Consider the following 70,000-nt stretch of genomic DNA (forward strand, 5'->3'; position numbering starts at 1 on the left):
TAACATGGTCTAAATGGTAACATGGTCTATATGGTAACATGGTCTATATGGTAACATGGTCCATATGGTAACATGGTCTATATGGTAACATGGTAACATGGTAACATGGTCTAATAGGTAACATGGTCTATATGGTAACATGGTCTATATGGTAACATGGTCTATATGGTAACATGGTAACATGGTAACATGGTCTATATGGTAACATGGTGTATATGGTAACATGGTAACATGGTAACATGGTCTAATAGGTAACATGGTCTATATGGTAACATGGTCTACATGGTAACATGGTCTAAATGGTAACATGGTGTATAAGGTAGCATGGTCTAATTGGTAACATAGTAACATGGTCTATATGGTAACATGGTCTATATGGTAGCATGGTCTATATGGTAACATGGTCTATATGGTAACATGGTCTAAATGGTAACATTGTGAATTTGGTAATATGGTCTACATGGTAACATTGTGTATATGGTAACATGGTCTATATTTTAACATGGTGTATATGGTAACATGGTCTATATGGTAACATGGTAACATGGTCTAATAGGTAACATGGTCTATATGGTAACATGGTCTAAATGGTAACATGGTCTAAATGGTAACATGGTGTATATGGTAACATGGTCTATATGGAACATGGTGTATATGGTAACATGGTCTAATAGGTATCATGGTCTATATTTTAGCATGGTGTGTATGGTAACATGGTCTATATGGTAACACGGTAACATGGTCTAAATGGTAAAATGGTCTAAATGGTAACATGGTCTATATGGTAACATGGTGTATATGGTAACATGGTCTAAATGGTAACATGGTGTATATGGTAACATGGTCTAAATGGGAACATGGTCTATCTGGTAACATGGTGTATATGGTAACATTGTAACATGGTAACATTGTGTATATGGTAACATGGTCTATATTTTAACATGGTGTGTATGGTAACATGGTATATATGGTAACATGGTAACATGGTCTAATAGGTAACATGGTGTATATGGTAACATGGTCTAATAGGTATCATGGTCTACATGGTAATATTGTGTATATGGTAACATGGTCTATATTTTAACATGGTCTATATGGTAATATGGTCTACATGGGAACATGGTCTATATGGTAACATGGTCTACATGGTAATATTGTGTATATGGTAACATGGTCTATATGGTAACATGGTCTATATGGTAATATGGTCTATATGGAACATGGTGTATATGGTAACATGGTCTAATAGGTATCATGGTCTACATGGTAATATTGTGTATATGGTAACATGGTCTATATTTTAACATGGTCTATATGGTAATATGGTCTACATGGTAACATGGTCTATATGGTAACATGGTCTACATGGTAATATTGTGTATATGGTAACATGGTCTATATGGTAACATGGTCTATATGGTAATATGGTCTACATGGTAATATTGTGTAGATGTTAATATGGTCTATATGATAACATGGTCTAAATGGTAACATGGTCTATATGGTAACATGGTCTATGTGGTAATATGGTCTACATGGTAATATTGTGTAGATGGTAATATGGTCTATATGGTAACATGGTCTAAATGGTAACATGGTCTAAATGGTAACATGGTCTAATTGGTAACATGGTAACATGGTCTATGTGGTAACATGGTCTATATGGTAGCATGGTCTACATGGTAACATGGTCTATATGGTAACATGGTCTAAATGGTAACATGGTCTAAATGGTAACATGGTGTATATGTTAACATGGTCTATATGGAACATGGTGTATATGGTAACATGGTCTATATGGTAACATGGTCTATATGGTAATATGGTAACATGGTAACATGGTCTAATAGGTAACATGGTCTATATGGTCACATGGTCTAAATGGTAACATGGTCTAAATGGTAACATGGTGTATATGGTAATATGGTCTACATGGTAATATTGTGTATGGTAACATGGTCTATATGGAACATGGTGTATATGGTAACATTGTCTAATAGGTATCATGGTCTATATGGTAACATGGTCTATATGGTAATATGGTCTACATGGTAATATTGTGTATATGGTAACATGGTCTAATAGGTATCATGGTCTATATGGTAACATGGTCTATATGGTAACATGGTCTATATGGTAATATGGTCTATATGGTAACATGGTCTACACCGTAACATGGTGTACATGGTAACATGGTCTATATGGTAATATTGTCTATATGGTAATATGGTCTACATGGTAATATTGTGTATATGGTAACATGGTCTAATAGGTATCATGGTCTATATGGTAACATGGTCTATATGGTAATATGGTCTCTATGGTAACATGGTCTACAACGTAACATGGTGTACATGGTAACATGGTCTATATGGTAATATGGTCTATATGGTAACATGGTGTACATGGTAATATGGTGTATATGGTAACATGGTCTAATTGGTAACATGGTAACATGGTATATATGGTAACATGGTCTATATGGTAGTATGGTCTATATGGTAACATGGTCTATATGGTAACATGGTCTAAATGGTAACTTTGTGAATTTGGTAATATGGTCTACATGGTAACATTGTGTATATGGTAACATGGTCTATATTTTAACATGGTGTGTATGGTAACATGGTCTATATGGTAACATGGTAATATGGTCTAATAGGTAACATGGTCTATATGGTAACATGGTCTAAATGGTAACATGGTCTAAATGGCAACATGGTGTACATGGTAACATGGTCTATATGGAACATGGTGTAAATGGTAACATTGTCTAATAGGTATCATGGTCTATATGGTAACATGGTCTATATGGTAACATGGTCTATATGGTAACATGGTCTACATGGCAATATTGTGTATATGGTAACATGGTCTAATAGGTATCATGGTCTATATGGTAACATGGTCTATATGGTAACATGGTCTATATGGTAACATGGTCTATATGGTAATATGGTCTATATGGTAACATGGTCTACACCGTAACATGGTGTACATGGTAACATGGTCTATATGGTGATATTGTCTATATGGTAACGTGGTCTAATAGGTAATATGGGCTATATGGTAACATGGTCTAATAGGTAATATGGTCTATATGGTAACATCGTGTATATGGTAACATGGTCTATATGGTGACATGGTCTATATGGTAACATTGTGTATATGGTAACATGGTCTATATGGTGACATGGTCTATATGGTAACATTGTGTATATTGTAACATGGTGTAAATGGTAACATGGTCTAAATGGTAACATTGTGTATATTGTAACATTGTCTAAATGGTAACATGGTGTATATTGTAACATGGTCCACATGGTAACATGGTAACATGGTCTAAATGGTAACACGGTTTATATGGTGTATATGCTAACATGGTAACATGGTGTATATGATTGCATGGTCTATATTAAAACATGGTCTATATGGTAACGTGATGTATATGGTAACGTGGTGTACATGGTTACATGGTAACATGTTGTATATGGCTTCCAGCTCTCACAGTCTCACGTCAGAATTAGACATTCATCCATGTTTCTCCAACAACAAATTTGAAGTTTAAGTTCTGGTATTCATTTTGAGTGGTTATAGTGAGGGTTAAGGTTTGGGATAGGCTTTAATAAGGATCCGCCCCTTTTTTTCAATTTTCACCTATAATAACATACCCGAATCTAAGGAAACACTTGAAGTTTGTGGGAATGTGAAATGAATGTAGGAGAATATAACACATTATATCTGGTAGAAGAAAATACAAATAGAAAACCAAACGTGTTTTGGATTTTTTTTTTTTGTACCATCATCTTTGAAATGCAAGAGAATGGCCATAATGTATTATTCCAGCCCAAGCGCAATTTAGATTTTGGTCACTGGATGGCAGCAGTGTATGTACAAAGTTTTAGACTGATCCAATGAACCATTGCAGTTATGTTCCAAATGTTGTATCAAGGCCGCCCAAATGTGCCTAATTGGTTTAATAATTAACAAGATTAACGAGAATTTAAGCTTTCTGCCAATATCAGATATGTCTATGTCCTGGGAAATGTTCTTGTTACTTACAACCTCATGCTAATCTCATTATTCTACATTAGCTTAAGCATCCTGTGGGGGACCCAACGATCCTGACTTTCTATCGCTTGATTCAAACTTGCAACCTTGGAATCAGAGGCAGTACCTTACCTCCATCCCCAAAACCGAAACCTACTAACTCACTTTTTCCCCTAGTTGCCCCTAGCCCCCAGTTTCCACGTCGTTTCCCGACGTCCTCAGATATGAATAGACGTTGAATACTGACTTGTATCAAGGGTGACCTGGTTGGTATATGTCTCCGTTCTGCTCTCATGCGTCACACACTGACTGAGAGAGATAAGCATGAGCTCCAGGGAATAGATAATGGAGAGAAGGAGAAAACAGAAAGAAATAGAGGAGGAACCGTAGTACACTTGATTTCTCTCCCTCTCCCTCCTTCTTCCTCTACCTCTTTCTCTCTCTTTCCCTGTCTCCATCTCTCTCTCGCCCTCTCTCTCTGTCTCTCTCATATCCCCTCTCTGTCTCTCTCATTTAGTCTGCCTGCCTTTTCTTGGGAGATTCTGAGATATTCAACAAGATTCCCAGAGATCTGACAGGAAAGAATGCAAATATGGAAATTAAGGAATTCTTGGACCATATTTGTACATTTGCTGCTTGACCAAACATCAAGGGAAAACATTGTCAAAAACACACAAACATGAGCATACTGTGACAAATACACAGACATGCCCTAAAAAGTACTCAAACCAAGCAATACACACACACACTGTGTGCTGCCCTCTGAAACTGATATTTTTCTCACTTCAAACACCTATTCAAATGGCACTTCCTATCTGTATGAACACACTTTGTTTGATAACAACTGAGAGATCCATTCTTACACAACACTCACTCACAAACAACACTCACTCACACACAACACTCACTCACACACAACACTCACACACACACACACAACACACACAACACTCACTCACACACAACACACACACAAACTCACTCACTCACACACACACACACACACACAACACTCACACACAACACACACAAACTCACTCACATACACACATACACACACACAAACTCACTCACTCACACACACAACACTCACTCACATACAATACACACAAACTCACTCACTCACACACACACACACACACACACACACAAAAACTCTCTCACACACACACACACACACACACACACTCTCTCTCACACACACACACACACACACACACACACACACACACACACACACACACACACACACACACACACACACACACACTCACTCACTCACTCACACACAACACACACAAACTCACTCACACACTCACGCGCACACACACACGCGCACACACACACACTTCCTTGTCACTGTTTCACAATGTTGCGTAATCATGTCGTTGGAGAATATAGTAAACAAACCAAACTTCCTCTTTCCTAACCTAAAACAAAATCTTTCTCTCTTTCTTATTTCTTTGTATCTGTGCAATCTGGCTCTAAATTGACAGTACACTGTGGCTAAATATTTGACCATGGTTACTGATCAAAACCTCTCTCCTTCTCTCTCTCTCTATTCAATTAAATTCAAGGGGCTTTATTGGCATGGGAAACATATGTTAACATTGCCAAAGCAGGTGAGGTAGATAATTTACAAAAGTTAAAAAAAACAATAAAAATTAACAGTAAACATTACACTCACAGAAGTTCCAAAATAATGAAGACATTACAAATGTTGTAACGATGTACAAAAGGGAAAGGAAAGATTTCTCTCTCTCTCTCTCAATTCAATTCAATTCAATTCTCTCTCTCTCACTCTCTCTCTTTCTATTTCTCACTTCTTTCTCTCTCTTCTCTCTCTCTCTCTTCTCTCTCTCTCTCTTGCTCTCTCTATCTCTCTCTCTCAATTCAATTCAATTAAATTTGCTTTATTGGCATGACGTAACAATGTACATATTGCCAAAGCTTACTTTGGATATTTACAATATAAAAATAAAAATGACAATCAAAATTGTCAACGGGACAACAGTAACAACAATAACCAAGTGTCAAAATAACCATACATTCAACAATAACAATAAGCATACAGTAGAGGACATGAGCAGGTTGATTGGTTTGTCAGACACTGTCCCTCAACTTATGGCAGGCAGCAATGTAGTGCGCTGCCAACCCACAGCTCTCTGCGTCCTCCCCCAACAGGACGGGTAGCATACTCTCATCAGAGAGGTCTTTGAAACCTTGAATTTGGGGAAATGACACTCTCTAATTGTTTTATATTTTTTACATTTTGTCAGGAAATGCAGCTCCGTCTCAGGTTCTGCTGTTGTGCAGTGGTTGCACAGCCTTTCCTCTACAGGGAGCCAGGTTCTGCTGTTGTGCAGTGGTTACACAGCCTTTCCTCTACAGGGAGCCAGGTTTTCCTGTGTCTACCCATCTCAATGGCAAGGCTGTGCTCACTGAGCCTGTACTTTGTCAAGGTTTTTCTAAGGTTTTGATCAGTAACCATGGTCAAATATTTAGCCACAGTGTACTGTCGATTTAGGGCCAGATAGCACTGCATTTTGCTTTGTGTTTGTGTTTCCCAATAAGCAATATAGGTTTGTTTTGACTGTGTTGTAATTTGGTTTATCCTGATTGATTGGATGTTCTGGTCCTGAGGCTTCTTTGTGTTAGTAGAACAGGTTTGTGAACTCAGCCCCAGGACCAGCTGGATGAGGGGACTCTTTTCTTTGCTCAGCTCTTGGCATTGCAGGGCTTGGTAGTGATATGAGAGGGGGTCACTGTATTTTAGATGTTTCCAAAACTTAATTGCTCTTTTTTGAGTGTTTATTTTTAGTGGATATTGGCCTAATTCTGCCCTGCATGCATTGTTTGTAGTTTTCCTCTGGACATGTAGGATAATCTTACAGAACTCTGCATGCAGGGTTTCAATGGGGTGTTTGTCCCATTTGATGAAATCTTGTTTTGCAAGTGGACCCCACACCTCGCTGATATAAAGTGCAATTGGTTCAATGACATATTCAATTAGTTTTAGCCAAATTTTAATAGGTATTTCAATTTGAATTGGCTTTTTAATGGCGTAGAATGCCCTGCGTGCTTTCTCTCTCAGCTCATTCACTGCCTCATTAAGGTGTCCAGTTGAGCTTATTTTTAAACCTAAGTAATTGTAGTGTGTGCAGTACTCTATATATTTTGTACCAATTGAGAACTTTGGTCTAATTCCCTGAGATCTGGATCTTCTCTGGAAAATCATTATTTTGGTCTTTTGTGGTTTACAGCCAGGGCCCAGGTCTAGCAGTACTGCTCTAGCAGGTCCAGGCTCTGCTGTAGGCCATGTGCTGTGGGTGACAGCAGGCATAGGTCATCTGCGAAGAGTAGGTATTTAACTTCTGAATTGTGGAGACTAACACCAGGCGCTGAGGATTTTTCTAGAATAGTGGCCAATTCGTTGATGTAAATATTGAAGAGTGCAGGGCTCAGATTACAACCCTGATGAAGGCTCCGCCCCTGGTTAAAGAATTCTGTTATTTTCTTGCCAATGTTAATGCTGCACGTATTGCCAGTATACATTAATTTAATTATGTCATATGTTTTACCCCCTACAACACTTTCAATAACTTTGTAGAATCAAATGCTTTTTGGAAGTTGATAAAGCAAGTGTAAATTTTGGTATTATTTTGGTGGACATATGATCAGTTGTGCGATGTTTTGGTATAAATCCAATTTGTCTTTTACTCAAGACATTGTGCTTATTAAGGAAGTTTAAAACTCTTACATTTATAATACTACAGAAAACCTTCCCCAGGTTACTGTTCACACAAATGCCTCTGTAATTGTTAGGGTCAAATTTGTCTCCGTTTTTAAAGATTGGGGTTATGAGTCCTTGATTCCAGATGTCAGGGAAATAATCTACACTCAGGATCAAATTAAACAGTTTGGATATATCCAATTGAAATGTTGCACTAGTGAGTTTGCGCATCTCATTTAGGATGCCATCAGGTCCGCAGGCTTTTTTATATTTGCGAGCCTGAAGTTTCTCGTTGAGCTTCTGGTCTGTAACTGGGGAGTCCAATGGATTTTGATTGTCCTTTATAGCTTTTTCTAATCCATTCAACTTCTCGTGAATCTGACGTTGTTCTGCGTTTGTGTCATTTGAACGGTGTTGTAGAGTGTTTTAAAATGGGTTGTCCATATGTCACCATTTTGTATCGCTAATTCCTCTTCTTTAGATTTTTTTATTTTTTTTCAATTTTGCCAGAAGTTTGTGTGTGTGTTTATGTACTCCTCAATTAGTGTCAGCTGCTTGCTGTTGTACTGTGCTTTTTTTGGTTCTGAGTGTACGTTTATAGAGTTTTAAAGTCTCACAGTAATGAAGGCGTAATTCACCATTATTTGGGTCTCTGTGCTTTTGGTTGGATAGTGTTCTAAGTTTTTTCCTTATAATTTTACCATCTGCATCAAACCAGTTGTCATCTGTGATCTTTTTAGTTTAGTTTTTTATCAATTTCAATTGTGCTTCTTTTGCCGTTTGCCTGAATATATAGTTGATGTTTTTTACTGCCAGATTGATGCCTTCTTCACTGTGAGTGAATGTGGTCTGAATATATAGTTGATGTTTTTTACTGCCAGATTGATGCCTTCTTCACTGTGAGTGAATGTGGTCTGAATATATAGTTGATGTTTTTTACTGCTAGATTGATGCCTTCTTCACTGTGAGTGAATGTGGTCTGAATATATAGTTGCTGTTTTTTACTGCTAGATTGATGCCTTCTTCACTGTGAGTGAATGTGGTCTGAATATATAGTTGATGTTTTTTACTGCCAGATTGATGCCTTCTTCACTGTGAGTGAATGTGGTCTGAATATATAGTTGATGTTTTTTACTGCCAGATTGATGCCTTCTTTACTGTGAGTGAATGTGGTATCCAGAGAGTTATCTAAGAGTGTCTGGATATTTTGGTTACAGGTTTCTTTCTGATATTCTTCTGTGTTGTTTTTGGGCCCATTTGTATGAATTTGTGATGTTGTACAGCTTACTGGGCTGTGAATGTCTGGTGTTTTCCATGTCTGTTCTTTTGAGGAACAACGTAATTTGGCTGTGGTGCTAGTGGCTTGACAGTGAATGAGCTGAGCGAGAAAGGGTCAACGTCTGTGATCATATAGTCTACTGTACTGTGGCCAAGAGGTGAGCAGTAGGTGAATCTCCCCGAAGAGTCCCCCCGTAACCTACCATTGACAAAGTACAGACCCAGGCTTCTACAGAGCTGCAACAGATCACTTCTGTTTTTGTTGACGATGCTGTCTCTCTCTCTCTTTCTATTTTTCACTTCACTCTCTCTCTTCTTTCTCTCCTCGCTCTCTCTCTCTCTTTCTATTTCACACTTCTCTCTCTCTTCTCTCTCTTTTCTCTCTTTTCTCACTTTCCAATTCTAACTCTTCTCTCTCTCACTCTCTTCTCTTTCTCTCTTTCTATTTCTCCCTCTTCTCTCTCTCTCGAATGCTCTCTCTCTCGCAGACCTTTCCCTGGGATATAATATAATAAACTATATTGTATTGTATTTCCTATGGCAAACTAGCAATCTAACGCCACTCATGCGTTATCAAACATGGAGTCTGAGTCCTACTTTTTACTGTTGTTATGGGAAGCTGTATCAGGGGGATGTTGATTTGGTAAGCTGTATGAGGGGGATGTTGATTTGGTAAGCTGTATGAGGGGGATGTTGATTTGGTAAGCTGTATGAGGGGGATGTTGATTTGGTAAGCTGTATGAGGGGGATGCTGATTTGGTAAGCTGTATGAGGGGGATGTTGATTTGGTAAGCTGTATCAGGGGGATGTTGATTTGGTAAGCTGTATGAGGGGGATGTTGATTTGGTAAGCTGTATGAGGGGATGTTGATTTGGTAAGCTGTATGAGGGGATGTTGATTTGGTAAGCTGTATGAGGGGGGGATGTTTTTATTGGAAGCTGTATGAGGAGGGGTGTTTTTATGGGAAGCTCTATGAGGGGGGATGTTGTTGTGGGAAGCTGTGGGGGTCTATAGCATGATAGTTCAAACTTGAAATTCTTGACCCGCTCCACTCCTTGTGAGAGAGGTCAGAGACCACACACACACACAGACAGACAGACAGACAGACAGACAGACAGACAGACACAGAGTCCAGTGGTTCTGAGAAGAGCCTTGGAATGGAGTCGGAACTGTGTCTGTCTGAAGGTGAACAAACAGGGAAGAGGGACTTATATAACATTTCCCAGAAGGGCATTCCACAGGCTTGTCTGAACACAAGAGTGAGGGGCAAGAAGGAAAATATATGAGGAAATAAACAGAGAGAGATGGGGAGAGTGTAGTAATGAATGCATAGGAAGTAGGGCTGCAGGTAGCCTCGTGGTTAAGCGCTTTGGTCCAGTAACTGAAAGGTTGTTGGTTTGAATCCCTGAGCCGACTAGGTGAAAAAAATCTGTTGATGTACCCTTGAGCAAGGCACTTAACGCTAGTTGGTCTGGAAAATAATTTCTGCTAAATGACTAATATGTAAACGTGAAGAAGTTATTGAGAAAGAAATAGATTCCTGACAGATCTCCCTATGAGGCTGTGTTTCTTGTAAGTGGGGTTTGATTTCATAACAACAACCAATTTATGACTTTATAAAGTGTTTCCCAGACACCAAGCCCTGTGATTCCTGAGAAATGAGTCAAGATGTCCCATCTGTGTGTGTGTGTGTGTTTTTGTCAGCCTGTTTTTCATCTCAAGACATTCCCAGCTGTTTTTCCAGGTAGATTTCTCATGCTACTCACGGCCGGTCACGTTGACTGTGGCCCCGCCCACACCTGGCCACCAACTGAATGGAGCTCACCTCAGCCACACCTCTTCCCACCTCTGATCAGAGAGAGAAGAACAACAAAGGCAGGACAGGAAACCAACTGGTGGGGGAGAGAGAAGAGAGAGAGATGGGGGACAGGGAGAGAGAAAGAAATAAGGGGGAAGAAGAAGAGAGGAGAGAGATAGTGAGGGAAAGGAGGAGCAGCAAGATGGAATGAAAAGGGAGATTGCGAGGAAGAGAAAAGAGGGAGTGTGAGGGATGCAATGAGCTCATGCTCTGTCCCCCGACCCAGCCCACCAAGAGTGACTCATCCCTGGCAGGTGTGTGTGTGTGTGTGTGTGTGTGTGTGTGTGTGTGTGTGTGTGTGTGTGTGTGTGTGTGTGTGTGTGTGTGTGTGTGTGTGTGTGTGTGTGTGTGTGTGTGTGTGTGTGTGTGTGTGTGTGTGTGTGTGTGTGTGTGTGTGTGTGTGTGTGTGTGTGTGTGTGTGTGTGTGTGTGTGTGTGTGTGTGTGTGTGTGTGTGTGTGCGTGCGTGCGTGCGTGCGTGCGTGCGTGCGTGCGTGCGTGCGTGCGTGCGTTTAGGTCTGGGCGTGTCTAAAACACAACAGATAGAGAGCATGTTTCCTCAAGCACATCATTTCACCAGAACTTACAGAGAGGATCTCAACAACAGGCTAGTTAGTTACAACACTGTCTGCCTGGTGTTGTAATACCTAACATACCTTAATACCCAACCTATCACAGTCATGAAGCAAGACGGAGATCAAAGAGATCTCCCCAATGAAAGGGAGAAAAGCCAGTAAGGAAAGGGAAAAAATAAGAGACATGGTAAAGATGGAGGACAGGGGAAACTGGTGAAAGAGATGGACAGTAGAAAGAACCAAAGAAAACAGAGTAGAGAGAGATGTTTCCTGTGTTTCTCCTGACCCTGTTCTCATTTCAAGAGCCAAAACACGACGTCCCACACTTCCACAACCCTGCTCTGTCCTGTCCTGTTCTGCTGGAGTTATAACTAGAACTAGACTCCCAGACATCCTGCCCCTAGCCCTGCTCCTTACCCCCTTGCCCCCTACTCCTCCTCCCCTCCCTCAGCAGCAGGACAACACCACCTGGACCCTACTCAATGAGTGAGTGTGTGGTTGTGTGTGTGTGTGTTTGTGCGTGTATGTGTGTATGGGTATTCATGGTAGTGAGTAGCAATGAGCTGTAGGTGTTTACTGTATGTATGTGTGTGGTGATGTTAATGAGGTGTGTATTTATGTGTGTGTGTAGTGTATGTTCATGTTTGTGTTACATGGTGATGAGTGTTAATGAGGTGTGTATTTATGTGTGTGTGTAGTGTATGTTCATGTTTGTGTTACATGGTGATGAGTGTTAATGAGGTGTGTATTTATGTGTGTGTAGTGTATGTTTGTGTTACATGGTGATGAGTGTTAATGAGGTGTGTATTTATGTGTGTGTAGTGGTGAGTGTTAATGAGGTGTGTATGTATGTGTGTGTAGTGGTGAGTGTTAATGAGGTGTGTATTTATGTGTGTGTAGTGTATGTTCGTGTTTGAGTTACATGGTGGTGAGTGTTAATGAGGTGTGTATTTATGTGTGTGTGTAGTGGTGAGTGTTAATGAGGTGTGTATTTATGTGTGTGTGTAGTGGTGAGTGTTAATGAGGTGTGTATTTATGTGTGTGTGTAGTGGTGAGTGTTAATGAGGTGTGTATTTATGTGTGTGTAGTGGTGAGTGTTAATGAGGTGTGTATTTATGTGTGTGTAGTGTATGTTCGTGTTTGAGTTACATGGTGATGAGTGTTAATGAGATGTGTATTTATGTGTGTGTGTAGTGGTGAGTGTTAATGAGGTGTGTATTTATGTGTGTGTAGTGTATGTTCGTGTTTGAGTTACATGGTGATGAGTGTTAATGAGGTGTGTATTTATGTGTGTGTAGTGTATGTTCGTGTTTGAGTTACATGGTGATGAGGGCGGTTCAAACCACAAGCTTTCCTCCCCTAATTCCTTTTTCTTCCTCATGCTTCTGTCATAGTGGCGGTAATGGATCTGGGACGATGCCAATGGACCATGACTAGCCACATGTACTATAGGGGTGGAGAGGAGAGAGAGGGAGGGAGGGAGGGGACAGTGGAGAGGGAAAAGGGACAGCGAGAGGGAGAGCGAGAGGAAGTGGGGAGAGGGCGAGGGCGAGGGCAGGGGAGAGAAGGAGATGGAGGACAGAAGGGAGAAGATGAGAGAGAGGGGAGAGAGAGGGAGAGGAAGGAGGGAGAGAAGAGAGGAGAGGTAAAGGTGAAGGTAGAGGGAGAGGGAAAGGAGATGGTTAAATGGCCTACAAGCCTGGTTATTAGTGGGAATATCACATACTCAAGAACAGTACAACTCAGAACACACATACCTTCCCCAACACACACACAGCAGGATTACTAATGTACGATCACTGACCCAGATTGTCTCCCGGAAGCATCCCGTTTCCTGTGTTGTTATGGTGAGAGTTTGTGGCATGGCTGATGCCTCCCAGGAGGAGAGGATACATTTCTCCCCTCATTCACCCAGGAACCAACCCCCCTCCCTCACCACCATTAGTACACACTCTCAAACACACACATATACTCTTTCTTTTTAACACACACATGCACACACACACCAGACCTGGGTTCAAATACTATTTAGGGTACTGTTTGGAAGTAGGTATTCTGATGTTTTTTTTTAATTGATTGTATTTGGGAATACACTTGGAAAGTTTTGGCATGTACTTGCAAATCTTAAAATAAACAGAAAAGCATACTACCCTTTCACAAAATATTTTGTAATTATGACAGTATGACAGTGTGTGTGCATGTGTGTGGGTGCGTGCATGTGTGTGTGTGTGTTTGTGTGTGTGTGTGTGTGTGTGTGTGTGTGTGTGCGTGCGTGCGTGCGTGCGTGCGTGCGTGTGTGCGCGCGCGCCCGCGTGTGTGTGTGTGTGTGTGTGTGTGTGTGTGTGTGTGTGTGTGCGTGTGTGTGTGCGAGGGTGTGTGTGTGTGTATATGTGCGTGTGTGAGCGTGTTTGTGAGGGCGTGTGTGTGCGTCCATAGAGAACACTTTGGTTGTTTTATTATTTAATAGAATAAATGAGTGTGCTTAGTTAGGCCTAACGAGCAGAGAAGGAGAGATGGAGAGAGAGAGGGAGGAGAGGAGTGATGGATGAGACCTCGTTAAGAGAGACCAGGTGGGACCTCTCCCTTCAGAATCCCTCAGTCCGTCCAGGATTGCACATTTTTGGGGCAAAATCAACAATTCCCAGCATATTATGCCAGGGCCTGCAAATGTCACTGCACTATTTCCACATAAAACAGTCAAATCATCTCAAGATTATTGCACACAAATCTCTCTTCACAGCACTTTTACTTCATAGAAATGGTTCAATCAAGCAACAAATCATCAGTAGCGGTGGGTAAAATCACTGAGGATGCCAAGCCAGTAAAACATTGCCCTATTACAACCTACTCTGTGTTGTGATAATTGTGTTGTTTGCTCTGTAAATCCTTGTAATTCATATGCCTTGCTACCGTGACATATACAGAGCATTCAGAAAGTATTCAGACCCCTTTACATTTTACACATGTTCTTACATTACAGCCTTATTCTAAAATTGATTAAAATTGTTTTTTCCCCTCATCAATTTACACATAATACCTCATAATGAACATCTCTGGAGACCTGAAAATAGCTGTGCAGCTACTCTCCCCATCCAACCTGACAGAGCTTGAGAAGAACTGCAGAGAAGGATGGGAGACACTCCCCAAATACAGGTGTGCCAAGCTTGTAGCATCACACCTTTATTTAACCAGGTAGGCTAGTTGAGAACAAGTTCTCATTTACAACTGCGACCTGGCCAAGATAAAGCATAGCAGTGTGAACAGACAACAACACAGAGTTACACATGGAGTAAACAATGAACAAGTCAATAACACAGTAGAAAAAAAGAGAGTCTATATACATTGTGTGCAAAAGGCATGAGGAGGTAGGCGAATAATTACAATTTAGCAGATTAACACTGGAGTGATAAATGATCAAATGGTCATGTGCAGGTAGAGATACTGGTGTGCAAAAGAGCAGAAAAGTAAATAAATAAAAACAGTATGGGGATGAGGTAGGTAAATTGGGTGGGCTATTTACCGATGGACTATGTACAGCTGCAGCGATCGGTTAGCTGCTCAGATAGCAGATGTTTGAAGTTGGTGAGGGAGATAAAAGTCTCCAACTTCAGCGATTTTTGCAATTCGTTCCAGTCACAGGCAGCAGAGAACTGGAAGGAAAGGCGGCCAAATTAGGTGTTGGCTTTAGGGATGGTTAGTGAGATACACCTGCTGGAGAGCGTGCTACGGGTGGGTATTGCCATCGTGACCAGTGAACTGAGATAAGGCGGAGCTTTACCTAGCATGGACATGTAGATGACCTGGAGCCAGTGGGTCTGGCGACGAATATGTAGCGAGGACCAGCCGACTAGAGCATACAGGTCGCAGTGGTGGGTGGTACACGGTGCTTTAGTAACAAAACGGATGGCACTGTGATAAACTGCATCCAGTTTGCTGAGTAGAGTATTGGAAGTTATTTTGTAGATGACATCGCCGAAGTCGAGGATCGGTAGGATAGTCAGTTTTACTAGGGTAAGTTTGGCGGCATGAGTGAAGGAGGCTTTGTTGCGGAATAGAAAGCCGACTCTAGATTTGATTTTAGATTGGAGATGTTTGATATGAGTCTGGAAGGAGAGTTTACAGTCTAGCCAGACACCTAGGTACTTATAGATGTCCACATATTCTAGGTCGGAACCATCCAGGGTGGTGATGCTAGTCGGGCGTGCGGGTGCAGGCAGCGAACGGTTGAAAAGCATGCATTTGGTTTTACTAGCGTTTAAGAGCAGTTGGAGGCCACGGAAGGAGTGTTGTATGGCATTGAAGTTCGTTTGGAGGTTAGATAGCACCGTGTCCAAGGAAGGGCCAGAAGTATACAGAATGGTGTCGTCTGCGTATAGGTGGATCAGGGAATTGCCCGCAGCAAGAGCAACATTGAGGCTGTAATCACTGCCGAAAGTGCTTCAACAAATTACTGAGTAAAGGGTCTGAATACTTATGTAAATGTGATATTTTTTTAACATTTCTGCAAATGTATAAAAAAAATTTAATATCACATTTACATAAGTATTCAGACCCTTTTCTCAGTACTTTGTTGAAGCACCTTAGGCAGCGATTACAGCCTAAAGTCTTCTTGGGTATGAAGCTACAAGCTTGGCACACCTGTATTTGGGGACTTTCTCCCATTATTTTCTGCAAATCCTCTCAAGCTCAGTTAGGCTGGATGGGGAGCGTAACTGCACAGCTATTTTCATGTCTCTCCAGAGATGTTCGATCAGGTTCAAGTCCGGGCTCTTGCTGTGCCACCCAAGGACATTCAGAAACTTTGTCCCAAAGCCACTTCTGGGTTGTCTTGGCTGTGTGCTTTGCTTCATTTTCCTGTTGGAAGGTGAACCTTCACCCTAGTCTGAGGTCCTGAGCGCTCTGGAGTAGGCTTTCATCAAGGATCTCTCTGTACTTTGTTCCGTTCATCTCTCACTCGATCCTGACTGGTCTCCCAGTCCCTGCCGCTGAAAAATACCCCCCCATGTTTAACATTCACAAGGCCGCAGGTCCAGATGGATTACCAGGATACATCCTAAGAGCATGCGCTGACCAGCTGGCAAGTGTCTTCACTGACATTTTCAACCTCTCCCTGACCCAGTCTGTAATACCTACAGTACCAGTCAAAAGTATGGACACACCTACTCATTCAAAGGTTTGTCTTCATTGTAGAATAATAGTGAAGACATCAAAACTATGAAATAACACATATGGAATCATGTAGTATCCAAAAAAGTGTTAAACAAGTCAAAATATATTTTGTATTTGAGATTCTTCAAAGTAGCCACCCTTTTCCTTGATTACAGCTTTGCACATTCTTGGCATTCTCTCAACTAGCTTCATGAGGAATGTTTTTCACAAGGAGTTCCCACATATGCTGAGCACTTGTTGGCTGTTTCTCCTTCTCTCTGTGGCCCAACTCATCCCAAACCATCTAAATTGGGTTGAGGTTGGGTGATTGCAGAAGCCAGGTCATCTGATGCAGCGCTCCATCACCCTCCTTCTTGATCAAATAGCCCTTACACAGCCTGTAGGTGTGGTGGGTCATTGTCCTTTTGAAAAACAAATGATAGACCCACTAAGTGAAAACCAGATGGGATAACGTATCGCTGCAGAATTCTGTGGTAGCCATGCTGGTTAAATGTACCTTGAATTCTAAATAAATCACAGACAGTATCACCAACAAAGCACCCCGACACCATAAAACTTCCTCCTCCATGTTTCACGCTGGGAACCACACATGTGGAGATCATCCATTCACCTACCCTTCGTCTCACAGTGTTTTGATTTGTTTAACACTTTTTTGGTTACTACATGATTTCATATGTGTTATTTCATAGTTTTGATGTCTTCACTACTACTCTACAATGTAGAAAATAGTAAAAATAAACAAAACTCCTTGAATGAGTAGGCGTTCTAAAACTTTGGACCGGTAGTGTATCTCAATTACCACGTACCCCTGCACATGAACTCAGTACTGGTACCCTGTGTATATAGCCAAGTTATTGTTACTCATTATGTATCTATTATATATTTTATTATTACATGTTTAACTTTCTGATTATTTCTCTATTTTCATTCCCTCTGCATTGTTGGGAAGTGCTCGTAAGTAAGCATTTTAATTTCACATTTTATTTGATACTACACTGAGTGTACAAAACATTACGGACACCTGATTTTTCCACTTCAATCAGTGTAGATGAGGAAAAGGCAGGTTAAAGAAGGATTTTTTTAAGCCTTGAAATGACTGAGAAATGGATTGTGTTTGTGTACCATTCAGAGGGTGAATGGGCAAGACAAAATATTTAAGTGCCTTTGAACGGGGTATGGTAGTAGGTGCCAGGCGCTCCGTTTTGTGTCAAGAACTGCAACGCTGCTGAGTTTTTCACGCTCAACAGTTTCCCATGTGTATCAAGAACGGTCCACCACCCAAAATACATCCAGCCAACTTGACACAAGTGTGCAGAAGCATTGGAGTCTTCATGGGGCAGCATCCCTGTGGAACACTTTCGACACCTTGTAGATTCCATGCCCCGACAAATTCAGGCTGTTCTGAGGTTAAAAGAGCTAGGCTGCAACTCAATATTAGGAAGGTGTTCTTAATGTTTTGTACACTAAGTGCATATGCACACAAAAGCAATCTGCCAAAACCCCTTCACAAACATACAGTCGTGACCAAAAGTTTTGAGAATTACACAATAAATTTTCACAAAGTCTGCTGCCTCAGTTTGAAAGAAGGCAATTTGCATATACTCCAGAATGTTATGAAGAGTGATCAGATGAATTGCAATTAATCGCGAAGTCCCTCTTTGCCATGCAAATGAACAGAATCCAAAAAACATTTCCACTGCATAACAGCCCTGCCGCAAAAGGACCAGCTGACATCATGTCAGTGATTCTCTCATTAACACAGGTTTGAGTGTTGACGAGGACAAGGCTGGAGATCACTCTGTCATGCTGATTGAGTTCGAATAACAGACTGGAAGCTTCAAAAGGAATCATGGTGCTTGGAATCATTGTTCTTCCTGTGTCAAACATGGTTACCTGCAAGGATACACGTGCCATCATCATTGCTTTGCACAAAAAGGGCTTCACAGGCAAGGATATTGCTGCCAGTAAGATTGCACCTAAATCAACCATTTTTCAGATCATCAAGAACTTCAAGGAGAGCGGTTCAATTGTTGTGAAGAAGGCTTCAGGGCGCCTAAGAAAATCCAGTCCACTCACTCACAATTTTGCCTAAGAACACAGCCATGAATAAAGAATGGTACCAACACATCCTCAGAGAGCAACTTCTCCTGACCATCCAGGAACAGTTTGGTGACGAACTATGCCTTTTCCAGCATGATGGAGCACATTGCCATAAGGCAAAAGTGACAACTAAGTGGCTCGGGGAACAAAACAGTGATATTTTGTGTCCATGGTCAGGAAACTCCCCAGACCTTAATCCTATTGAGAACTTGTGGTCAATCCTCAAGAGGCGGGTCGACAAACAAAAACCCACAAATTCTGACAAACTCCAAGCATTGATTATGCAAGAATGGGCTGCCATCAGTCAGGATGAGGCCCAGATGTTAATTGACAGCATGCCAGGGCGGATTGCAAAAAGAAGGGTCAACACTGCAAATATTGACTCTTTGCATCAACTTCATGTAATTGTCAATAAAAGCATTTTGACACTTATGAAATGCTTGTAATTATACTTCAGTATTCCACAGTAACATCTGACAAAAATATCTAAAGACACTGAAGCAGCAGACTGTGGAAATTAATATTTGCGTCATTCTCAAAACTTTTGGCAACTACTATATACACATAATTACAACCCCTCCCCACATACACACACACCCTGCCCCCAAAAACACACACACACAAACTAATATCCCAACCAGACTGTTACAATTATTCAAAGTTTTCCAACCTTAATTACCATTTCAATTAGCATGGCTGTGAGAAGGAATAATCTGACAGCATATGGCTGAGGGCACAGAAACATAATCCCATAACTGCTTGTATTTACTCCTTCTCTGTTCTGTCGCTCATGACAAGCTAGTCTAATTACTATTGTAGGGGGTGGGGGGGGGCAAACCCATAGCAGCGCTACTGCTAGAAGATACTTAAAGAATTCTTGTCTTGCCACTGGGGTGTTGTTCAATGGGCAGAAGTCATAGTACAATACTCATTGAGGGATACTAGTAGAGAGGGAACAGATGAACATGCGTGGCTAAGACACAAAAGAGAGAGGTTTTTATTTGATTTATTGAAAAAGGAATTGAGACATCTGGTGTCTGTAGAGACGGATGATGCTCCGTCTTTCTTCCATTCAGATAAGAGATCCCCCAAAAACACTCCACACTTGTTTGTGGAAAAAAGAGAGGAGACAGAGTCATTAGCTTTCTTAAACAATGTTATTCTTTATTGCAAGTGTCTATAAAGAATCAATACAGTCTAAAGCCATGGCAACTACACTAGGTTTAAATGATCATCTCTTAGTAGCATCTCAATAAGAGATATGAAGTATTTACAATGGAAGACACAGCAAGTTAAGCTAGGTCGTCATATCATCGTAATGTTTAGACGCTAAATAAAAACCCAACAGGAACGCTATGCAAATGCAAAAAAAAACACTGGTCAAATCACCAATACGCTCTATTAGCAAAAACAAACAGAACACTTTCCATTATATCAATTGGCAGAAAAAAATTACAAAGAGCAAAAAAATAATATATTTTAAGGTTTAACAAACATTATTAACATATTATTATACAGTTGGTACCTCTCTATAAACAAATTTCTTAAAAATGTAAATATTGCATGTGCCATTCGTGAAATGTACCTAAGTAGCAAGAATAAACGTGTATGTCAAGTATCAATGAATCATTTGTTCTCAAAGTATTTCTCGGAATTACAGCATTAGAAAATGTCCTTGTAGAGGCAATCATTTCACAAGACCATCCTGTAATAATCATTTTAAAATCCAGGCCAAACATTGCTGCTTGTATATAACTTAATAATTAGTGCTTTCATTGTTTCCGGGAATTCACTCCAAACACATAAACAGTACAAACATAATGTATCATCTTTAACTTAAAATTTCTCTCAAACAAAAGGTTCAGCTTGCGCTCAATTCTATTCTCTGTATTTGTACATTTTTACAGTATATAGGCGAACGTTGAGTACCAATGAACTGACAAAGTAAGCTACACTCTTCGTCCTTACGTTTTTGCCTGTTTCTTTTGTCTTATTCTGCATGTTGTAGCAGTTGTCGTAGATGTTATTGTTGTGGTATTTCTTCTCGTTGTCAAGGTGGTTACGTTCCCCAAGAGGAGAACATGGAATAGACTACATTCAAGTGTCTTGTGTTTACAATCTAGGCAGTTTGTAAGTGCAAGACCGTGCAGCGTCAGCTCTGGTGTGTTTCCTCCTTCCTTACTGTCTCACAGCCCAAAGCAGCAGCCATGGCTTCAGGCATGTCAAAACCTCTCTGAAAACCAGTCATGAGTCTGCCCAGCCCAATCACAGCCCAATAACAGCACACCTCTGTGCCAAATAGCCTATCACAGCTAACCACGGGCGCCGTGCTGAGGCATCAGGTGAGAATAACGTGTCACAGGTGGGTCATTGTGAGTGAACTAGGTAATCTGTTAAAGTATATCAAGGCTTTGTCTCAATGATGGTGTAGGCATTAACAACAGACCACCAGCCCAGGTGAAACTGGGACATGCGGATGTGTGTGATGATGATGATGTGTGTGTGTGATGATGATGAGTGTCCTACTCTAGAAAACTCCTCCTGGATCCCATTCTCCTGGCTTTTACTTGCGTGTTGAATAATGCCGAACAGCTTCTTCTCGTAAGCTTTGTATGCAATGATAAATATATTACTATGGCATATTAATATATAGTAACTATATGTGAACGAACTGTAATAATCTCAATAATCTTTGATTGCAGAGGAAAAGAGGTCAGACAGACATTTCTTCCTCTCCGGCTGCTCAGACAAGCATTCCGTCTCCATGGCAATGGGTTTAAGTCTTTGATTTTCTGCGTGTTTATAGGTCCAAACTAAACGTCCATCAGAAACTGCGGACAGGAGAGTAGTAAGGCTTTGGATTGGTGTTCATAAAAACATTCACCTCTGAAAATAAATAAATATATCTCGATATATATTTCTGGTGTGTAAATAAGTACTAACCTGGTTTGCTCTGAGGTAGGGGTTTTAAGCAACTGCTAACTCACTACGTTGTTGAATATATTTGAAAATGCCACCTCTCTTCAGTACAAATTCAGTGTACACATCCACACACACACACATGCACCACTAAGTGCACACATATAAATAAATAAACATGTGTAAGTATGTATAACGTGTGTTTCGCATATCTTGAGGTTTGGTTCAAGGTGAGGTTAACTGGCCCTGTCAGCCAAAGCCAAACGATAACCAGTGGAATAATAATAATAATAAGAACAATAATAATAATATCATTTTGCAGAAGTAACTTTGAATGTACATAGATAATCTTTGACGAAACATTCTTTTTATTTGTCTAGATAGCAGCAGCGACGGCCCCTCAATGTCTGGGTGCCGAGAGGGGGGAGTGAAGATAGGAGACTTGGGGGATCAAGTGTCCACATTGTCGTGACGACGGCGGCCTTGTTGACCCCTAGGGGAGGGGATGGTGGAGGTTAAAGTTTGTCTACTGCAGCACATGGTCCAGCTGTTGGCGTGGCGACCTCGTCACTAGGCTGCAGCGTTATCCATCGTTCACAGCCAGGAGAGAGAGAGAGAGAGAGGAGAGAAAGAAAGAGAGAGAAAGAGAGAGAGAAAGAGGGGGTATAGGAGGGGGGGTGGTCCCATCAGATTTCAGTCTGAATGGAGGGAAAGAGAAACAGAGGTGTGGTTTGGTTAATTATATTATCTACAAGAAAATCCCACATACAGACTTAAAAATGCATTCCTGTTTTTGTCCCACTATGCTCTTGTTATCTCTTCCATTGAAAACGATGTGTACGTACAGTATGTGTGAGTGTGTGTACGTACAGTATGTGTGCGTAAGTGTGTGTACGTACAGTATGTGTGCGTAAGTGTGTGTACGTACAGTATGTGTGCGTAAGTGTGTGTACGTACAGTATGTGTGCGTGAGTGTGTGTACTTACAGTATGTGTGCGAGAGTGTGTACGTACAGTATGTGTGCGTGAGTGTGTGTGCGCGAGTGTGTGTACATACAGTATGTGTGCGTGAGTGTGTGTACGTACAGTATGTGTGCGTGAGTGTGTGTGTACGTACAGTATGTGTACGTGAATGTGTGTACGTACAGTGTGTGTGAGTGTGTGTGCGTGCGTGCGTGCGTGCGTATGTGTACGTGAGTATGTGTACGTACAGCATGTGTACGTGAGTATGTGTACATACAGTGTGTGTGCGTGAGTGTGTACGTACAGTATGTGTACGTGAGTGTGTGTACGTACAGTATGTGTACGTGAGTATGTGTACGTACAGTATGTGTACGTGAGTGTGTGTACATACAGTATGTGTACGTGAGTATGTGTGTGTGCGTGAGTGTGTGTACGTACAGTATGTGTGCGTGAGTGTGTACGTACAGTATGTGTGCGTGAGTGTGTGTACGTACAGTATGTGTGCGTGAGTGTGTGTACGTACAGTATGTGTGCGTGAGTGTGCTCGTCAGCTGGGAGACAATCAAGTGGCAGAGGGGAAACAGAGCAACGTTTAGCACTATTCAGCTGAGAGAGCACAGTCTCCAATGACGACAAACACTGATCCATACCAACACTGACACACACGTTGAAAAACCTACAGAAGCATATGCAAAAGCACAGAAAATAAAACACACACCTAAGCATACAGCACTCTAAGAGAAACATAAAACACAGAAAAACAGACAAAAACAGACCAGATAAACAAACAAGCACAAACACTTACAAACACAGAGTGTTTTTCTGGCCTTGTGTAAACACTGAGTAGTGTCTCTCTCTCTCTCTCTGAAGAACAGTGCTGTGACCCTTGCTCTTGTGTACTTGTTTGTGCAGTGTGATCTGCATGCAGTGCTGGCGTGGAAGTAACAGCACACTGCACTTCCCCTCCATGCCTCCATTTCTCCCACTCACTCACTCACTCACTCACTAACTACCTCTCTTCTCCCTCTCTCTTTTTCCAGTGGTGGAAAAAGTACCCTATTGTCATACTTCAGTAAAAGTAAAGATATCTTAACAGAAAATGGCTCAAGTGAAAGTCACCCAGTAAAATACTAATTGAGTAAAAGTCTAAAAGTATTTGATTTTAAATATACTTCAGTATGAAAAGTAAATGTAATTTCTAAAATATGCTTAAGTATCAAAAGTAAAAGTATAAATCATTTTAAATTCCTTAAATTAAGCAAACCAGATGGCACCATTTTCTTGTTTTTTTCATTTACGGATAGTCAGGACTGCACTCCAACACAGACACAACTTACAAATGAATCATCTGTGTTTAATGAGTCTGCCAGATCAGAGGCAGAAGGAATGAGCAGGAAAGTTCTCTTGATAAATGTGTAAATTGGACCATTTTCCTGTTCTGCTAAGAATTCAAAATGTAATGAGTAATGAGTACTTTTGAGTGTCAGGGAAAACATATGAGGTAAAAAGTACATTATTTTCTTTAGGAATAAAGTGAAGTAAAAGTTGTCAAAAATATAAACAGTAAAGTACAGATACCCCAAAAAACTACTTAAGTAGTACTTCAACGTTTTACTTATGTACTTTCCACCACTGTCTTTTTCAAGCAGAGAACAAGAGGTTTTTTCACAGAGCTGGCCACTCTCTTAAACAAACCTGATTCAGAACCCGCAGTGTTAGGAAACACACACACACACACACACACACACACACACACACACACACAGACACAGAGAGTGAAAAATGACATAACATCAGAACTTGAAACAAAACGCCAGACCAAAACACTATAATAATGATACTTTCCCAGAATACTGATCCTCGATACCCACCTACTAAGAGAACTCCATATACCCACCTACTAGGAGAACCCCCTATACCCACCTACTAGGAGAACTCCCTATACCCACCTACTAGAACTCCCTATACCCACCTACTAGGAGAACCCCCTATACCCACCTACTAGGAGAACTCCCTATACCCACCTACTAGGAGAACTCCCTATACCCACCTACTAGGAGAACCCCCTATACCCACCTACTAGGAGAACCCACCTACTAGGAGAACCCCCTATACCCACCTACTAGGAGAACCCACCTCCTAGGAGAAAGAGAGGAATGGGATAACTACTATTTATACCCAAAACTGCTAAATGCCTCTGTCACTCCACAGTCACAGAGGAGGTGCAGTACATAGTATACTAGTAAATAGAGGAGTGATTCACCTTGCGCTACTCACACTCACAGGAGGCTGATTAGAGTCTCTATTATCCTGCTAATCACATTAGAGGGGCTGACCCACTTCCACAGACACTGTGTCACCCTGTGCCGTGCTCTGTCAGATATACAACCAGGAACCAGGACCTAGCCTGTTCATGGGAACCACACCTCATGGCTGACCAACCTCACCATAAAACCACACCTCATGGCTGACCAACCTCACCATAACGCCACACCTCATGGCTGTCCAACCTCACCATAACGCAACATCTCATGGCTGACCAACCTCACCATAACGCCACACCTCATGGCTGACCAACCTCACCATAACGCAACACCTCATGGCTGACCAACCTCACCATAACGCAACACCTTATGGCTGACCAACCTCATCATAACGCCACACCTCATGGCTGACCAACCTCACCATAACACCACACCTCATGGTTGTCTAACCTCACCATAACGCAACACCTCATGGCTGTCCAACCTCACCATAACACCACACTTGATAAAATATCTTCTGACCCGGTGTGGTGTATGTGACGGCAGAGTTCACAGAAGTAGTTTGAATTTCACAGGGCCAATTACACCCAGGGTCCAGTCACTCCATTCAGGGAGAGGGTTGGACAACCAGAGTAACAAAGTCAACCTGACATGGGAATGTATATGTATGCGTGTGTGTGTGTCTGTGTGTGTCTGTGTGTGTCGGTGTGTGTCTGGGTGTGTCTGTGTGTCTGTGTGTCTGTGTGTGCGTGCCCCAGCAGGGCCAGTCCAGACCAGTTGGTTGCAGACACAGGGGTGTGAGGGAGTGGGGATGAGGGAGAGTTGCCGAGAATCAGAGCTTAATCATCTCACACACACAACCGAGGTTTCTAAACACACACCCCTGGTTACCAATCACACAGTCCTGCCAAGCCATCACAATCCCCTTTTATGAGTGGAGACTCAACCAGCACTTCTCAGTGCAGTGCGTGTCAGCTGAGAGAGACTACCTCCCCTAATACAGCTAATTTCACACACGCTGATCACAGAGGGAGAGAGCGAGGGGGTAGAGGGAGGGATAAACAAACCCGTTACAGCCTACCCATCCCCCTTATAGGCACGCCACCACACACCCCTCTACCCCTTCCTGGAAGGTGCCCCTTCCCCCAACCACACTGCTCTCAACATTATTTATTTATTTCTCACTGGCTATACATAGACCTGCTGTTCTCGGGCCAGGAACACTCTACATCACACTCACACACTCCACAGGCATATACAAAGGAGAAGACATGCTACTGTAGTTTAAAGTACAAAGTATGAAGTTCATATCTCAGACAACAGGTCTGTGGTTCTCCTAGCAGTAGCATATCTCAGACAACAGCTCTGTAATTCTCCTAGCAGTATCATATCTCAGACAAAAGGTCTGTAATTATCCTAGCAGTAGCATATCTCAGACAAAAGGTCTGTAATTATCCTAGCAGTAGCATATCTCAGACAACAGGTATGTGGTTATCCTAGCAGTAGCATATCTCAGAAAACAGGTCTGTAATTCTCCTAGCAGTAGCATATCTCAGACACCAGGTCTGTAATTCTTTGAGCAGTAGCATATCTCAGACAACAGGGTTGTGGTTCTTCTAGCAGTAGCATATCTCAGACAACAGGTCTGTAATGCTCCTAGCAGTATCATATCTCAGACAATAAGTCTGTAATTCTCCTAGCAGTAGCATATCTCAGACAACAGGTCTGTGGTTCTCCTAGCAGTAGCATATCTCAGACAACAGGTCTGTGGTTCTCCTAGCAGTAGCATATCTCAGACAACAGGTCTGTGGTTCTCCTAGCAGTATCATATCTCAGACAACAGGTCTGTGGTTCTCCTAGCAGTATCATATCTCAGACAACAGGTCTGTAGTTATCCTAGCAGTAGCATATCTCAGACAACAGGTCTGTGGTTCTCCTAGCAGTATCATATCTCAGACAACAGGTCTGTAGTTATCCTAGCAGTAGCATATCTCAGACAACAGGTCTGTGGTTCTCCTAGCAGTATCATATCTCAGACAACAGGTCTGTGGTTCTCCTAGCAGTATCATATCTCAGACAACAGGTCTGTGGTTCTCCTAGCAGTAGCATATCTCAGACAACAGGTCTGTGGTTCTCCTAGCAGTAGCATAATTCAGACTAACAGTTTTTTTTGTTGGGGCACAGGGTTGATTTAACAAACAACATGTTAACATTTGTTTTTGAATTTGAGAGAGGAAGAGGGAAGAAAAGAGTGTGAACCAAAGAAAAATGGAGCGCGATAAGAAGGAATTGGTGAGGAGGGAGTGAAGCCTGTTCCCGGGAAGTCAGGAGAACATGAGCTCAATGAGGCTTAAGTGATCCTAACTGCAACTCACCTCAGTGTTTGGGAAACCTGTGTGTGTGTGTGCTCTCCCTTCCACTAAATCTAACTCGAAACAAAACAAAATACTCAACAATGTCTAATCCTGAACAGAATGTAATACTCCTTAACTCCCAGCTAAATGGAGGGAACGCTAACAGAGTTTATCTAACCATGGAACATCCCGTCCTAGTTTATGGGTATCACACAGAGAAGGGGAGGGAGGGAGGGGGGTGAAGTGAGAGAGGGGTGAAAGACAGAGAGAGGGCAGGGTAGTGAGGACAGGTGAAGACAAACGTTATTAGAAATACGTCACTACGTCTAGGTATTATTATTGGATAGATCTATAATTAACCACACACAGCAGCTGACAAGTCAATCAGCCTTTTTCAGCACAGCTATGCTATCCTCTAAAATCACACCACTTCAGTGAAGTTAATTTAGGTAACAAATTCAGTTAAAATTCATTCTCAAAAGCAATTATTCTTCTCAAAGAAGTCCATAAAACAGGAGGCAATTCAAGGAATTCCTGTAATGGGGCTATTTAGCTATCTAATTTACTAATTGTTTAATTAGTTGTTAAACAAACGTCTATGGCCAACCAGAGGCCCTCAGCTGGAACTAGCAGCTACAGACAGAGGGCTCTCTGGGCGGAGAGAGAAAGGAGGGCAGAGACCAACTGACTAGGAGACTTAATCACATGACTTACAGTAAACAGAAACTAATGCCAGAAAAAGTGAGAGAAATAAAGAGAGAGGGAGGGACAGAGATAGAGAAAGGGAAAAAGGTGAGTAAGTGAAAGAGCGAAAGTGAGGGTTAGAGTGATATTTGGTCTCAATTAAATTTCAATTCAAGGGGCTTTATTGGCATGGGAAGCATATGTTTACTCTGCCAAAGCAAGTGAAATAGATAATAAACAAAGTGAAATAAACAATAAAAAAATGAAAATAAACATTACACTTATAAAAGTTCCAAAAGAATAAAGACTTTTCAAAAGTCATAGTATGTCTATATACAGTGTTGTAACGATGTGCAAACAGTTAAAGTACAAAAGGGAAAATAAATACATGTAAATATGGGTTGTATTTACAATGGTGTTTGTTCTTCACTGGTTGCCCTTTTCTTGTGGAAACGGGTCACAAATCTTGCTGCTGTGATTGCTCACTGTGGTATTTCACCCAATAGATATGGGAGTTTATCAAAATTGGATTTGTTTTCAGCCTCTCTCTCTCACGCAGATGGTGCTCAGTCATTGCCTCTGAAGGGCCAGATAACCAGTGAGCACTGCTGGGAGGGGCAGGTGCAAGACCCCGGCCCCCACCATCTGCTAACACACACACACTGAGGTAGAGAGGGAAACAAAAGGGGGGACGAGGTCAGAGCTCCCAAATAAAAACAGGGAGAGAATGAGTGTCTCTATCAAACACCTGACAGCCCAAAAGAGAGAGAGCTCTCATAAAAAAAGAGGAAAACATGAAGAAAGGAGAGAGAGGAATGATAAGAGCGTCAGAGAAAAACACAAAGAGATTTTCAGACACAGAGATAGACTAGAGAGCGTAGGAGAGGTCAATACATGTTTCTTATTCTGTTTGCAGATAACTGGTGTTTGCTTGTAGCGTTCCCTTCCTCTCTGCTATTCCCAAGGGCCCTCACACACCCAGAGCCAGTTCAAAGGTTACGTTTCTGACCAGGGGCGGCAGAGTGAGGTGCAGGAGTGGGCCATATGGGGGTATGCTTTGAAATTTAAACAGCCCCCAACCCACTCAGTGACCCCACCCCCTTCCCTCTCCCATCTGAGTGAGTGCATGCCTACCCCCAAACCAAAACAACAACAATGCCAAAAACACTAGCTTTGGACAGGCCATCAGCTCAATGAGTCAATGAACCAATAAACTAATAAGTCTCAAATACTGATATCTAATTCACAAAAACACAAAGCCAGAGTAACCTACAAACACAAGACCAGAGTAACCTACAAACACAAGGCCAGAGTAACCTACAAACACAAGGCCAGAGTAACCTACAAACACAAGGCCAGAGTAACCTACAAACACAAGGCCAGAGTAACCTACAAACACAAGACCAGAGTAACCTACAAACACAAGGCCAGAGTAACCCACAAACACAAGGCCAGAGTAACCTACAAACACAAGGCCAGAGTAACCTACAAACACAAGGCCAGAGTAACCCACAAACACAAGGCCAGAGTAACCTACAAACACAAGGCCAGAGTAACCCACAAACACAAGGCCAGAGTAACCTACAAACACAAGGCCAGAGTAACCTACAAACACAAGGCCAGAGTAACCTACAAACACAAGGCCAGAGTAACCCACAAACACAAGGCCAGAGTAACCTACAAACACAAGGCCAGAGTAACCTACAAACACAAGACCAGAGTAACCTACAAACACAAGGCCAGAGTAACCTACAAACACAAGGCCAGAGTAACCTACAAACACAAGGCCAGAGTAACCTACAAACACAAGGCCAGAGTAACCCACAAACACAAGGCCAGAGTAACCTACAAACACAAGGCCAGAGTAACCTACAAACACAAAGCCAGAGTAACCTACAAACACAAGGCCAGAGTAACCTACAAACACAAGGCCAGAGTAACCTACAAACACAAGGCCAGAGTAACCTACAAACACAAGGCCAGAGTAACCTACAAACACAAGACCAGAGTAACCTACAAACACAAGGCCAGAGTAACCTACAAACACAAGACCAGAGTAACCTACAAACACAAGACCAGAGTAACCTACAAACACAAGACCAGAGTAACCTACAAACACAAGGCCAGAGTAACCTACAAACACAAGGCCAGAGTAACCTACAAACACAAGGCCAGAGTAACCCACAAACACAAGGCCAGAGTAACCTACAAACACAAGGCCAGAGTAACCTACAAACACAAGGCCAGAGTAACCTACAAACACAAGGCCAGAGTAACCCACAAACACAAGGCCAGAGTAACCTACAAACACAAGGCCAGAGTAACCCACAAACACAAAGCCAGAGTAACCCACAAAAACAAGGCCAGAGTAACCTACAAACACAAGGCCAGAGTAACCTACAAACACAAGGCCAGAGTAACCTACAAACACAAGGCCAGAGTAACCCACAAACACAAGGCCAGAGTAACCTACAAACACAAGGCCAGAGTAACCCACAAAAACAAGGCCAGAGTAACCTACAAACACAAGGCCAGAGTAACCCACAAACACAAGGCCAGAGTAACCTACAAACACAAGGCCAGAGTAACCCACAAACACAAGGCCAGAGTAACCCACAAACACAAGGCCAGAGTAACCCACAAACACAAGGCCAGAGTAACCCACAAACACAAGGCCAGAGTAACCCACAAACACAAGGCCAGAGTAACCCACAAACACAAGGCCAGAGTAACCTACAAACACAAGGCCAGAGTAACCTACAAACACAAGGCCAGAGTAACCAACAAACACAAGGCCAGAGTAACCTACAAACACAAGGCCAGAGTAACCTACAAACACAAGGCCAGAGTAACCTACAAATAGATACACACAGCAGCTGTCACACACACACAAAATATAAAGGCCAATTCATCCTCAAATGATTTGCATTCCAAATCCAGCCAGTCACAAATGAATGTGAGCATGTGGAATGCTGACTACGAGTCACGTTGTGGTGCTGAGGGAAGAATGTGGAAAAGCCTGTAATTTCTTGGTAAACACTTTGTTCTTTCTCTCCGGCTGATCATTTGTTTTTCAGGAATGCCATAAATAACCAAGCAATAACCGGCCACAGCCAACTCGTACTGGATCAACTCTGCTCCTTCTCTCTTGCTTTGTTGTCTCCCCTCCTCTGTTCTTACCCCCCTCCCTCCCACTGTGGTCTGTTTTGTCCTGATTTTGAAAAACAAACTAATACATGTCACTCCTCTGTCTCCATTCCTCCTCCCCCATCTCCTCTCCTTCCGTAGCTTAGGGCCAGGTCTTTCTTCTGCTCAACTACAAAACAACTCCGTCAGCAGACATGCTTAGGGTTGCAACATTTTCCAGAAATCCTAGTAGGAGGATTCCGGATTTTCGTGCTTATTCCTCCTGATTTTGGGAATATTCCAACCACTATTTCAGAGAAAACCAGGGAATTTATTGAAAGTTCCCAGAATGTTGCAACCCCAGTCATGCTCAAACACACATGAAATCCCTTATTACACAAACATAAGTAAAAACACTGGCATAATACTTCTTAACACACACCCTTGATTGAGTATGTTTGGCCAATCAGTGCATAGGTTTTTAATCCCCTTGGGAGCAGGTGCAGCGTGTGTGTTAGTCTGTTTTGTAAAGTTCCTCACGGTAAAACAACAACGTGATCTGCAATCCCCCCCAGTAGGTTAGAAAACAAGTGAAAATTCACATCTCCCAGCAGCCTTTGAACACTGCATTCCTAACATGAAACCCAATACCTGACAAGTGATAAACAACTGACTCACTTGTTTTTCTGGGGGACCCAGTGCACTGACTACACCCAGCCCTTCTGTTTACAGCCAGAGAGGGAGACAGAGGAAGAGAGACAGTAGATGAGGAAAGGAGAAAGAGAGCACTCCCTTTACCAGGGCATTGCAGATCACAACATTGTGTAGCCGCTGCTGTATATTTCCCCATCAATGTCCAAACCAAATATATGGGGAGTGTGTTATTTACTGTTGTATAGCAGGCTACTGATACTACAGTAGACATAAGCCAGGAACGAGGTGAAAGGTAATGTTTGGTTTCCCCAACCTCAATAGTTACGGACGGGGTTGAAGTGTGATTTGGTAGGTGAATTGTCCCCTAAATCGATGTATTTTCTGTGATCATTTTGAACAAAATCAGTTTGAGCCTACTTTCCACTACATTTGCTGACTCGTATCCTAATCCTCTCAGAGCACATATAACTGTGTTACATAAAGAAGAAACCACCTAGCCGATATATTCCTTATGGATTGTTCTGGCATGCTGAGCAAAAAAATCTTTAGCATCATTGAAGCAACGCGTTGGGATATTTTCTCCCGTCTCTGTACATTTGCACTAGCGTAGTCTGGTCCAGATGAATAACTGCGTCACAGGAAACGCTGGCTGGGACTCAAGCGCACACATTGATCCAGAATTCAAACAACTTCAATCATTTGCATCACGAAACCACGCGTATTTCCTGCAGCCGTGGCCTTAATGATGTACTGAATGTGTGTGACGGGCTACTCCATACATCACAGTTGGTTTGCACTGAATAAGCTGCATAACAGGACTAATACGCTACACTTCTTATGGTGCTCCGACATGCACCGTCACGTATCATTTCAGCCCCCATGTTTAATAAATCATGTTTAGAGAAATAAATAATATCTATGTTGAAGTAAGTAGTTTCACTATAAGCAGTATACACCAAATACATTTGTTTAAACGGACTTGCAATAACAAACAAACACTAAACACTTTGATGTGGCTCATGCAATGGAATATCTTTTTCGTAATGTCAGTTGAATTGACTCAATAAATCACAGCACACATTGAAGGGTAAGAGTCCTGCTTCTACTTCCTGGCATGGCTACACTCAAAATGTCTAGTCCAGCCATTATGCCATCATTGACTTAAATGGAGACATCCTTTCTATTCATTCTATTTCTATGCCACGTATGAATGAATGGGCTCATGATAAGCATGCAAAGGCACACACATAATCGGCAGAGGCTCACCTTTCACTGCTGTTGCAGTCTCCTTGAAGCCCATGGTGGCATAGGGGCTGGCGTTGAAACCGTTCATGCCCCCCTTGCATCCACACGCTGCCTTGAACCTCAGCAGTCCCTCACAGCCCCCCAGACTTGTGCAACCCCCCAGGCTCCCTTCCATCAGGTTTAAGGCAATGTAGTTTAGTCCGTTTTGGTAGCCTGCCGACGTCTCCCGGCACATGGGGCTGTTGCTGTTCCCATACTCCTCGTCTGAGCCCTCCGAGCTCCGGACCAGCCGCGACACGTTTTCCACCGACGCCGAGCTGTGCCGCTTGTTGGCATCGTGGGCGAACGATGGAGACACTGGCGTTACTGTGGTGGTGGAGGAGAAGGTCTCGGAGCTGTGGCGCCTGCGACCCTGGGGGTCAGCCCGGATCACCTTAACCCAGACAGGGGGGCTGACGGGTGGGGTGGAGGGACCCCCCAGGAGGAAGGACTCCACCGGGGCAGGGGGGACCACCACTACGCCCTCTCCCCCCAGGGTGAGTCTCTGGATGCAGGACGAGGGGCTGGTAGGCAGGGGGGTGGTGGAGTCAGAGGGGCACAGAGAGGCAGGGAGAGAGGCAGAGGGGTTGGTAGGACTGAAGGTCATCTCAGTGTAGTCGTCTTTTACAGCTCCAACCGGGCACACAGGGCTCACACGCTTTTGGAGAGGATATTCCACTACGACTCTCTCCTCCTCTCTCTCCCTCTGGTACTCCTCCTCTCTCTCCCTCTGATCCTCTCTCTGAGGCTGGCTGGGACACACGAGGAGCACAGGACTCGGCTCCATGCGCCCTATTGAAGAAGGGGAATCCCTGTGTTTGGAAGAGCATGAGCTGATGTTGATGTTGACGTATTCGGAGAGTGGCGGGGAACTCCTCGCCGGCCCGTCCACCGAGCCCAGCGATGAAGCAGAGCTTTCAGTCGTGGTAGAGACAGGCGGGTATCGTGTGGCGTTGCCAAAGTCTATGTTGATGTACTCCCCGGGACTCCTGGGCTCAGAGGGGAGAGGGTGTTCGCTCATACAGGGCAGTGTCCTCAGAGAGTCAAGGGCGAGCCGGGTAGGTCGACTCACCCTCCCCCTGTGGACCAGACCCCCCTCCTGGGTCACCCTGCCGGCTCTGAGGATCGAGGGGGCTGAGGAGTGGGTGTTGGTGGGGGGCGTACCGATGGAGACTGGTGAGATGGGACAGTAGTTGGACTCCTCTTCTATCCTCTGCCTCTGTAGACTCATCACCACGTACTGGTCTGTGTCTGTGACACCGTTCCTCTGGGGCTGGGCTTTGAGAGAGCGGGGCAGGGAACTGATGGAGTAAGGCTGTCTGTGGTGAGGGTGAGGCTGGGGGGTAGTGTCTGTGAGGAAGTCTTCTGAGGGGGTGAAGGACACCAGAGGGTCCACAGGGGACATGTTGAGGTACTCCCCATTGGTGAGTTTCTCATCTGAGCTGTCCACAGACATCTTGGCCCCGCAGAACATCCTCATGTAGCCGCTGTCCTCCAGAGACACACTGCCAGGGGAATCTGTATGGGGACCCATCCCAGCTGGAGAGGGGTGAGAGCGGGGGTTGATGATCTGCTTTGGGGCCGACACACACATGGGGCTCATGGGCATGTAAGCATTACCTTTGACCCCCGCTGTCTGAGGGGCCACACCTGGAGTCATGGGCATGTAGCCACTGTCGCCTAGGTGACCGTTGGAGCCTATCTGGACATCGCCATAGTCCTCGGGATAGGTCACTTTTGGGGAAGCCATGTGAGAGCTGCGAACCGATTGGCAACCACTGGTGTAGGTGGCCCTCATGAGCGTGTATTCGTCCAATGAGGCAGAGGAGACCTGGGGCGGTGCCCTGTGCTGGCGCGGGGTGGTGAGGGAGTATGTGCGTTTCCGGTATGCCTTGTCCAGCTCTGGTAACCGGCGGTAACCGTTCTGTCTCTCCATCACCATGTAGCCGTGCAGGTTGCTGCCTTCCCGGGAAGGGGGTGTGTCTTCCCTCAGGGACTCTGGGGTGTTACTGCGGAGGGTGAGGTGCAGGCCTGCAGGGCTGGAGCCATAATCATCACAGGAGATGAAGCCCCCATCACTGGGGGAGACCGAGGCACTGCAGCTGGAGGGGCAAGGAGCACTGCTCTCCGAGCAGGAGGACAGGCTAACAGGGCTGGGGGTGGCTGTGGGTGGAGAGTGAGACAGAGGCATGGACATGGACTTACTGTGCTGGAGGGAAGAGGATTCAAATGTCCGGCTGGGCCGGGCTGTAATGGTGTTTGATCTCCCTAATAGGTTCGGTTGAATACCGGGGCTGAGGGGACTCCCGTTCACAGACATGGGGCGCACCATGGTGCCTTCTCCTTCGCTGGCAGTGCGTATCCGGCAGGAGGTAAATTTACTAACCGGGGAAGTTGTGGCCATGCTGTCAGTGCGCGACCGCCGCTGGAGCCCGGTCTGGCTTGGAGGAAGGTTGTTGAGGTGCCGCCGGGTCGGCACGGAGATGGGGTTGGTGCCTGAAGACTGGCTCTTGCTGCGCGGCCGAAACTCTGACAGCTCCTTCATGGCTTTCATGGCCTCCAATATAGTCTCGTGGATGTTTTGCGCCACCACTGAGTCGTCAGCCTGCATCCACAGCTCGCCTGGTCCCGTGGCTGCTGACCGTCCGACCTCGATGAAGAAAAAGCTCTCTGAGTGCCCGCATCTCCGAATGTTCATCAGCTGTAAACTGACGGACGCGACATCCGAGTTGAGCTTTACGAAGCTGATAGTCCGGCTGGATAAACACAGTCTGTATACCCCGGTCAGATTCCGGCTCTGCCCCAGCCCTTTGGATTTCAGGTTCACTTGCCATACCTCCTTATACGCGGCAGTTACCGGCGTAATCATCCCGTAGTTCGCCTCATCAAACCCCACCAGCGAAGAAGCGGAATTGGAAGCGGAGCCGTCGGAGTACACTTTCCCCTCGCTCATTAAATCCGTTAAGACTCGGTACCAATTCTCCTGCTCTTTTTCATTATCTGCCGCCACGGCAAAATATTCGTCCTTGGTATAGAGGGCGATAAGGTGTTTGTGTTTGGCGTCAGCTCTCTTGTTGATATTGAGGCAGCAGTCAAGAGGTATAACCCTCTTTGCCGCTGACTTGTTTTTCCATTTCTTCTCGCTCTCGTAGTACTCCAGCCGGGCAGGGAAGCCCTCGCCCGGTTCCTTCAGAACGAAGAAGCGCTTGTGTCCGTGCTTCTGCTTCTTGAGGTATCCACATTTCTTAATCTTGGTGTTACTAATGTTCGCGTTGGATAACAAGTGTCCTTCCCCAGTATTTGGAGGACTCGCCATTCTATCGTCCTTTAAAAAAACTAATCTCACTTTCGTTAACCTGTTGTTATATCCTCACTTATCGAAGGCTGGAGAGAAACTCTGTATAGTCCGTATCTCTCAGAGACACTTTCACTCCAGGCGCCGGCTGTGCGTTCGGCGTCTGTAGCTGTTTAACAGTAAATAACCCATATCGCTAAAGTGACCGGAGTGAAGAGGGAAACAATATGTGACGTTCTACACATCCAGCTTTGGTTACAAAAAAAGAGAAGGGGAGGAAAAAAATTCACACACTGACACTGGGTCGCTGCAAACCGACGGGGCGTACCTGCAAATCCGCCTACTTATTGGGCTCATTGGTGGTGGAGAGGGCTGCATGATAGTGAAAAGACTCCGTCAGACGTTAGAAAGCCCTCCCACTCAATTACATTCAATTCAATGGGCTTTATTGGCATGGGAAACATATTTTTACATTGCCAAAGCAAGTGAAATAGATAATAAACAAATAGGAAATAAACAAGGGAAATAAACAATTTAAAAAACGTACATATTACACTCACAAAAGTTGTAAAATAATATTGACGTTTAAAATGTCATATTACTGGCTATGTACACTGTTGTAACAATGCACTCACTCTCATACACACTCCTGACCTCTTGCGACTCAATCTGGGAACTGTTGATGCTGTTCATGTGCTAGTAGGAATGTCCGATTTGCTAACTCTTTGTAGTTATACTCGTGCCGCATTCAACCAGTTAGCAAGTCGGAAATGTCAGGGTTTCCTAGTTCCGACTAGTATATGAATGCACCATTCGCCTGATCATATCTGTAGCCAGTGGTGCATTTACTAGGCCTGTATGCATATTACATGCGTACGTGTATCCTCTTCTTGCAGAGCAACTCTGGCTGTGTAGCCTATTATAAAATGATTTATGACGAGGCGTATCACAGACCCTGGTGGCTATTTGGGTTAAGTATTGTTGTATTTATTAGGTTTGTGCGCAGTATAGCATTGATGATGTCTTGTGTTTGGTTAGTGCGCAATAAGAATTATGGAGGGAAAGCTCAATTATATTCGTCACAGGTTTCAGAGTGGATAAATTGATATAAGTTTGTGTGAATGTACGCACGCCTATGTTATACTTAGATGTTATTTTATTATGATAAGTTAGTGCTGTCAATAAATAACAATGCTATAATAGGCATGTAATACAAGCCTTGATGATATAAAGAATTAGGTATATTTGCATTCGTATTAATTTTTTACACAAGTTATAGCACAATTCTAAAAACACGGCATGATGCATGATCTAGTAGATTCTACAATGGATTATCCATGCTCCGAACGGCAATTGGCATCAACGACGATTTACAACGTGATGAGGCGCATGCGAGAGGAGGGTGCGTGACTGTTCCCAGTCTGTACCCAGCCTCTGCCCTCCTACTTCAGAAGTAAACAAGCATCACGAGACTGCGGCTCTGTGACACAGCTAGGCTGGGAGGGAGAGCGGGAGAGCCTCTGACGCAGGCAACACTCGATATTGCCCCTATGTCCCCTGATAATACCCTACATTCATGCCTGCGCCATGATGGGCAGAGAGCCCTCTCCCTCTTTTCCTCTCTTACCGAATTTGGCAACAGAAGAGTCATTAAACAGTGAAATTGTAAACAACCGTGTGAGAGTGAGAAAAATGCCGCGTTCAAAACAACTGGGAACTCGGTACTCGGAAATCTCCGACTTCAGTGAGTTTAAGACAACTGTGAACTCGGAAAAAAACGAGCTTCGACTGGGAAAATTTGGTTTGAACGGTCATCCAACTCGGATATCAAAGTAAGAAACTCGGGCATCGTTCTAGAGCTCAGAGCTTGGATGACATTCAAACCGATTTTTTGCAGTCGAAGCTCGTTTTGTCAGAGTTCCCAGTTGATTTGAATGCACAGAATTCGGAAGTCAGAGTTCCCAGTTGTCGTGAAAGCACCAAGAGCCCACGGCGCGCTCCGTAGATTGTTACGTAAGGCGCGCGCCCACTGGCCTATTTTTACTGCGCCCAGGCTTACAACAGCACTGCAAGAGTATATTTGCCTTCACAGACTGAGCAAAAGGGGAGATGACCCGTTGGATGCCTCCTCTATTGCGTATTTGAGCACAGATAGCCTACGTTCCACGCAGGAAGGGGAGGGAGAGCGGAGAGAGCACCTCTCAACACAGAAAACAGAAAAATCATGACCCAAATATGGTTATATTATTTTATTTTTATTTTTTATAATGACGCAGAGTCATTGGTCCTGAATCTTCGTGCGTCAGTGGCAGGTGATGTGCGTAGTGATGAAGACAACGCTCTGCCCAGCTGGCTATCACGCTCCCGCCCGAACCTAAAATCCTGCCCGTGCCACCTCATCCCCGATTCTTGTCCCGTAGACTAGAGGGAAATCGGTCTGTTGCGAAAAACACCCTGCTGTCTGCCAGACGAGGTGATGTAAGGTCGTGTTTTTCTGTTTGGTGGTAGGCCTAGGCTACTACATTCTGCCGATGACGCAGATTTTCCTGGAATGGATGTTCGATAGAGAGTCGAGGGTGACAGCTGATGGGAGGCTTTAGTCACCTATTACAATTATGATCCTCACTTTAATTAGAAAATGACATAACATCATTTTTAACATCTTTCATGTGGAATGCCATCATGTAGTGGTTTAAAAAGAAAATGGACTGACCCTGACAGATAGTCAAACATAGATATCCAACCATGATGCACTTTCCACTAAGATGAACTAAGAACTAACAGTCAGTTCGCCCACCACATAAGTGGCCTATGTTAGTGGCATGAAGATGAAACCACTGAAAGTCACTCCCCCACTCCTCTTTATTCCTGTTAAAGACATTTCTGCTGGCTCAGCAGCCAGTCAACTCTGTCCTCAGCACCAAGGTCATTTACACAGTGCCCTGCACAGGTCAATTATGCCAACAATAGCACTGATTTGACTGGTGCCGCACTGGAAATGGAATCAAATCATGAAATGACATCAGCCTGACCCGCTCTCTCCCTCAGTTCCCCTACAGCTGTTGAATTGGTCAAATCAATCAATGCACGGGAGAGTCAGGGCCTGATAGGATACATTTCATTTGGGTGCAGGCTTCACCACCTCACACAACCGTGATATTTTGATAACCGTATAAATCTCTCTAGGACAAGGTGACTTTTATCAAAAATGAAAATTAGCTGCTAATGTAAATAAATAAAATAAAAAACATTAGCAGCTAATTTTCATTTTTGGTGGGTAAATAAAAACAAATATATTGATAAAAGTCACCTTGTCCTAGAGAGATTTATACGGTTATCAAAATATCACGGTTGTGTGAGGTGGTGAAGCCTGCACCCAAATGAAATGTATCCTATCAGGCCCTGACTCTCCCGTGCATTGATTGATTTGACCAATTCAACAGCTGTAGGGGAACTGAGGGAGAGAGCGGGTCAGGCTGATGTCATTTCATGATTTGATTCCATTGTAAGAATCTCTGAATTAACTATCTAATGTTAGCTAAAAGTAGTAATTCATAAATTAGGTACATTTATTTAAATGGACAATTCTGTGAACTGTCTTGTCCACGTTTTAAATTGACACAATAGCTGTTAGAAAAGGTGTCAGCTAGAGATGACGTGCAGGAGCTTGCAGGGATTTGTAGTTTTGCACGATGTCTACTTTGATACTAATTAGCATTTTCAAATCTGTGAGTAAATAGAGCGTAATTTATTGATAAAAATCTTGTCCGAGAGAGATTTACATGGTTATCAAAACGTCAGGGTAAGCCGACATGAAACACAGCCCTTATTTTAAGTGAGTTTAAAACCCCCTCTGGGAAAAATGAATGGTAGAAACATGAATATTTCCCGGATATTATGACACTTCCACTGTGGGGCTCTATTGTCTTTAAACTGTACCAGTCAGAGGGAGGTATCTGGTGTAGATGTCTTCAAAACTACCTCTTAAAGAGAGACTTGAATCTAGGTCCGTCTCTTTACACATGTATCTCTCTCTCTTAGACCTAGTTTGTGTTGTCAAAGTAGTGTATTTAAAGGGGCCCTAAGACGGTTTACTATAACATTCATTTATGAAGCGCGGGAGTGCTGATATGTTGAATAGGATTTTAATAGGTTGAGGATTTAGCATATTCATCTTTAGACCATGTGGACGTGAAGGAGACGACCAGGGAAGACTGGCGACCATCTGGTATTCCCTCTACCTGGTCGGTTAACTCTAGCACCCAGAACTAACAGCCATTATACTACTGCAGCACCCTGTTATATAACTACCCCCTACCAAACCCCTCCCTGTTTACCTATGTCATTATGGAGGAGTATGTAAGGCTGTAGCATACAGAATGCTCGTGATCTACAGGAATGTCAGGGTGATTGTAACACTGAGAGTGGATTGCTATAACATTTTAATGATAGTCTGGCAATAACATTGAGAGTGCCTCTGATGGGCAAAGAGAGAGCGAGTGGAGCGAAGAGAGAGAAATAGATGAAGAGAGCGATAGAGATGGAGCAGAATGGGAGATGAGGCATGTAATAAGAGCTTGATACCTTAATCAGGAGAGAGGGAGAAAGGGAAGATGGAAAGGGTTGTGGGTGGGCTTCAGGAGGGAAACAAGGAGGAAAAGGGGGGTCCCTATTTGCATTACCCATAAACCCCCTCCAGTATAAAATGCAAATGAGGAGTCCTTAAAACTCCAATAAGGTGTGTGATAGGCCCATAAATTGCCTTCCTTGCCTGAATGCCGTCAGTCCAGAGCCGTGTACACACCCTGCTCCTCTTTCATGTCTTCTCCACCCTCTTAGGTAATACTGAACAAAAATATAAAAACAACGTGCAACAATTTAAAAGATTTTAAGGAAATCAGTCAATTGAAATAAATTCATTAGGCCCTAATCTATGAATTTGACTGGGAATACATATATGCATCTGTTGGTAACAGATACAGTACCTTAAAAAATATATATATGGGCGTGGATCAGAAAACCAGTCAGTATCTGGTGTGACCCCCATTTGCCTCATGCGTCGTGACACATCTCCTTCTCATAGAGGTGATCAGGCTGTTGATTGTGGCTTGTGGAATGTTGTCCCACTCCTCTTCAACGGCTGTGCGAAGTTGCTGGATATTGGCGGGAACTGGCATACACGTTGATCTAGGGCATTTCAAACATGCTCAATGGGTGACATGTCTGGTGAGTATGCAGGCCATGGAAGAACTGGGACATTTTCAGCTTCCAGGAATTGTGTACGGATACTTGCGACATGGCGCCGACAGACATGGCAACTCTGCTTTTAGCTCCAAAGCAACTTTGCAGTATTTTAAAATGTTTACATTATTAGCCCAAAACGTTTTTTATGTTATTACATACAGCTGGAAATACCTTTTGGATATCAGAGCGGCGGTAACTCACCAGTGTTCCGGACAGAAACACGACTTTCCAAAATTGGATCCTTTGTTCATGCCCTCCAAGGCAATTTATCTTATCCCATATGCATCTCCAAGACGCCGCCAGCAGAGAAGAGGTATTTGGAGTAGACTTCTAGTCCGACTCAGGAGGCGTTCACACCATCTACCACTTCTGAGGATACAATGCATTCGGAAAGTATTCAGACACCTTCTCTTTTTCCACATTTTATTACATTAGTCTTATTCTAAAATGAATTAAAAAATAAATTCTCCAGAATCTGCACACAATACCCCATAATGACAAAATGAAGACATGTTTTTAGACATTTTTTCAAATGTATAAAAAAACAACAACAGATGCCTTATTTACATTAGTATTCAGACCCTTTGCTATGAGACTTGAAATTGTGCTCAGGTGAATCCTGTTTCCATTGCTCATCCTTGAGATGTTTCTACAACCTGCTATCAGACACAGACGTCTTGCTCCCGGACAAGCTAAACACCTTCTTTGCCCCCATTGAGGATAACACAGTGCCACCGACGTGGGCCACTCCCGAGGACTGTGGACTTTCGTTCTCCGAGGCCGACGTGAGTAAAACATTTAAGCATGTTAACTTCTTGGATATAGGGGGCGCTATTTTAATTTTTGGATGAAAAACGTTCCCGTTTTAAACAAGATATTTTATCACGAAAAGATGCTCGACTATGCATATAATTGACAGCTTTGGAAAGAAAATGATATATTATCAAATAGATATGTGAAAAACACCTTGAGGATTGACTCTAAACAACGTTTGCCATGTTTCTGTCGATATTATGGAGCTAATTTGGAAAAAAGTTTGGCGTTGTAGTGACTGCATTTTCCGGTCTTTTTCTTAGCCAATCGTGATGAACAAAACTGAGCTATTTCGCCAACACAAATAATCTTTTTGGAAAAATTGAACATTTGCTATCTAACTGAGAGTCTCGTCATTGAAATCATCCGAAGTTCTTCAAAGGTAAATTATTTTATTTGAATGCTTTTCTTGTTTTTGTGAAAATGTTGCCTGCTGAATGCTAGGCCTAATGCTATGCTAGGCTATCAATACTCTTACACAAATGCTTGTGTAGCTTTGGTTGAAAAGCATATTTTGAAAATATGAGATGACAGTGTTGTTAACAAAAGGCTAAGCTTGTGTTTGAATGTATTTATTTCATTTCATTTGCGATTTTCATGAATAGGAAACGTTGCGTTATGGTAATGCGCTTGAGGCTATGATTACGCTCCTGGATACGGGATTGCTCGTCGCTAGAGGTTATCCCTCGGAAAATTGCTGGCCAAGACGGCATCAATAGCTGCGTCCTCAGAGCATGTGAAGACCAGGTGGCTGGAGTGTTTACGGACATAATCAATCTCTCCCAATCCCAGTCTGCTGTCCCCACTTGCTTCACGATGTCCACCATTGTTCCTTTACCCAAGACAGCAAAGGTAACTGAACTAAATTACTATCTCCACAAAGTACTCAATTTTGTCATCATGAAGTGCTTTGAGAGGCTAGTTAAGGATCATATCACCTCCACCATACATGACACCCTAGACCCACTTCAATTTGCATACCTCCCCAATAGATCCATAGACAATGCAATCACCATCGCACTGCACACTACCCTATCCCATCTGGACAAGAGGAATACCTATGTAAGAATGCTATTCATTGACAACAGCTCAGCTTTGAACACCATAGAACCCTCCAAGCGCATCAATAAGCTCAGGGCTTAGATTCTTGAAAGTAGCCACCATTTGCCTTGAAGACAGCTTTGCACATTCTTGGCATTCTCTCAACCAGCTTCATCTGGAATGCTTTTCCAACAGTCTTGAAGGAGTTCCCAGATATGATGAGCACTTGTTGGCTGATTTTCCTTCACTGCGGTCCAACTCATACCAAACCATTTCAATTGGGTTTAGTTCAGGTGATTGTGGAGGCCAGGTCATCTGATGCAGCACTCCATCACTCTCCTTCTTGGTCAAACAGCCCTTACACAGCCTGGAGGTCATTGTCCTGTTGAAAAACAAATGATAGACCCACTAAGCACAAACCAGATGGGATGGCGTATCGCTGTAGAATGCTGTGGTAGCCATGCTGGTTAAGTGTGCCTTGAATTCTAAAATAAATCACAGTGTCACAAGCAAAGCACCCCCACAGCATCACACCACCTCCTCCATGCTTCACGGTGGGAACCACACATGCGGAGATCATCCATTCACTTACTCTGCGTCTCACAAAGACACGCCAGTTGGAACCAAAAATCTCTAATTTGGACTCATCAGACCAAAGGACAGATTTCCACTGGTCTAATGTCAATTGCTTGTGTTTCTTGGCCCAAGCAATTCTCCTCTTCTTATTGGTGTCCTATAGTACTGGTTTCTTTGCAGCAATTCGATCATGAAGGCCTGATTCACACAGTCTCCTCTGAACACTTGATGTTAAGATGTGTCTGCTAATTGAACTCTGTGAGGTGCAATCTGAGGTGCAGTTAATTGTCCATTTCTGAGGCTGGTAACTCAAATAAACTTCTCCTCTGCAGCAGAGGTAACTCTGTGTCTTCCTTTCCTGTGGTGGTCCTCATGAGAGCCAGTTTCATCATAGCGCTTGATGGTTTTTGCGACTGCACTTGAAGAAACTTTCAAAGTTCTTGAAATGTTCTGCATCGACTGACCTTCATGTCCTAAAGTAATGATGGACTGTCGTTTCCCTTTGTTTGTTTGAGCTGTTCTTGACCTGCCGTAATATGGACTTGGTATTTTACCAAATAAGGCTATCTTCTGTATACCACCCCTACCTTCTCACAACACAACTGATTGGCTCAAACGTATTAAGAAGGAAATAAATTGCACAAATTAACTTTTAACAAGGCACACCTGTTAATTGAAGTGAATTCCAGGTGACTACCTCATGAAGGTTGTTGAGAGAATGCAAAAAGGGTGCAAAGCTGTCATCAAGGCAAAGGGTGGCTATTTGAAGAATCTCAAATACAAAATATATTTTGATTTGTTCAACACTTTTTTGGTTACTACATAATTCCATATGTGTTATTTCATAGTTTTGATGTCTTCACTAGTCTACAATATAGAAAATAGTCAAAACAAAGAAAAACCCTTGAATGAGTAGGTGTGTCCAAACTTTTGTCTGGTACTGTATATATTTATACTCCGGACTCCGACATTGCTCATCCTAATATTTACATTATTCTTAATTCCATTTTTTTACTTATAGATCTGTGTGTATTGTTGTGAATTGTCAGATATTACTGCACTGTTGGAGCTAGGAACACAAGCATTTTGCTACACACGCAATAACATCTGCTAAATATGTGTATGTGACCAATAACATTAGATTTGATATGATTTATCATGCTGAAACATGAGGTGATGGCTGCGGATGAATGGCACGACAATGGGCCTATCGTCACGGTATCTCTGTGCGTTCAAATTGACATCAATAAAATGCAGTTGTGTTCATTGTCCATAGCTTTTACCTGCCCATACCATAACCCCACTGCCACCATGGGGCATTCTGTTCACAACGTTGACATCAGCAAACTGCTCGCTCACATGACGCCATACATGCTGTCTCGCATCTGCCAGGTACAATTGAAACCGGGATTCATCCGTGAAGAGCACACTTCTACAGCGTGCCAGTGGCCATCGAAGGTGAGCATTTGCCCACTGAAGTAAGTTATGATGCCGAACTGCAGTCAGGTCAAGACCCTGGTGAGGATGACGATCACGCAGATGAGCTGTGGTTTTGAGGCCAGTTGAATGTACTGCTAAATTCTCTAAAACGACGTTGCAGGCCGGCTTATGGTAGAGAAATTAACATGAATTTCCCTGGCTTCAGCTTTAGTGGCCATTCCTGCCATCAGCATGACAATTGCACTCTCCCTCAAAACTTAAGACATCTGTGGTGTTGTGAGACAAAACTGCACATTTTAGAGTTGGCTTTTGTCTGCAGCACAAGGTGCACCTGTGTAATTATCATGCTGTTTAATCAGCTTTTTGATATGCCACATCTGTCAGGTGAATGGATTATCTTGGCAATGGAGAAATGCTCACTAACAGGGACGTAAACTCATTTGTGCACAGAATGAGAGAAATACGTTTATTGTGCTAAAGGAACATTTCTGGGATCTTTTATTTCAACTCATTTAACATGGGACCAACACTTTACATGTTACGTTTATATTTTTGTTCATTGTATTTCTGCTGGTAACACTTAACTGGTTAGGATAGCTCACAAGGTCTCATAAATATCTGTTGACTAGGTGGGAGTCTTATGACTAAAGAGGCTTCATGCATATCTTTTATTTTTACCTGTAGGAGTAAAATGTCTCTATTCTCAGCACTTACGACCAATTTCTTACTCTGGGACGCATTGTGGATACTGACCCCGGTAACACTATCGTACACACACACACACAAACACCCCTCACCCCAAATACATCCACTGGATCCTACAGTATACCTCAATAGCTGAGTCACAACCCCACAGTCCCCAGCCTCTCCATCCCCTGCAGTATCGTCACTACACTGCTGATCACGATTGGTTTCATAATCTGTCATAAAGCAGATTAGTTGATCCTGTGTGATGAGATAAGATTAGGGTCGGGGCTAGAGGGGGCCATGGGGGATCAGACTTACTCCTCTCATTCCAACACAAGCCCCCTGCCTCAAATGAACAGCAGCCTATTGCCGCATTTGTAACCACCCTCTGCGCACCCACACACCAGTCGTCACCCCTCACACAATCCTCATCTTTGTCAGCTGCAAAACAGATTATATCCTGAGCCCCGGGGTGTCTGATGCATATTTTTTTCATGTTGTCGATCTTATTGTGATCCTGTTATTTATTTTCATGAGCTGTCCACCATATTATGGTGTTTTTCCTGAAGTGTCATGTTCAGGAGTTTAGCCATACAGATCAGCGTTTGTTTTCAGGGGTAGCATAGGACTTCACAGTAGCTTAACACAATGACAACTCAGTGGCCTTGTGGTTAGAGGGTTCTTCCTGATATTGGAAGGTTGTGAGTTCAATCCCTGGCCGAGTGATACCAAAGACTGTAAAAATAGGACCTGATGTGTCTCTGCTTGGCACTCAGAATTAAGAAGATAGATCAGGGGTAAGATTCTGCGATAGATTAATGTCCAGGGGGTGTGCTTGTACATTAAGCTGCCTTACTCTACAGAAATAGGAGATGGGCTCTTGCCCTGAGCCTTGTCGGCTTGTGCAAGGCTACTTATGACAAGTCCAGCGGCGTAGGGGACAATAATCTCCAGTTCAGCTACCCAGAGTCACTCAGACATTCAGCCAAATATCTACTCACTCCTCTGTTAGGTCACTAACCAGAGATGTGGGGATCAACAAAACCACAGAGAAGCCACCCTGTATGTCTCCAACTTGTGGTCTCTGCCATTAGTGTGCGTTTGTCTTGTGACTTCTTAAGAATTGACCAGAGAAAAGGAGAATCTCAGCTTGAATATGGATGTTATGTACGCCTCTTGGAGGGAACGCAACAGCCTGCTGCGCTCAACTCCCCGTGGAGTGAAAGAGGTATGTGATTGTAGGTGCTGGTAAGGCTGACAGAGGCAGAGAATTGACTGTTTACAGGGAATTTATTTCCTTCACACGGTAATGTAGGGAAAACAGGCTGGATGGAACCAAAGCAAAGAAAATAAGATGTAAAGAGTCCCCTCTCCTACCTACCCACTACTTACCTAACCTTATAGAACCTCCTGGCACGCTAACCAAAATAGAGGGGGTGGTCCACCCAGGTCTTACCTAGTGTGCGTAGACAGTAAATACGACGGGTTATGTATGCCCGCAGGCCTCTTGCCTAAGGACTCCCAAAGTGCCTTCCCTTTCCCCCCTGGGAACAAATGAAACAGAATCATTCAAACTCGGTGAACAATTCCAATAAGCAAAAACATCCTATTGGCAGACACATACCTCAGAAGTAGCTGCTACAAAACACTTTCAACACAACTGGTACTGAGGAACAACCAACACAAGTCATCAAATAAGCTCACTCTTCTCCTTACAAAGGAACATTGGCTTTATTACAGCTGGAGAAGGAGTTGGTAATTGAAAACAGCTGTATCCCCTGACGAGAGGGAGGGTTCAGAGCGCCACTCATTGACGGGGCCGACCAATCAGCTGCTTAGATTTCAGGAAGCCACACACACAAATACATACAAACCCAAAACAACACAGACACTGAGGAACGTAACAATGAACTATAAAAAAGTATTTGATTTGCTATGTAATGTTAACCTGTAACCTGTGTGTGTGTGTGTGAACAGAGGAGGGTCTGGATGGTACATGCTGGATATAGGTCTCTCTGTTACTCTGATGGTGTCAGCTTTAATTGACTCAATTCCCTAATTAATACAGTAAATGACAGATTGACATTTCTCTTCAAGTTAATTTCCCCTGTGATTAATATGGCAGACGGAGTGACCTAGAAGAAAGGCAGCATGTGTCGCTTGAGATCTCCTGTGTTATTGGACATGACATGCTCCCCTATCGAGCCCTCGCAGCAATGACTACACTTTTGATTACTTCAGTCAACTAAATCATTGGTATAGACATGATCTATTATCTAAATTAATCTGCACATTTGACACTCGGTATATGCGGGATGTGTGGGGTTGTATTAAAGATGGAGGAATTAGAGGTTATGTATAAAATAGCTCTATCGTGTGAATGTCATATTGAATAGCAAAGATATAGAGCAGGGGAACTCAAATCCTACCCTATGAGGTCCGAAGCCTGCTGGTTTTCTGTTCTACCTGATAATTAATTCCACACACCTGGTGTCCAAGGTCTAAGTCAGTCCCTGACTAGAGGGGAACCATTTTAAAAAAGTAGTGGAAGTGACTTCAAGGTACAGAGTTGAGTTTGAGGGATATAGAGTATTGGGTCATTGTTCCAAAACACAGCGAAGGCTGGTCACCAGCAAAACACAGCACAGGTTTGTCACCACGAAAACACAACAAAGGCGCCACGAAAACACAGCGAAGGCACCATGAAAACACAATGAAGGCACCATGAAAACACAGCTAAGGCAACATGAAAACACAGTTAAGGCACCATGAAAACACTGCTAAGGCACCATGAAAACGCCGCTAAGGCACCATGAAAACACAGCTAAGGCACCATGAAAACACAGCTACGGCACCATGAAAACACCGCTAAGGCACCATGAAAACACAGCTAAGGCAACATGAAAACACAGTGAAGGCACCATGAAAACACCGCTAAGGCACCATGAAAACACAGCTACGGCACCATGAAAACACAGCTAAGGCAACATGAAAACACAGTGAAGGCACCATGAAAACACAGCTAAGGCACCATGAAAACACCGCTAAGGCAACATGAAAACACAGCTAAGGCACCATGAAAACACAGCTACGGCACCATGAAAACACAGCTAAGGCAACATGAAAACACAGTGAAGGCACCATGAAAACACAGCTAAGGCACCATGAAAACACCGCTAAGGCAACATGAAAACACCGCTAAGGCAACATGAAAACACAGCTAAGGCACCATGAAAACACAGTGAAGGCAACATGAAAACACAGCTAAAGCAACATGAAAACACAGTGAAGGCAACATGAAAACACAGTGAAGGCAACATGAAAACACAGTGAAGGCAACATGAAAACACAGTGAAGGCAACATGAAAACACAGTGAAGGCAACATGAAAACACAGTGAAGGCACCATGAAAACACAGTGAAGGTACCATGAAAACACAGCTAAGGCAACATGAAAACACAGCTAAGGAAACATGAAAACACAGCTAAGGCACCATGAAAACACAGTGAAGGCAACATGAAAACACAGCTAAGGCACCATGAAAACACAGTGAAGGCACCATGAAAACACAGCTAAGGCAACATGAAAACACAGTGAAGGCACCATGAAAACACAGCTAAGGCACCATGAAAACACCGCTAAGGCAACATGAAAACACCGCTAAGGCAACATGAAAACACAGCTAAGGCACCATGAAAACACAGTGAAGGCAACATGAAAACACAGCTAAGGCAACATGAAAACACAGTGAAGGCAACATGAAAACACAGTGAAGGCAACATGAAAACACAGTGAAGGCAACATGAAAACACAGTGAAGGCAAGATGAAAACACAGTGAAGGCAACATGAAAACACAGTGAAGGCAACATGAAAACACAGCTACGGCAACATGAAAACACAGCTAAGGCAACATGAAAACACAGTGAAGGCACCATGAAAACACAGCTAAGGCACCATGAAAACACCGCTAAGGCAACATGAAAACACCGCTAAGGCACCATGAAAACACAGTGAAGGTACCATGAAAACACAGCTAAGGCAACATGAAAACACAGCTAAGGAAACATGAAAACACAGCTAAGGCACCATTAAAACACAGTGAAGGCAACATGAAAACACAGCTAAGGCAACATGAAAACACAGTGAAGGCAACATGAAAACACAGTGAAGGCAACATGAAAACACAGTGAAGGCACCATGAAAACACCGCTAAGGCACCATGAAAACACAGTGAAGGCACCATGAAAACACAGCTAAGGCACCATGAAAACACAGCTAAGGCAACATGAAAACACAGTGAAGGCACCATGAAAACACAGCTAAGGCACCATGAAAACACAGCTACGGCACCATGAAAACACAGCTAAGGCAACATGAAAACACAGTGAAGGCACCATGAAAACACAGCTAAGGCACCATGAAAACACAGTGAAGGCAACATGAAAACACAGCTAAGGCACCATGAAAACACAGCTAAGGCAACATGAAAACACAGTGAAGGCACCATGAAAACACAGCTAAGGCACCATGAAAACACCGCTAAGGCACCATGAAAACACCACTAAGGCACCATGAAAACACCGCTAAGGCACCATGAAAACACCGCTAAGGCAACATGAAAACACCGCTAAGGCAACATGAAAACACAGCTAAGGCACCATGAAAACACCGCTAAGGCAACATGAAAACACCGCTAAGGCACCATGAAAACACCGCTAAGGCAACATGAAAACACCGCTAAGGCACCATGAAAACACCGCTAAGGCACCATGAAAACACAGCTAAGGCACCATGAAAACACCGCTAAGGCACCATGAAAACACTGCTAAGGCACCATGAAAACACCGCTAAGGCACCATGAAAACACAGCTAAGGCACCATGAAAACACAGCTAAGGCACCATGAAAACACAGCTAAGGCACCATGAAAACACAGCTAAGGCACCATGAAAACACAGCTAAGGCAACATGAAAACACAATGAAGGCACCGTGAAAACACCGCTAAGGCACCATGAAAACACAGCTAAGGCAACATGAAAACACAATGAAGGCACCATGAAAACACAGCTAAGGCACCATGAAAACACAGCTACGGCACCATGAAAACACAGCTAAGGCAACATGAAAACACAGTGAAGGCACCATGAAAACACAGCTAAGGCACCATGAAAACACTGCTAAGGCAACATGAAAACACCGCTAAGGCACCATGAAAACACCGCTAAGGCACCATGAAAACACAGCTAAGGCACCATGAAAACACAGCTAAGGCAACATGAAAACACAGTGAAGGCACCATGAAAACACAGCTACGGCACCATGAAAACACAGCTGAGGCAACATGAAAACACAGTGAAGGCACCATGAAAACACAGCTAAGGCACCATGAAAACACAGCTAAGGCAGCATGAAGACACAGCTAAGGCAATATGAAAACACAGCTAAGGCACACTGAAAACACAGTGAAGGCACCATGAAAACACAGCTACGGCACCCTGAAAACACAGTGAAGGCACCATGAAAACACAGCTACGGCAACATGAAAACACAGCTAAGGCACCATGAAAACACAGTGAAGGTACCATGAAAACACAGCTAAGGCAACATGAAAACACAGCTAAGGCACCCTAAAAACACAGCTAAGGCAGCATGAAAACAGAGCTAAGGCAACATGAAAACACAGTGAAGGCAACATGAAAACACAGTGAAGGCACCCTGAAAACACAGCTAAGGCACCCTGAAAACACAGCTAAGGCACCATGAAAACACAGCTAAGGCAACATGAAAACACAGTGAAGGCACCATGAAAACACAGCTAAGGCACCATGAAAACACAGCTAAGGCACCATGAAAACACAGCTAAGGCACCCTGAAAACACAGCTATGGCACCCTGAAAACACAGCTAAGGCACCCTGAAAACACAGTGAAGGCACCATGAAAACACAGCTAAGGCACCATGAAAACACAGTGAAGGCACCATGAAAACACAGTGAAGGCACCATGAAAACACAGCTAAGGCACCATGAAAACACAGCTAAGGCAACATGAAAACACAGTGAAGGCACCAATAAAACACAGCTAAGGCACCCTGAAAACACAGTGAAGGCACCATGAAAACACAGTGAAGGCACCATGAAAACACAGCTAAGGCACCATGAAAACACAGCTAAGGCAACATGAAAACACAGCTAAGGAAACATGAAAACACAGCTAAGGCACCATGAAAACACAGTGAAGGCAACATGAAAACACAGCTAAGGCACCATGAAAACACAGTGAAGGCACCATGAAAACACAGCTAAGGCAACATGAAAACACAGTGAAGGCACCATGAAAACACAGCTAAGGCACCATGAAAACACCGCTAAGGCAACATGAAAACACCGCTAAGGCAACATGAAAACACAGCTAAGGCACCATGAAAACACAGTGAAGGCAACATGAAAACACAGCTAAGGCAACATGAAAACACAGTGAAGGCAACATGAAAACACAGTGAAGACAACATGAAAACACAGTGAAGGCAACATGAAAACACAGTGAAGGCAAGATAAAAACACAGTGAAGGCAACATGAAAACACAGTGAAGGCAACATGAAAACACAGCTACGGCACCATGAAAACACAGCTAAGGCAACATGAAAACACAGTGAAGGCACCATGAAAACACAGCTAAGGCACCATGAAAACACCGCTAAGGCAACATGAAAACACCTCTAAGGCACCATGAAAACACAGTGAAGGTACCATGAAAACACAGCTAAGGCAACATGAAAACACAGCTAAGGAAACATGAAAACACAGCTAAGGCACCATTAAAACACAGTGAAGGCAACATGAAAACACAGCTAAGGCAACATGAAAACACAGTGAAGGCAACATGAAAACACAGTGAAGGCAACATGAAAACACAGTGAAGGCACCATGAAAACACCGCTAAGGCACCATGAAAACACAGTGAAGGCACCATGAAAACACAGTGAAGGCACCATGAAAACACAGCTAAGGCACCATGAAAACACAGCTAAGGCAACATGAAAACACCGCTAAGGCAACATGAAAACACAGCTAAGGCAACATGAAAACACAGTGAAGGCACCATGAAAACACAGCTAAGGCACCATGAAAACACCGCTAAGGCAACATGAAAACACCGCTAAGGCAACATGAAAACACAGCTAAGGCACCATGAAAACACAGTGAAGGCAACATGAAAACACAGCTAAGGCAACATGAAAACACAGTGAAGGCAACATGAAAACACAGCTAAGGCAACATGAAAACACAGTGAAGGCACCATGAAAACACAGCTAAGGCACCATGAAAACACAGCTACGGCACCATGAAAACACAGCTAAGGCAACATGAAAACACAGTGAAGGCACCATGAAAACACAGCTAAGGCACCATGAAAACACAGTGAAGGCAACATGAAAACACAGCTAAGGCACCATGAAAACACAGCTAAGGCAACATGAAAACACAGTGAAGGCACCATGAAAACACAGCTAAGGCAACATGAAAACACCGCTAAGGCACCATGAAAACACCACTAAGGCACCATGAAAACACCGCTAAGGCACCATGAAAACACCGCTAAGGCAACATGAAAACACCGCTAAGGCAACATGAAAACACAGCTAAGGCACCATGAAAACACCGCTAAGGCAACATGAAAACACCGCTAAGGCAACATGAAAACACAGCTAAGGCACCATGAAAACACCGCTAAGGCAACATGAAAACACCGCTAAGGCACCATGAAAACACCGCTAAGGCAACATGAAAACACCGCTAAGGCACCATGAAAACACCGCTAAGGCACCATGAAAACACAGCTAAGGCACCATGATAACACCGCTAAGGCACCATGAAAACACCGCTAAGGCACCATGAAAACACCGCTAAGGCACCATGAAAACACAGCTAAGGCACCATGAAAACACAGCTAAGGCACCATGAAAACACAGCTACGGCACCATGAAAACACAGCTAAGGCAACATGAAAACACAGTGAAGGCACCATGAAAACACAGCTAAGGCACCATGAAAACACAGTGAAGGCAACATGAAAACACAGCTAAGGCACCATGAAAACACAGCTAAGGCAACATGAAAACACAGTGAAGGCACCATGAAAACACAGCTAAGGCACCATGAAAACACAGCTAAGGCACCATGAAAACACCGCTAAGGCACCATGAAAACACCGCTAAGGCAACATGAAAACACCGCTAAGGCAACATGAAAACACAGCTAAGGCACCATGAAAACACCGCTAAGGCAACATGAAAACATCGCTAAGGCAACATGAAAACACAGCTAAGGCACCATGAAAACACCGCTAAGGCAACATGAAAACACCGCTAAGGCACCATGAAAACACCGCTAAGGCAACATGAAAACACCGCTAAGGCACCATGAAAACACCGCTAAGGCACCATGAAAACACAGCTAAGGCACCATGATAACACCGCTAAGGCACCATGAAAACACCGCTAAGGCACCATGAAAACACCGCTAAGGCACCATGAAAACACAGCTAAGGCACCATGAAAACACAGCTAAGGCACCATGAAAACACAGCTACGGCACCATGAAAACACAGCTAAGGCAACATGAAAACACAGTGAAGGCACCATGAAAACACAGCTAAGGCACCATGAAAACACAGTGAAGGCAACATGAAAACACAGCTAAGGCACCATGAAAACACAGCTAAGGCAACATGAAAACACAGTGAAGGCACCATGAAAACACAGCTAAGGCACCATGAAAACACCGCTAAGGCACCATGAAAACACCACTAAGGCACCATGAAAACACCGCTAAGGCACCATGAAAACACCGCTAAGGCAACATGAAAACACCGCTAAGGCAACATGAAAACACAGCTAAGGCACCATGAAAACACCGCTAAGGCAACATGAAAACACCGCTAAGGCACCATGAAAACACCGCTAAGGCAACATGAAAACACCGCTAAGGCACCATGAAAACACCGCTAAGTCACCATGAAAACACAGCTAAGGCACCATGATAACACCGCTAAGGCACCATGAAAACACCGCTAAGGCACCATGAAAACACCGCTAAGGCACCATGAAAACACAGCTAAGGCACCATGAAAACACAGCTAAGGCACCATGAAAACACAGCTAAGGCACCATGAAAACACAGCTAAGGCACCATGAAAACACAGCTAAGGCAACATGAAAACACAATGAAGGCACCATGAAAACACCGCTAAGGCACCATGAAAACACAGCTAAGGCAACATGAAAACACAATGAAGGCACCATGAAAACACAGCTAAGGCACCATGAAAACACAGCTACGGCACCATGAAAACACAGCTAAGGCAACATGAAAACACAGTGAAGGCACCATGAAAACACCGCTAAGGCACCATGAAAACACAGCTAAGGCACCATGAAAACACAGCTAAGGCAACATGAAAACACAATGAAGGCACCATGAAAACACCGCTAAGGCACCATGAAAACACCGCTAAGGCACCATGAAAACACAGCTAAGGCACCATGAAAACACAGCTAAGGCACCATGAAAACACAGCTACGGCACCATGAAAACACAGCTAAGGCAACATGAAAACACAGTGAAGGCACCATGAAAACACAGCTAAGGCACCATGAAAACACAGTGAAGGCAACATGAAAACACAGCTAAGGCACCATGAAAACACAGCTAAGGCAACATGAAAACACAGTGAAGGCACCATGAAAACACAGCTAAGGCACCATGAAAACACCGCTAAGGCACCATGAAAACACCACTAAGGCACCATGAAAACACCGCTAAGGCACCATGAAAACACCGCTAAGGCAACATGAAAACACCGCTAAGGCAACATGAAAACACAGCTAAGGCACCATGAAAACACCGCTAAGGCAACATGAAAACACCGCTAAGGCACCATGAAAACACCGCTAAGGCAACATGAAAACACCGCTAAGGCACCATGAAAACACCGCTAAGTCACCATGAAAACACAGCTAAGGCACCATGATAACACCGCTAAGGCACCATGAAAACACCGCTAAGGCACCATGAAAACACCGCTAAGGCACCATGAAAACACAGCTAAGGCACCATGAAAACACAGCTAAGGCACCATGAAAACACAGCTAAGGCACCATGAAAACACAGCTAAGGCACCATGAAAACACAGCTAAGGCAACATGAAAACACAATGAAGGCACCATGAAAACACCGCTAAGGCACCATGAAAACACAGCTAAGGCAACATGAAAACACAATGAAGGCACCATGAAAACACAGCTAAGGCACCATGAAAACACAGCTACGGCACCATGAAAACACAGCTAAGGCAACATGAAAACACAGTGAAGGCACCATGAAAACACCGCTAAGGCACCATGAAAACACAGCTAAGGCACCATGATAACACCGCTAAGGCACCATGAAAACACCGCTAAGGCACCATGAAAACACCGCTAAGGCACCATGAAAACACAGCTAAGGCACCATGAAAACACAGCTAAGGCACCATGAAAACACAGCTAAGGCACCATGAAAACACAGCTAAGGCACCATGAAAACACAGCTAAGGCAACATGAAAACACAATGAAGGCACCATGAAAACACCGCTAAGGCACCATGAAAACACAGCTAAGGCAACATGAAAACACAATGAAGGCACCATGAAAACACAGCTAAGGCACCATGAAAACACAGCTACGGCACCATGAAAACACAGCTAAGGCAACATGAAAACACAGTGAAGGCACCATGAAAACACAGCTAAGGCACCATGAAAACACTGCTAAGGCAACATGAAAACACCGCTAAGGCACCATGAAAACACCGCTAAGGCACCATGAAAACACAGCTAAGGCACCATGAAAACACAGCTAAGGCAACATGAAAACACAGTGAAGGCACCATGAAAACACAGCTACGGCACCATGAAAACACAGCTGAGGCAACATGAAAACACAGTGAAGGCACCATGAAAACACAGCTAAGGCACCATGAAAACACAGCTAAGGCAGCATGAAGACACAGCTAAGGCAATATGAAAACACAGCTAAGGCACACTGAAAACACAGTGAAGGCACCATGAAAACACAGCTACGGCACCCTGAAAACACAGTGAAGGCACCATGAAAACACAGCTACGGCAACATGAAAACACAGCTAAGGCACCATGAAAACACAGTGAAGGTACCATGAAAACACAGCTAAGGCAACATGAAAACACAGCTAAGGCACCCTAAAAACACAGCTAAGGCAGCATGAAAACAGAGCTAAGGCAACATGAAAACACAGTGAAGGCAACATGAAAACACAGTGAAGGCACCCTGAAAACACAGCTAAGGCACCCTGAAAACACAGCTAAGGCACCATGAAAACACAGCTAAGGCAACATGAAAACACAGCTAAGGCACCATGAAAACACAGCTAAGGCACCATGAAAACACAGCTAAGGCACCCTGAAAACACAGCTATGGCACCCTGAAAACACAGCTAAGGCACCCTGAAAACACAGTGAAGGCACCATGAAAACACAGCTAAGGCACCATGAAAACACAGTGAAGGCACCATGAAAACACAGTGAAGGCACCATGAAAACACAGCTAAGGCACCATGAAAACACAGCTAAGGCAACATGAAAACACAGTGAAGGCACCAATAAAACACAGCTAAGGCACCCTGAAAACACAGTGAAGGCACCATGAAAACACAGTGAAGTCACCATGAAAACACAGCTAAGGCACCATGAAAACACAGCTAAGGCAACATGAAAACACAGCTAAGGAAACATGAAAACACAGCTAAGGCACCATGAAAACACAGTGAAGGCAACATGAAAACACAGCTAAGGCACCATGAAAACACAGTGAAGGCACCATGAAAACACAGCTAAGGCAACATGAAAACACAGTGAAGGCACCATGAAAACACAGCTAAGGCACCATGAAAACACCGCTAAGGCAACATGAAAACACCGCTAAGGCAACATGAAAACACAGCTAAGGCACCATGAAAACACAGTGAAGGCAACATGAAAACACAGCTAAGGCAACATGAAAACACAGTGAAGGCAACATGAAAACACAGTGAAGGCAACATGAAAACACAGTGAAGGCAACATGAAAACACAGTGAAGGCAAGATGAAAACACAGTGAAGGCAACATGAAAACACAGTGAAGGCAACATGAAAACACAGCTACGGCACCATGAAAACACAGCTAAGGCAACATGAAAACACAGTGAAGGCACCATGAAAACACAGCTAAGGCACCATGAAAACACCGCTAAGGCAACATGAAAACACCGCTAAGGCACCATGAAAACACAGTGAAGGTACCATGAAAACACAGCTAAGGCAACATGAAAACACAGCTAAGGAAACATGAAAACACAGCTAAGGCACCATTAAAACACAGTGAAGGCAACATGAAAACACAGCTAAGGCAACATGAAAACACAGTGAAGGCAACATGAAAACACAGTGAAGGCAACATGAAAACACAATGAAGGCACCATGAAAACACCGCTAAGGCACCATGAAAACACAGTGAAGGCACCATGAAAACACAGTGAAGGCACCATGAAAACACAGCTAAGGCACCATGAAAACACAGCTAAGGCAATATGAAAACACAGTGAAGGCACCATGAAAACACAGCTAAGGCACCATGAAAACACAGCTACGGCACCATGAAAACACAGCTAAGGCAACATGAAAACACAGTGAAGGCACCATGAAAACACAGCTAAGGCACCATGAAAACACAGTGAAGGCAACATGAAAACACAGCTAAGGCACCATGAAAACACAGCTAAGGCAACATGAAAACACAGTGAAGGCACCATGAAAACACAGCTAAGGCACCATGAAAACACCGCTAAGGCACCATGAAAACACCACTAAGGCACCATGAAAACACCGCTAAGGCACCATGAAAACACCGCTAAGGCAACATGAAAACACCGCTAAGGCAACATGAAAACACAGCTAAGGCACCATGAAAACACCGCTAATGCAACATGAAAACACCGCTAAGGCACCATGAAAACACCGCTAAGGCAACATGAAAACACCGCTAAGGCACCATGAAAACACCGCTAAGGCACCATGAAAACACAGCTAAGGCACCATGAAAACACCGCTAAGGCACCATGAAAACACCGCTAAGGCACCATGAAAACACAGCTAAGGCACCATGAAAACACAGCTAAGGCACCATGAAAACACAGCTAAGGCACCATGAAAACACAGCTAAGGCACCATGAAAACACAGCTAAGGCAACATGAAAACACAATGAAGGCACCATGAAAACACCGCTAAGGCACCATGAAAACACAGCTAAGGCAACATGAAAACACAATGAAGGCACCATGAAAACACAGCTAAGGCACCATGAAAACACAGCTACGGCACCATGAAAACACAGCTAAGGCAACATGAAAACACAGTGAAGGCACCATGAAAACACAGCTAAGGCACCATGAAAACACTGCTAAGGCAACATGAAAACACCGCTAAGGCACCATGAAAACACCGCTAAGGCACCATGAAAACACAGCTAAGGCACCATGAAAACACAGCTAAGGCAACATGAAAACACAGTGAAGGCACCATGAAAACACAGCTACGGCACCATGAAAACACAGCTGAGGCAACATGAAAACACAGTGAAGGCACCATGAAAACACAGCTAAGGCACCATGAAAACACAGCTAAGGCAGCATGAAGACACAGCTAAGGCAATATGAAAACACAGCTAAGGCACACTGAAAACACAGTGAAGGCACCATGAAAACACAGCTACGGCACCCTGAAAACACAGTGAAGGCACCATGAAAACACAGCTACGGCAACATGAAAACACAGCTAAGGCACCATGAAAACACAGTGAAGGTACCATGAAAACACAGCAAAGGCAACATGAAAACACAGCTAAGGCACCCTAAAAACACAGCTAAGGCAGCATGAAAACAGAGCTAAGGCAACATGAAAACACAGTGAAGGCAACATGAAAACACAGTGAAGGCACCCTGAAAACACAGCTAAGGCACCCTGAAAACACAGCTAAGGCACCATGAAAACACAGCTAAGGCAACATGAAAACACAGTGAAGGCACCATGAAAACACAGCTAAGGCACCATGAAAACACAGCTAAGGCACCATGAAAACACAGCTAAGGCACCCTGAAAACACAGCTATGGAACCCTGAAAACACAGCTAAGGCACCCTGAAAACACAGTGAAGGCACCATGAAAACACAGCTAAGGCACCATGAAAACACAGTGAAGGCACCATGAAAACACAGTGAAGGCACCATGAAAACACAGCTAAGGCACCATGAAAACACAGCTAAGGCAACATGAAAACACAGTGAAGGCACCAATAAAACACAGCTAAGGCACTCTGAAAACACAGTGAAGGCACCATGAAAACACAGTGAAGGCACCATGAAAACACAGCTAAGGCACCATGAGAACACAGTGAAGGCACCATGAAAACACAGTGAAGGCACCATGAAAACACAGCTAAGGCACCATGAAAACACAGCTAAGGCAACATGAAAACACAGTGAAGGCACCAATAAAACACAGCTAAGGCACCCTGAAAACACAGTGAAGGCACCATGAAAACACAGTGAAGGCACCATGAAAACACAGCTAAGGCAACATGAAAACACAGCTAAGGCACCCTGAAAATACAGTGAAGGCACCATGAAAACACAGTTAAGGCAACCTGAAAACACAGTGAAGGCAACATGAAAACCCAGTGAAGGCACCATGAAAACACAGTTAAGGCACCCTGAAAACACAGTGAAGGCAACATGAAAACCCAGTGAAGGCACCATGTTGGTCCATGAGGTTTTTTTTCAGCAGGGCCTGCATAGACCTTTACCTCGACACTTACTTCATTGACATTTCAGGATTATTTACCTTTTTGCAAGACCAGAAAATCTCATGGATATCATAGACAATTGCCCCCTCCCCTACCTCACCATCCCCTACTGCCCACTCCCCTACCTCGCCAGCCCCTACTGCCCCCTCCCCTTCCACGCCAGCCCCTACTGCCCCCCTACCCTACCTTGCCAGTCCCTACTGCCCCTCCCTTACTTTGCCAGCCCCTAGTGGCCCCCTACCATGCCAGCCCCTTCTTTCCCTCTATCTCTCCATCTATCTCTTCCCTCACTCACCCTTCCCCCTTTTTTCTCTGTTTTACCTTGCTTTATCTTGTGCAACACTGACACTAAATGACTAAGTTTTCTCATTTCATGGGTAAGTGAGACAGATATTTGTTTAATATGCTCATAAGAAGAGGCAGGACGTCAATTTATTGGAGCAAAGCTGGAGAGATAGAACATGTTTATTTTACCAGATGTGGAAGCCAGATAGCATGTTTATTTTACCAGATGTAGGAGCCAGATAGCATGTTTATATTAAGACGCAATATATTTATTCATGAGCATTTCCTACACAACATATTACTTCAAGCCAACGACATACTCATAAATACACACATAAGCGTGTGAACGCACACACACACACACACACACACACACACACACACACACACACACACACACACACACACACTTAGCCTAGATGTATATGTGTGAAACCGGTGCACTCCCCAGCTTGATCAAACAGATATGAATGCACATATTATGCAGGCTCCATAATGGCTTCATTTGTCATTTGTCATAATTATGCATTGTCTGGGGTCACATGGGCTCCCAAGTGGCGCAGCAGTCTAAGGCACTGCATCTCACTGCTTGTAGGCAACACTACAGACACCCTGGTTTGAATCCAGGCTGCATCACAACTGGCCGTGATTGGGATAGGGCGGCACAATTGGCCCAGCATCGTCCGGGTTTGGCCGGTGTAGGCCGTAACTGACTTGTCTGGTTCATTATTACTTATTTTATTTTAAACATGGTGCGAAGTAAAATGACTATGATATGGGACTGCTCTCCATAAGCAGACAAATCTGGTGTAACAGGAGATGAGGGGCTAAATGCAGACAGAAAGCGAGACATTCTCCCCATCGACTTGATTTAGATAAAGACTGAAATTGTTTTGGTCACAATGAGAGAGTGGAGAGACCTTCCATCTGCATTCTGTACCTTTATTAACTTACTTCTACTGTTTGGGCACAACCTCTGTCACACGCGCATGCACACACACACACACGTAATGACTGATCCCTGGCAGTGACCCCACTCTCGAAGGGTGTCTCAGGGGGAGTGGGCTATGCAAAAAATATATATATTATATTTCACACCACACACTGTACATGTATGAAACATAACTAATATAAGCACCCGGTCTAAGGCACTGCATCTCAGTGCTAGAGGTATCACAACCAGCTGAGATTGGGGGTCCCATAGGGCGGGCCACATTTGGCCCAGTGCCGTCCAGGTTAGGGTTTGGCTGGGATAGGAGGTCATTGTAAATAAGAATTTGTTCTTAACTGACTTGCCTAGTTAAATTAAGGTTGAATAACATAGAATGAAAATAAAAGCCCCTATTGGACCTTTTTGACACACACACACACAGTGGATCAGTGTTGACAGGAATAAATCAATACACGATGTTCTAAAGTGAGTGAGTGGAGAGAGGAAGAAGGGAGAGAGGGATGAGGAAAGGGGGCACTCAGTTTGTCCTGAATTGATCAGAATAGGATTACGTAGGCAAACTGTGAGTAGGAGGCTATGTGTACCGGGGTTTAGGATCTGAACTAGGGTTGCAAAATTCCGGGAACATTCAATAAATTACTTGTTTTTCCAGAAATACCGGAATTATCATGAAAATCTGTAATCTTCCAACCAGGATTTCTACAAAATCAGGCAATTTATTGACAGTTCCTGGAATTTTTCAACCCTAATCAGAACTCTTTCTTTACACACTAGCACACTCTATGTTTTCTCTGCTTACCCTCTCCCTCCCTCCCACACACACACACACACACACACACACACACACACACACACACACACACACACACACACACACACACACACACACACACACTCTGTTCACTCATGTTCTTGATGGGACATTTTCCATGTGTACAGTACCAGTCAAAAGTTTGGACGCACATACTTATTCAAGGGTTTTTCTTTATTTTTACTATTTTCCCTAATTGTAGATTAATAGTGAAGATATCAAACTATAAAATAACACATGGAATCATGTAGTAACCAAAAAAGTGTTAAACAAATCCAAAGATATTTTATATTTGTCACGACTTCCGCCGACGTCGGCTCCTCTCCTCTCCTCTCTTCTCCTCTCCTCTCCTCTCCTCTCATCTCCTCTCCTCTCCTCTCCTCTCCTTGTTCGGCGATCGACGTCACCGGCTTTCTAGCCATCGCCGCTCCATTTTTCATATTTCCATTTGTTTTGTCTTGTTCCATACACACCTGTGTTTCATTCCCTAATCACACTGCATGTATTTAGTCCTCTGTTTCCCTCCATGTCTTCGTGTGAAATTGTATTTATGTTATGTGGGTATTGTTACCCGCCTTACTTTTTGTCTATGTTCCGTGTTTGGGCACGTTTATGTACTTTGGTCTTTCGTTGGACCGGAATAAAAAGTGTGGCTGTTCACTTCACTCTGCTCTCCTGCACCTGCACACCTCCAGTACACACCCGTAACAAGATTTGAGATTCTTCAAAGTAGCAACCCTTTGCCTTGATGACAGCTTTGCACACTCTTGGCATTCTCTCAACCAGCTTCATGAGGTAGTCACCTGGAATGCATTTCAATTAACAGGTGTGCCTTGTTAAAAGTTCATTTGTGCAATTTCTGAATGCGTTAATTAGTTGTATTGTGACAAGGTAGGGGTGGTATAACGAAGATAGCCTTATTTGGTAAAAGACCAAGTCCATATTATGACAAGAACAGCTCAAATAAGCAAAGAGAAATGACAGTCCATCATTATATTTAAGACTCGGAGGTCAGTCAATACAAAAAATGTCAAGAACTTTGAAAGTTTCTTCAAGTGCAGTCGCAAAAACCATCAAGCGCTACAATGAAACTGGCTTTCATGAGGACCGCCACAGGTAAGGAAAACCCAGAGTTACCTCTGCTGCAGAGGACAAGTTCATTAGAGTTACCAGCCCCAGAAATTGCAGCCCAATAAATGCTTCGAGGAGTTCAATTCACAGACACATCTCAAGGCAAAAGATGGCTACTTTGAAGAATCTAAGATAGAAAATATATTTTGATTTGTTTAACACTTTTTTGGTTACCACATGATTCCATATGTGTAATTTCATGTCTTCACATTGTATTCTACAATGTAGAAAATAGTAAAAAATGAAGAGAAACCCTTGAATGACTAGGTATGTCCAAACCTTTGACTGGTACTGTGTGTCAGTGTGTCTATTGCGATCCACATAAACACGTGGTATGTTATATGGTATATATAAAACTTTTTATAGTCCTGTACCCCCCAAACATTTAACCTCCAGCTGCGTACCCCCTCTAGCACCAGGGTTGGCGCACTTTCAAATGTTGTTTTTGGCATCATTGTAAGCCTGCCACACACACATTATACAATACATTTATTAAACATAAGAATGACTGTGAGTTTTTGTCACAACCCGGCTCGAGGGAAGTGACAAAGAGCTATTAAAGGACAAGGGCACAAATAATAATAATAATCAATCATTTTCTTACATATAAAACCTTATTTGTTAATAAAAAATGGTGAATAACTCACCATCGGTTAATGAGAAGGATGTGCTTGAAAAGATGCTCATAACTCTGCAATGTTGGGTTGAATTGGAGAGTCTCAGTCTTTAATCATTTTCCACACGCAGTCTGTGCCTGTATTTCTTTTTCATGCTAGTGAGGGCCAAGAATCCTCTCTCACATAGGTACGTGGTTGCAAAGGGCAACAGTGTCTTAACAGCGTGATTTGCCAAGGCAGAATACTCTAAGCGCAGCCCAATCCATAAATCTGGCAGTGGCTTCTGATTAAGTTACATTTTCACAGAACCGCTTGTTGCAATTTCAATGAGGCTCTCTTGTTCAGATATCGATAAGTGGACTGGAGGCAAGGCATGAAAGGGATAACGAATCCAGTTGTTTGTGTCATCTGTTTCGGGAAAGTACCTGTGTAATTGCGCCCCGAACTCACTCAGGTGCTTCACTATATCACATTTGGCATTGTCCGTAAGCTTGAGTTCATTTGCACACAAAAAAATCATACAATGACGGAAAGACCTGTGTGTTGTCCTTGTTAATGCAGACAGAGAAGAGCTCTTTTGTCCCGCACATTAAATATAGTTGTGGATAGTCCCTGTAATCCTAGATTCTGATCATTCAGCTGAGGAAAAAACATCACCCAGACAGGCCAGTCGTGTGAGAAACTCATCATCATGCAAGCAGTCAGACAAGTGAAAATTATGGTCGGCACTAGATGGTTTCATTTTATTTTTGGCAGTGAAATGAGGCTACTCAGGCGAGAAAAAAGCCCAGTTTGAAAATATAAATGTACTATTTGAAAATGTGAAGAATTATTATTTATTGAAATGTTAATCAAATTTGTATTTGTCGTACCCTCGACAGCATTGTATGTAACCCTGGGGTATTCAGTTTGGGAATACCTGTTCTAGAGAATGGGAGGTACGCGCTCACATGGTAATATTGGAGTGTGACACAGGGAGATAGGCGACAGAGTAGGGGACAAGGTGCAGGGTCTGATACATGGAATCCAAAGAGGTGGTGGACAAGGAGACAGAAAAAGAGGGGACACAGAAAGGCAATACAGAAGAAGAGAGAGACAGAACGGTAGGAGAGAAAGACAGAGAAATACTAGAGAAGAAGACAGAAAAGGGACGTGACTAGGAGACAGAGGCCTTAAAGCAGGACGGAAGGAGACAGGAAGTGAGGTTAAGGAACCAGATAAGTAAAGGACAAGGACGAAGAGGCGGCTCCAGAAAGGCAAGGCCAACATCTTTTGAGAGATTCGTTCACCTCCGTCTGCTGGCAGCTCTAAGAGAAAGATGAAGGATATATATTTTGAGTCTTCCCACCTCTCCCCCGCCATATGCCAGACAACGTAAATCAGACGCACACACAGACACAAAAACATTGTAAAACAGGACACCTCATTGTTGCTGAGAGGTTTTGGACTCTGATTGGACACTATATCTGCCTCTAACTGTGCGTCTTGACACATATGGTTCTACAATTCAAGCAGTAAAAGAATATGACACAAAATGATTCACTAAGTATAGGAGTGTAGCCACAGGCACAACTGAAATTGACTGCATGCAGTAATTCTCTGTTGCCTTGTTTTTTTGCTTTTGCCACAGAATGTTATTTTATGCTGCATGGCTTCTGCTTGAATCAGAAGACTGTGACCTTGTTGGTTAAAAACAACCGCAGCCGAGGAGCAGTGGCCCTTGGGTTGTGGGTTCATAGTGTCATGGCCTCTTAAAGGTCAAAGTGAATTAGGTTAGCGGCACACAGATGGAGGGTTGGATGGTGGGGGTCAAAGGGGCAGAGACTGACTCTTGTTTATGTGTCGCTGCCTTTTCATAGCACCACAACTGACACTGGATGATCAGATGGAAGTACCTTGTGGAATTGGTTAGTGGAAAGTATACAGCTAAAAGAAAGAGACATGGTGAGGGTTATAAGCGAGAAACAGGAATGGAGACAGACTATACAGGAGAAACAGAGGTTGACAACAGGAGAGAGAATGAGAAGGTGGTTAGATTGGACTGTTGGATGAAAAAGGCATCACTTTGGCCAAACGTGTAATCTTGGCCTCCCTGGCAGCCATGAGCCTCTCTGGATCCTGTTAAGCCATAAGCCTACTTCTCCCTGTGTTACTGCTCAACACCATAATCATCAGTGGAGCGAGCGTTATACTTTATAGGGGGCTCTCATGATTTCCACATCACACACTTACACAACAAGAGACAGACTCTTAACAGTCACACATACAAACCAATGGCCTTATACATGTATTTGGTTTCTCTGTTTGGTTGACATGTGACTGTTGCTCCTACAGAATAGTGTGCTAGAGATCTAGGCTTTGCGGCTAGTGAACAAGCCTATCTAAACAGTAGCATGCACAAGCTTTTTCCCCGATTGTTGTCCCTTTTAACAGCAATTTCCCTTTTCCTTTAAATATGCAAATGAGTCTTGATTGCATTCATCATTGCCACAGCATTGATTAAAACCAATACATCTCTGGGACTGACCCTCTCCCCAGGGTCATACATATTCATGAAATGGAGGTTGTAATCCATTCTGAGTTTAGGGGATGGGGTGGGTAGGTTGTATTTTCTGGAAACAAACTAAAGACCATTGTAATTTAATTAAGTTCAACCTCTCAGCAAGAACAAATGGAATATTTCATGGTGGGTTCAGGATAATGCACAGGGTCCTTGTAGAATAGAATGTAAACTGTTTTTCTATTCCCCTTAGGTTAAGTTGTGTTGTTGTTGTTGTTGTTGTTGCTGTGTACTACCGTGACTAGACTACTAAAGTAATGGTATTCCTACTGCGAGGTGGCATATTGAGTATTATTTTACCTTCACCCCAGGTGATTATGGTAAATCAGAATTTGTTTTAGGGCGACAAATCCATGTTATGATAAGTGTGCTTTCTATAATTCCCTGGAGAGAGTTCAGGATAAAGAACACATTAATAGGAGTGGAGTCTGTTTAAAGACTACCTCCCGTGGAAATAGACAAATGCTCCTTAGAATACCATTAACATCAATGTTTTCTTCCAAGTAAAGATGTTGAGATATACATTTTACAATTGTATTCAGGGGGAGACTGTGAAACAGAGAACTTTGCTTTAGTTAAAACAAAACACATTTCTAAATCTCTTCTATATTCAATGTGTGACTTTAGATCTCTCTCTCTCTCTCTCTCTCTCTCTCTCTCTCTCTCTCTCTCTCTCTCTCTTTCTCTCTCTCTCTCTGGTTGGCAGCATTTCTGTTTACTTTCCCTCTCATTAGAACTGATCTGTCCTGATAAAGTCCAATCCCCTCGTAACTCGTGCAGCATTAGTTGACTAGAGCTGAGACCCGTAACCCCCTACCATACGTACCTACCACAGATGACCTCAACCCTCCCTCGATAGCCTCCCACCGCTCAAACACTACCTGTTATCAATGAGAGAATTAGAGCAGCTATGCTGAAGTTCAAACCATAACCCTACAGTGTCAGGGGAAAGCTGCAACATTTACCCTTGTATGGCATAAACCATACACATGCCTCAATATACATTTAATCACTGACTAGTATAGCATTTATTTAGCTATTAAAAGTCCTCAGTTTGTACTTACTTTCATTCCCATGAGTCCGGGGATACCCTGAGGAGAGAGATAGAGTTGTAAATCTCATCCTGATTGAATGATAAATACATTTTATGAATCTTCATAACATATTCCAGTCTCGTGTCTTTTGTTTTGTTAATCAATATAGGTCTAGTATGAAATGCTGGTGTAAGGTTAAGTATGTGGCAGTGTTGAAGTGAACATGGAACCATGTTGGCTGTGTTGATGACAAAGCGTACTTACAGGAGGACCCTGCAGACCAGAAGAGAGAATGCTTGATGCAGCTACTTCTCTATATTACCCTCTGTTGTGTTGTTCATTATGCCCACAGACCTTTTTCCATTCTCCACAGTAATCTGCATACAGGTCTATAAAGATACCTCTGTCTCTCTCCCTCTCTCTCCGTCTCTCTCTGATTCATGGGGTCATTATCCACAGAAATCTGCATAAAGGTCTATAAAGATACCTCTGTCTCTCTCCCTCTCTCTGTCTCGCTCTGATTCAGGGGGTCAGATGAGGAAGGCTAGCTCATTATGCCATTCTGTGTCAGCCTGTTTCCAGCTGAGTGCGGTCATCTGAGGTTCATCACAGCCATCTCCACAGGAACGAGCCCAATCTGCCCAATCTGGACAAACTATAAATACGAATCCACAGTTGTCTTTGGGTGCTTCGCCAGTCAAGATGAGCGCTAGGCAGTGCTGTAGAAAGGGCTCAGGACTATAGTTAAATAAGCCAGAGTTGGTAAGGGGATGAAGGAAGCATGTTAGCTGGGCTAAATCTGACTTACTAGGCAGCTAATGCCATTGTAAACAGTGTTAAGTCCACTGTGTCTCTCTCGCCGTATAACTGAGTTACAGGTAAGGTCAAGTTTAAGCTCCTCCACAGAGATTTGCAGTAATGTATGGTAATTCCATTATAGAGTGGAGGAGGATTATCCCTATTAAATAATACTGAGCCAGACTTGGGGCACCGACGTTGTTACTCAAGGCTGACTGTACTGTCATCATCTGTGCTGGTCTATTCTCTTCCTAAACTGTTACTCTACTTGTTTGATCAACCAGGTTTTAAACCCAGGCCTCAAGAAACTGTTAGCCCTTTGAGCTAAAGCCTCCACTCATCTACGGTCATGAACTTGTAAAATGGCGTAAGATGTGTAAGATGGCACCGATAGACATGGCCGTCTTGTTTCTGCAACTTTGCAGTATTTTACATTTTTTCAATGTTATTTCTCACGTTATTGCAAGTATTTCGCTACACCCGCAATAACATATACTAAACACCTGTATGTGACCAATAAAATGTATTTGATTTTTAACTTTAGGGGAGAGCTAGCGTAATATTGGGCTGCAAACTCAAATTGAATAAATGTCAACACTATATCTGACATGGTACAGGAGTCTTCTTTTTTTTTACCCCCTAGAGTCGATGTCTGTGCCCACTTCGAAATCTAATTGGCATATAATACCTTATTAAAAATCGGTCAGTACAAGCTAGAGATATATGTTGTCAGACCATGAGACATCCCAAAATTGGTCTTCTCAAAAATTTGTCGGAAGCGTTCGAACGGT

General features: G+C 43.3%; 1 protein-coding gene across 1 annotated transcript; it reads right to left on the reverse strand.

The window, feature by feature from the left end:
- Positions 1–19,903: 19,903 nt before the first annotated feature.
- On the reverse strand, positions 19,904–36,677 carry LOC110520474 (insulin receptor substrate 2). The gene is made up of 2 exons (XM_021597817.2): positions 32,991–36,677; positions 19,904–22,378 (listed from the first exon to the last, which is right to left on the reverse strand). The coding sequence occupies exons 1-2, from the start codon at positions 36,322–36,324 to the stop codon at positions 22,374–22,376; spliced, it is 3,339 nt and encodes a 1,112-aa protein (XP_021453492.2). The 5' UTR covers positions 36,325–36,677; the 3' UTR covers positions 19,904–22,373.
- Between the last annotated feature and the right edge of the window lie 33,323 nt (positions 36,678–70,000).

This window comes from Oncorhynchus mykiss, chromosome 3, assembly GCF_013265735.2.
Source record: "Oncorhynchus mykiss isolate Arlee chromosome 3, USDA_OmykA_1.1, whole genome shotgun sequence".
NCBI classification, from domain to species: domain Eukaryota; kingdom Metazoa; phylum Chordata; class Actinopteri; order Salmoniformes; family Salmonidae; genus Oncorhynchus; species Oncorhynchus mykiss.

Coding starts and splice junctions, on each gene's coding strand:
- LOC110520474 (XM_021597817.2), bottom strand. CDS start 36,324: ATGGCGAGTCCTCCAAATACTGGGGAAGGACACTTGTTATCCAACGCG.